At 45.0% G+C, this 72089-nt stretch overlaps 1 protein-coding gene across 1 annotated transcript; it reads right to left on the minus strand.

The window, feature by feature from the left end:
* Positions 1-29186: 29186 nt before the first annotated feature.
* Positions 29187-35907, minus strand: LOC123442034 (probable ubiquitin-like-specific protease 2B). Its single transcript, XM_045118156.1, has 8 exons — positions 35829-35907; positions 32713-32878; positions 32450-32620; positions 32229-32363; positions 31530-31611; positions 29456-29554; positions 29288-29358; positions 29187-29214 (listed from the first exon to the last, which is right to left on the minus strand). The coding sequence occupies exons 1-8, from the start codon at positions 35905-35907 to the stop codon at positions 29187-29189; spliced, it is 831 nt and encodes a 276-aa protein (XP_044974091.1).
* Positions 35908-72089: the final 36182 nt, after the last annotated feature.

Here is a 72089-nt window from a genome sequence, read left to right on the forward strand (position 1 = left end):
ATTACTTTTAAATCATTGACCATAGCAAGTACGTGATCACCGTCACGCATGGCGGGCTTCTTCCGGTGATCTGCCTCTCCTTTGAAATGCTTGCCTTTCTTTCGACATTGATGGTTGGTTGGAAGAAATCGACGATGGCCCAGGTACACATTCTTCCTGCATTTTTCCAGGTATATACTTTCGGTGTCAGCTAAATAGTGCGTGCATGTGTGGTATCCCTTGTTTGTCTGTCCTGAAAGGTTACTGAGAGCGGGCCAATCGTTGATGGTTACAAACAGCAACGCGTGCAGGTCAAATTCCTCCTGTATGTGCTCATCCCACACACGTACACCGTTTCCATTCCACAGCTGTAAAAGTTCTTCAACTAATGGCCTTAGGTACACATCAATGTCGTTGCCGGGTTGCTTAGGGCCTTGGATGAGAACTGGCATCATAATGAACTTCCGCTTCATGCACATCCAAGGAGGAAGGTTATACATACATAGAGTCACGGGCCAGGTGATGTGGTTGCTGCTCTGCTCCCCAAAAGGATTAATGCCATCCGCGTTTAAACCAAACCATACGTTCCTTGGGTCACGTGCAAACTCATCCCAGTACTCTCTCTCGATTTTTCTCCACTGCGACCCGTCAGCGGGTGCTCTCAACTTCCTGTCTTTCTTACGGTCCTCACTGTGCCATCGCATCAACTTGGCATGCTCTTTGTTTGTGAACATCCGTTTCAACCGTGGTATTATAGGAGCATACCATATCACTTTCGCAGGAACCCTCTTCTTGGGGGGCTCGTCGTCAACATCGCCAGGGTCATCTCGTCTGATCTTATACCGCAATGCACCGCATAGAGAGCATGCGTTCAAATCCTTGTACGCACCGCGGTAGAGGATGCAGTCATTAGGGCATGCATGTATCTTCTGCACCTCCAATCCTAGAGGGCATACGACCTTCTTTGCTGCGTACGTACTGTCGGGCAATTCGTTATCCTTTGGAAGCTTCTTCTTCAATATTTTCAGTATCTTCTCAAATCCTTTGTCAGGCACAGCATTCTCTGCCTTCCAGTGCAGCAATTCCAGTACGGTACCCAGCTTTGTGTTGCCATCTTCGCAATTGGGGTACAACCCTTTTTTGTGATCGTCTAACATGCGATCGAACTTGAGCTTCTCCTTTTCACTTTCGCATTGCGTCTTTGCATCGACAATGACCCGGCGGAGATCATCATCATCGGGCACATCGTATGGTTCCTCTTGATCTTCAGTAGCTTCCCTCGTTGCAGCATCATCGGGCACATCGTCTGGTTCCTCTTGATCTTCAGCAGCTCCCCCCGTTGCAGCATCACGGTATTCAGGGGGCACATAGTTGTGATCGTCCTCTTCTTCTTTGTCGTCTTCCATCATAACCCCTATTTCTCCGTGCCTCGTCCAAACATTATAGTGTGCCATGAAACCCTTGTAAAGCAGGTGGGTGTGAAGGATTTTCCGGTCAGAGTAAGACTTCGTATTCCCGCATTTATGGCATGGACAACACATAAAACCATTCTGCTTGTTTGCCTCAGCCACTTCGAGAAAATTATGCACGCCCTTAATGTAATCGGAGGTGTATCTGTCACCATACATCCATTGCTGGTTCATCAGCGTGCATTATATATAATTATGTGTGTCAAAAGTAAGAAAATCAGACAAGTATCTATCTAAAGTAAGAAAATCAGACAAGTCTCTATCTAAAGTAAGAAAATCAGAAAGAAGATAAGAACAAGAGGCTCACCACGGTGGTGCTGATGACCCACAAGTATAGGGGATCAATCGTAGTCCTTTCGATAAGTAAGAGTGTCGAACCCAACGAGGAGGAGAAGGCTCTGATAAACAGTTTTCAGCAAGGTAATAACTGCAAGCACTCAAAGTAGCGGTAACAAGTGATGGTGTAGTGAGGTGAAACGTAGCAAGCGAAAAGTAACAAGTAACAAGTAGTAGCAACGGTGCAGCAAGTGGCCCAATCCCTTTTGTAGCAAGGGACAAGCCTGAACAAAGTGTTATAAGAGGAAAAACACTCCCGAGGACACACGGGAATTTCTGTCATGCTAGTTTCATCATGTTCATATGATTCGCGTTCGTTACTTTGATAGTTTGATATGTGGGTGGACCGACGCTTGGGTACTGCCCTTAATTGGACAAGCATCCCACTTATGATTAACCCCTCTCGCAAGCATCCAAAACTATGAAAGAAGAATTAAGACAATGTCTAACCATAGCATTAAACTAGTGGATCCAAATCAGCCCCTTACGAAGCAAAGCCCCTCTAAAGTTTGAGGCAAATGAACGCATTTTTTTTCGTCGTCTCCAACGCATAGACTGGGGTTTAAGCTTCTGTCACTCCAGCAACCCATCATCTACTTACTACTCTCCAATGCCTTCCTCTAGGCCCAAATATGGTGAAGTGTTATGTAGTCTACGTTCACATAACACCACTAGAGGAAAAACAACATACATCATATCAAAATACCGAACGAATATCAAATTCACATGACTATTATTAGCATGACTTATCCCATGTCCTCATGAACAAAAGTAACTATTCACAAAGCATAATCATAATCATGATCAGAGGTGTAATGAATAGCATCAAGGATCTGAACATAAACTCTTCCACCAAGTAATCCAACTAGCATCAACTACAAAGAGTAATCAACACTACTAGCAACCTTACAAGTACCAATCGGAGTCGGAGACGGAGATTGGTTACAATAGATGAACTAGGGTTTGGAGAGGAGATGGTGCTGATGAAGATGTTGATGGAGAAGCCTCCCCTCCGACGAGAGGAGTGTTGGTGATGACGATGGCGACGATTTCCCCCTCCGGGAGGGAAGTTTTTCCGACAGGATCGTCCTGCCGGAGCTCTAGATTGGATCTGCTCAAGTTCCGCCTCGTGGCGGCGGAGAATACACGAAAAAGCTCCACCTTCATTTTTTTTCGGACGAAACCCTTTATATAGCAAAAGAAGGGGGCCAGTGGGCCACCAGGGTGCCCACAAGCCCTGTTGCCGCGACCAGGGGGGTAGGCCGCGGCAACCAGGCTTGTGGGCCCCTGGTTGCTCCCCTCTAACACTTCTTTCGCCCAGTATTTTTTTATAAAATCCAAAAAAATCCACGTTGATTTTCAGGGCATTTGGAGTTGCGCAGAATAGAGGACTCAGACTTGCTCCTTTTCCAGTCCACAATTCCAGCTGCCGGTATTCTCCCTCTTCAAATAAACCTTGCAAAATAAGAGAGAAAGGCATAACTAAGGTTCCACAAAGTATAATATCAGTCCATAAAGCGATAAATATCAACATGAAAGCATGATGCAAAATGGACGTATCAACTCCCCCAAGCTTAGACCTCGCTTGTCCTCAAGCGAAAACCAATGCCCAAAACATGTCCACATGTTTAGGGATGAAGGTGTCGATAAAACAAAATACGGACATGAGGGCATCATGATCACACATAGAACAACAATGCATCACAGAGATTCTTATGGGAAAGTAACAATTCTTCACAAAGCAAATTATGAAACAAAAACCTTACCGAGAAGTGACCAACAACCATCCAAAGTCATTGAAGCAATTGCAATTTAGCATATTATCAGAAAGAGTCAAATAAGAGCTTGTAAAGAAAATCCACATACTCAATCATCTCTTTTGTTTTCCACAATTGTTACAACTCACGTGTTACTCATGGTATCGAAGTTTCAGTTGGACACAGAGAAAGATAGGGGCTTATAGTTTTCCTCCCAACCATTTACCTCAAGGGTAAAGTCAACAATAATAAAGCATAAGTACTCAGCTCCAAGTTGATATATGAATATAGATCTTTCCCAAGCATATGACGTTCACCAAGAAAAAGGCTAAATAAGGAATTGGTGAAGATCACCATGACTCTTACAAGGGCAAAAAGTAAAGGTACAATATAGGCCCTTCGCAGAGGGAAGCAGAGGTTGTCATGCACTTTTGAGGTTTGGGTGCGTGTCCTCTTAGTGTGGAGGAATGTCACTTTATATTGCCTCCTATGATAAAGAACTTTATTATGCAGTCTTTCGCTTTTATGTCTTCCTCATCACAGGTTCGTACAAAGCTTATTTTCCACACACTAATAGATCATACATATTAGAGAGCAATTTTTATTGCTTGCACCGATGACAACTTACTTGAGGGATCTTATTCAATCCATAGGTAGGTATGGTGGACACTCATGGCAGAACTGGGTTGAAGGTTTATGGATGCACAAGTAGTATCTCTACTTGGTGCGGGAGTTTTGGCTAATATGAGGTGGAAGCAATCGTCACATGCTAAGGGATATCTAATCATATAAAATTGTTTGGAACCAAGCAAACACTATTCATTATGTTGTCTTCCTTGTCCAACATCTACTTCTAAGCATGTAATAGTTTGGTGAGTGCTCACAATTATAGAAAGTGTCTAAGATGATATATTTATATGTGAACCTATCTTTCCTTATTACTTCTTATTAATTGCAACAATGACTGAGGTCTATGTTGGTCTACTCTCAACAAGTTTAAATCATCATACTTGTTATATGTGGAGCTATCACTTTCCATAAGATCATCTCATGATCTTTCATGCTATCGTTCTTTTCATACTTTTGTTCACGGCACAAAGCAAAGCCCTTAACTAAGATACTCTTTATTATATAGCTCACAAGCTCGAATACATCGGGGGAGACACAAGGCAAAAAGACTCAAACTAAACACTAAAGACTTATTCCACTAAGAGAAGAAATAAAACTGAAAAGGAAAGAACTAAAACAAAGGTAAACGCAAAAGATATAAAGGTGATACGATACCAGGGCAACTCCCCCAAGCTTGGCAAAAGCCAAGGGGATTACCCATACCAATGCTTAGTTGTCTTCCTTTGGTGGTGATGGTGGTGGTGTTGTTGAAGTAGTCTAATTTCCACTTGAGCAAAAAGTTCTGCTCCCTCAGATCGTCATTTTCCTCCTCAAGCTTCAACACTCTATGACAAAGTTCCTTCTTACTCTCCTGCAAGAAACGAGAAGGGATAAACAAGGTCTTAGGCTTCTTCCTTTGGTCAGGAAGGCTTGATTCTTGAACTCCACATGAGTGCGTCCACGTTGGGGTAGAGGAGCCTCCTCTTCATCGGAACTCGTCTGTTCCTTCCCCTTGGGCTCATAGTCCTCTTCCTTCTTAGTGGTCCAGCCATAAGGTTCCAAGTCCCCATTAATCCTGGAGCTAACACGATCATCGACCACATAGATCTCTTCTTATGAATCTTGAGAAGACATCTTGACCTAAATCTGCGGCAGACAACAGGCTTGAAACGAAGACAAAGGAAAACTGCGCGATACGGAGATCAAAACCCTCGGGCGTATATAATGATTTTTTTTGGACCAGAAGGAGTGCTCCGCAAGAAAACGGAGTCTGGGAGGCACACGAGCTGCCCAGAAGCCCTGTTGCCGCGGCCAGGGGGGAGGCCGCGACAACCAAGCTTGTGGCCGCCTCGTGCGCTCTCAGGACTGCTTTTTATTTTTCTATTTTTCCATAAATTCCAAAATGGAGAAAATTTCCTATTGGAAAAGTTTCGGAGTCAAATTACTGACCGAAACAGATACCTCTCGGTTTTCAGGGTCTGGAACAGGCTGATAAACATCCCTTATGTACTCTTCTGGAGTTATGATATTGATGATATTGGTCTCAACATTTATGGGAGTACCAGAGATGTAATGCTTGATTCTTTGCCCATTTACCACCCTAGGAAAATTACCTTCCGTGTTATTGATTTTGATGGCACCGGAACGATATACTTCCTCAACAACGTAAGGACCTTCCCATTTAGAGAGAAGCTTGCCTGCGAAGAATCTTAAACGAGAATTGTATAGCAGGACATAATCACCTACATTGAACTCTCGTTTTTGTATTCTTTTGTCGTGCCATCTCTTAACCTTTGTCTTGAACAACTTGGCATTCTCATATGCCTGGGCCCTCCATTCATCTAATGAGCTGATATCAAACAACCGCTTCTCACCGGCAAGTTTGAAATCAAAGTTGAGCTCTTTGATTGCCCAAGAAGCTTTGTGTTCCAGCTCAAGAGGTAAATGACATGCCTTACCGTAAACCATTTTATACGGTGACATGCCCATGGGATTCTTATAAGCAGTCCTATAAGCCCATAGTGCATCGTCAAGTTTGCTAGACCAATTCTTTCGAGATCTATTGACGGTCTTTTGTAAGATCAATTCGATCTCCCTATTACTCAACTCCACTTGGCCACTAGACTGAGGATGATAAGGAGATGCAACTCTATGGTTGACGTCGTACTTAGCGAGCATCTTGCGGAAAACACCATGAATGAAGTGTGAACCGCCATCAGTCATCAGATATCTAGGGACTCCAAATCTTGGGAAAATGACTTCTTTAAGCATCTTAATAGAGGTGTGGTGATCAACATTTTTAGTGGGGATAGCCTCTACCCACTTAGTGACATAATCCACAACAACTAAGATGTCAGTGTACCCATTGGAACTCGGGAAGGGTCCCATATAATCAAAGTCCCAGACATCAAATGGTTCAATGACCAGTGAATAGTTCATAGGCATTTCCTGACGTTTGCTAATGTTCCCTATTCTTTGACATTCGCCACAAGACAAGACAAACTTACGGGCATCCTTGAAGAGAGTGGGCCAATAGAAACCTGATTGCAATACCTTATGAGCAGTTCTGTCTCCAGCATGGTGTCCTCCGTAGGCCTCGGAATGACACTTCTGCAGGATCTATCCCTGTTCATGTTCAGGCACACAACGTCTAATAACACCATCTACTCCTTCCTTATAAAGATGAGGATCATCCCAAAAGTAGTGTCTCAAATCAAAGAAGAATTTCTTCTTTTGCTGGTAGGTGAAACTAGGTGGTATGTATTTGGCTACGATATAGTTTGCGTAATCAGCATACCACGGTGCACTATGTGAAGTGCGGATGACATTCAATTGCTCATCAGGAAAGCTGTCATCAATAGGTCGTGGGTCATCAAGGACATTCTCTAGCCTAGACAAGTTATCTGCTACAGGGTTATCAGCACCCTTTCGGTCAACAATGTGCAAATCAAATTCCTGTAGGAGGAGAACCCATCTGATTAGCCTAGGCTTAGCGTCCTTCTTCTCCATGAGGTACTTAATAGCAGCATGATCAGAGTGAATAGTGACTTTGGGGTCAACTATATAAGATCTGAACTTTTCACATGCAAACACGACTGCTAAAAACTCCTTCTCTGTAGTGGCATAGTTTATTTGGGCACTGTCTAGAGTTTTACTAGCTTAGTGAATGACATTCAACTTCTTGTCAACTCTTTGTCCTAGAACAGCACCAACAGCATAATCACTGGCATCGCACATGATTTCAAAGGGCAAGTTCCAATCAGGTGGTTGAACAATAGGTGCAGTTATTAAGGCCTTCTTAAGTATTTCGAAAGCTTCCTCACAATCCTCATGAAAAACAAAAGGAACTTCCTTCTGCAAGAGGTTGGTAAGAGTCCTAGAAATCTTAGAGAAGTCTTTAATGAACCTCCTATAGAAACCAGCATGACCTAGGAAACTTCGTATACCTCTGATATCTGTGGGGCAAGGCATTTTCTCAATTGCATCAACCTTAGCCTTATCAACTTCAATGCCTCTCTCAGAGATTTTGTGTCCTAAGACGATGCCTTCATTAACCATGAAGTGGCACTTCTCCCAGTTCAATACGAGGTTGGTATCTTTGCATCTCTGTAAGACTCGATCAAGGTTGCTAAGGCAATCGTGAAAGGAAGAACCATAGACGGAGAAATCATCCATGAAAACCTCAACAATCTTTTCACAAAAGTCAGAGAATATAGCCATCATACATCTTTGAAAGGTGGCAGGTGCATTGCACAAGCCAAAAGGCATGCGTCTATAAGCGAAGGTACCGAAGGGGCATGTGAAGGTGGTTTTCTCTTGATCAGATTGTGCAACAGGTATTTGCGAGAAACCTGAATAACCGTCTAGAAAGCAGAAGTGTGTGTGTTTAGATAGCCTTTCTAGCATCTGGTCGATAAACGGCAAAGGATAATGGTCCTTCCTGGTTGCCTTGTTCAGTTTCCGGAAGTCTATCACCATCCTATAACCAGTAATAATCCTCTACGGGATTAGTTCATCCTTATCATTAGGGATGACGGTGATACCTCCCTTCTTAGGTACGCAATGTACTGGACGTACCCAATCACTATGAGCAACAGGATAAATGATTCCTGCTTCCAGAAGCTTCAATATTTCTTTTCTCACGACCTCTTTCATCCTCGGATTTAGTCTCCATTGATGATCATCAACTGGCTTAGAATCAGGATTGGTTTTAATCTTGTGCTGACATAGAGTGGGGCTAATACCCTTAAGATCATCAAGAGTATATCCAATAGCAGCACGGTGCTTCCTCAAAGTTTTTAATAACTTCTTCTCTTCGTGACTCGAGAGGTGAGCACTAATAATAATAGGATATATCTCCTTCTCATCAAGATAGGCATACTTAAGAGTATCTCGTAACTGTTTTAGCTCGAACACAGGATCAGCCTTTGGTGGGGGAGGATCCCCAAGCAATTCAACAGGCAGATTATTCTTGAGAATAGGATATTGTTCTAAGACAATTTTATCTATCTCATCTCTTTCCTCCATATGCATATCATTTTCATGCTCAAGCAGATATTGCTCTAAAGGATCCGTAGGAGGTACGGCAATAGAGGCAAGAGCAATGATTTCATCCCTACCAGACGACTCTTTTTCATGGGGTTGTCTTCCAAACTTGGAGAAGTTAAATTCATGAGACACACCCTCGAAACTAACAGCGACAGTCTGTTTAATGCAATCAATGTGAGCATTGACAGTGTTGAGAAAGGGTCTACCAAATATGATGGGACAAAAGCTATCTTGTGCAGTACCAAGGACGAAGAAATCAGTAGGATACTTCATCTTACCACACAGGATTTCTACGTCTCTCACAATTCCCAGAGGGCAGATAGTTTCTCTATTAGCTAGCGTAATAGTGACATCAATGGGTGCAATCTCATCTTTGATTTCATCATATAGGGAACGGGGTATTGCATACACTAGCACCCATATCACATAAACCATGATAACAGTGATCTCCTATCTTGACAGAAACAACGGGCAGGCCAACTACAGGTCTGTGTTTGTCTTTCGCGTGAGCTTTAGCTATTCTAGCGGAGTCCTCACAGAATTTGATAACATGCTCGTCTATGTCTTCGGCTAAGAGATCTTTGATAATAGCAACACTAGGTTCAACTCTAATTTCCTCAGGGGGTGCAAGTGGTCTAATGTAACCCCTACGTATCACAGTTGGAGCTTTAGAATAATCCTTTTTCCTAGCAGGGTAAGGTGGTTTCTTAGCGTAGGCACGAGGAACAATAGGATCACTAAAGGCAATGACTTTTTCCTCAACTAGATTGGGTTTAACTATGTTGATTTCTATAGGAGGATGATACTTAAACACTTCTCTTTTGGAAGATCAACATGAGCAGCAAAAGATTCACATAGAGAAGCTACTATCTCAGAGTCAAGTCCATACTTAGCGCTAAAATCTCTAGAAGTTTTTGTTTCAACAAAAGATTTAACGCAATCAAACTGGAAATTCATACCGGACTCCTTACCTTCTTCCAGCTCCCAATCTTCAGAGTTACGTTTGATTCTTTCCAATAAATTCCACTTGTGATCAATATCCTTCTTCATAAAGAATCAGTACAATAAGTGTCAAGCATGGTACGATCTTCATGGGAAAGCCGAGCATAAAAGTTTTGAGTGATAATTTCTCTCGAGAGCTCATGATTGGGGCATGAATATAGCATTGATTTAAGCCTCCCCCAAGCTTGAGCTATGCTTTCCCTGTCACGAGGCCAAAAGTTATAAATATAATTACGATCACGATGTACTAAATGCATAGGATAAAACTTTTGATGAAATTCCAATTTCAACCGATTGTAGTCCCATGATCCAGTATCATCACATAGCCTATACCATGTCAACGCCTTATCCTTCAAAGATAAAGGAAAGACTTTCTTCTTTACCTCATCCTCGGGCAAACCTGCAAGCTTAAATAAACCACAAACTTCATCTACATAGATTAGATGCAAGTCTGGATGTGATGATCCATCTCTTGTAAAAGGATTAGCCAGCAGTTTCTCAAGCATACCCGAAGGAATTTCATAAAAGATATTTTCAGTAGGTACCTCAGGTTGAGACTCCTCGTGCTTCCGTTCGTGGTGAAGATACCCCGAACAAACTCCTCAAAGCAACAGTTTCCATGGTGACAAGTGAGAATAAAATTCAGCACAGTATATAAATGTTTCCTTACCAAATTCCACTTACCAAAGGCGCTTCCTCCCCCGACAACGGTGCCAGAAAAGAGTATTGATGACCCACAAGTATAGGGGATCAATCGTAGTCCTTTCGATAAGTAAGAGTGTCGAACCCAACGAGGAGGAGAAGGCTCTGATAAACGGTTTTCAGCAAGGTAATAACTGCAAGCACTCAAAGTAGCGGTAACAAGTGATGGTGTAGTGAGGTGAAACGTAGCAAGCGAAAAGTAACAAGTAACAAGTAGTAGCAACGATGCAGCAAGTGGCCCAATCCCTTTTGTAGCAAGGGACAAGCCTGAACAAAGTCTTATAAGAGGAAAAATGCTCACGAGGACACACGGGAATTTCTGTCATGCTAGTTTCATCATGTTCATATGATCCGCGTTCGTTACTTTGATAGTTTGATATGTGGGTGGACCGGCGCTTGGGTACTGCCCTTACTTGGAAAAGCATCCCACTTATGATTAAACCCTCTCGCAAGCATCCGCAACTACGAAAGAAGAATTAAGACAACGTCTAACCATATCATTAAACTAGTGGATCCAAATCAGCCCCTTACGAAGCAACACATAGACTGGGGTTTAAGCTTCTGTCACTCCAGCAATCCATCATCTACTTACTACTCCCCAATGCCTTCCTCTAGGTCCAAATATGGTGAAGTGTTATGTAGTCGACGTTCACATAACACCACTAGAGGAAAAACAACATACGGCATATCAAAATACCGAACGAATATCAAATTCACATGACTATTATTAGCATGACTTATCCCATGTCCTCAGGAACAAAAGTAACTACTCACAAAGAATAATCATAATCATGATCAGAGGTGTAATGAATAGCATCAAGGATCTGAACATAAACTCTTCCACCAAGTAATCCAACTAGCATCAACTACAAAGAGTAATCAACACTACTAGCAACCTTACAAGTACCAATCGGAGTTGCGAGACGGAGATTGGTTACAAGAGATGAACTATGGTTTGGAGAGGAGATGGTGCTAATGAAGATGTTGATGGAGATGCCTCCCCTCCGACGAGAGGAGTGTTGGTGATGTCGATGGTGACGATTTCCCCCTCCGGGAGGGAAGTTTTTCCGGCAGGATCGTCCTGCCGGAGCTCTAGATTGGATCTGCTCAAGTTCCGCCTCGTGGCGGCGGAGAATCCACGAAAAAGCTCCACCTTCATTTTTTTCTGGACGAAACCCTTCATATAGCAAAAGAGGGGGGCCAGTGGGCCACCAGGGTGCCCACCAGCCCTGTTGCCGCGACCAGGGGGGTAGGCCGCGACAACCAGGCTTGTGGGCCCCTGGTTGCTCCCCTCTGACACTTCTTTCGCCCAGTATTTTTTATAAAATCCAAAAAAAATCCACGTTGATTTTCAGGGCATTTGGAGTTGCGCAGAATAAAGGACTCAGACTTGCTCCTTTTCCATCCAGAATTCCATTAGCCGGTATTCTCCCTCTTCAAATAAACCTTGCAAAATAAGAGAGAAAAGGCATAAGTAAGGTTCCACAAAGTATAATATCAGTCCACAAAGCGATAAATATCAACATGAAAGCATGATGCAAAATGGACGTATCAGGTGCCGGCGACGAGATCGGCGCGGGCGATCAACGGCGGTTAAAACGAGGATGGGGCGTGACGGACCGCTAAATCTAGACAAATCTCGGGAAAAATGGAGCTCCGAGGTCGAGCTTCGAGAGGAGAAAGCTTAACTAGTGTGGCTCCGGCATTTCATCGAACACCTCATGTGCATAGGAGGTGAGCTAGAGCACCCAAATGCCCTCCCCTCGCCGGCCAGAAAAAGCAGAGTGCTCTACCGCGGCGATGGGTATATATAGGCAAATTATTTGTCCCGGTTCGTGGCATAAACCGGGACTAAATCCCCCCTTCTATACCGGTTCAAGGAACGAACCAATACCAATGGATGTGGGCCAGGAGCGCGGCCATTGGTCCCGGTTTGTGCCTAGAACCGGGACAAATGGGTCCAGACGAACCGGGACCAATGGCCACGAGGCCCCGGCCGGCCCCCTGGGCTCATGAACCAGGACTAATGCCCCCCATGGGTCCCGGTTCGTGAAGAACCGGGACTAATGAGCTGGCCAGGCCCGAACCAAAGCCCTGTTTTCTACTAGTGGGAGTATCGATCTTCTCAAACGCTTTCTGTTGTGCAGGATTAAGATCACCCTTAGGCTTGCCTTTTGTGGCATCATAGCAGTGCACGGTTTGAAACCATCCACCACCTCTTATATTGGACCCCCTTGAAGAATATATGAGCAAATTACTATGAGCTTTAATTCGAATAAATAGTAAATAAATCATGACAACAATAATAGAGATTAATCTAATCAGGCAAACTAGTATAATAGATGAATAGATCGAATCTAAGGTACAAACTATAAACATGAATTCTAGCACGATCTCAAACAGAGAAGACAAGATTGCATATGGTGCAGCGGGAGCGGAATCGCCGGTGTTGGTGTTGTCTCCCATGTCATTGATGAAGATGTTCCTGAGATTGGGAAAAAAGTCATCGTCCGGGAAGTAGTTGTGTATGAAATCATGAGAGGTGGGGTTCCGGAGGCCTGCTGCCCCTTCTTGCGATGCATGCGGGGAGGAGGGATATAGAAGACTTATGTGGTGGCGCAATGTTTTAGAATGGTGAGAAACAATATGTTGTGGCAGCAGCTAGGGTAGATGTCTGCCTATTTATATAGTGGAGATCGGATAGGTCATGGAGTAAACCCACGTTCAAGCCGGTAACAGCCCCATGATCCAAAAGAACCAAAAGCCAGCGGGTAATCTTTCCCAAGTAACAGCTTTGTCCTCGGTTTGGCTCATACAAGTACTAGAAGAGCTCACCTTATAAAATGGTGCGACTCCCTCCCAACTAGGGATATGGCACTAAATATTAATCCCACTCACACCACACACAACTATGCATGAATGGGCCATGAAAATTTTAGAATTATGTTGGGCTTTGGGCCAAAAGCCTAATAACAAATTCCAACACGTTTGCCATGATGTATGTATAGATGCCATAGAGTATATATAATTACATATTTTCCTAAAAGTAATTTTCCATGAGAATAATTATGTTTATTACAAAAACATTCTCCAAATTTAATGTGGAATTGACATGTCCAATATCTACCGCTTTGCGGGGAAATTTTAGAGCCATGGCAAATTTAAGAGCATACATTTTTTGCTGCTCACGTGGTAAATTTGGAGAGCCACAACAACCTTTTAGTTGCTCTCCATCATGAGAAGTTTTTGTGAGCTTTTTCATTTGGTCCATGGCAAATATAGGAAGAAGGAAAAAAAATCATTTTTAAAGCATGAAAATTAGTTTTTAACAAAGATACGCAAAATGACGTCTTAGATCAGGAAAACAAAAACCAGTACAAGGAATAGGCAATGGAACACATAAAGACCAATAGAGAATAAAATTACATTGAAAATCATATTAGTCTTCTTCTTTTTCGGGATTAAAATTGCACTGAACCAAAAGTAAATAAAAGAGACATCTACAAAAAGCCTTCACCCTCGCCATACATGGCTTTGAAAAATAGCCACTCGTCCCTTGAGATAAGAACTATATATCACTAAAGCAACATATCTGTTGGGGCATCACCCCACATAATAGAAGCCTGCGATCCACCGTCAATTCAAAGTGTTGGAGAAATAGGACTATGCCAGAACAAAACACGAAAGAAGATATCAAAGTCACCGCACCAGTAGCCAGCCAATAACTATCCTTGAAAGACACACCAATTTCCTAGATTTGGAGGGAACCAACAGATCCGCGGATGCAAACTTTCACGGGTCCTTCATCGGCACCAAATCAAATACCGTTAAGGTAGGAACAGGCCTTATTCCAACATGCCATCACGGTCTACCACCTCGTTGATGTCGCCGAAGAAACAAAAACATAAGGAAAAGAAAACGGGACGGACCAGTCCCCTTTCCTCTTGTCACGGCGAGGCTAACTGTAAAAGCACAATTGTAATTGTCGTAAAATGTAAAGCACAGATGTGCTTCAGCCTAAATCACAGGTGTGCTTCTCGATTGAAAAGTACAAACTATGCTTCCCAAAAGTGAACCATGAGTCAGTGCATTTTAAATGATGGTTTAGTACAATAAGGGAGCACAAATTTTGTCTGAAAAAATTTCACCAAACCTATCAATATGTAATCTAGTTTTGAAGATCTCGACGCAAAAAATGAAATGATAAAAACGCTTCATGATTTGAACGCATGGTTCAAGAGATAAATCATCTTAAATAATTAAATAGAAAAAAGCACAAATAAAGCCATCATTCTCTCCTATGCGTGGGAGAAATCTCATTAAAACTCTTTTTTTGTTTTAGAGAAGGATTAAAACTCTTTTTTCAAAGCTCATTAAAACTCTTCAGTTACGTACACAAGACCACGAGAAAAGATGAAAGTGCCCTTGCAAAAGATAGTTCTTAACTAGTGATTTGCATCCAAACTTCCCCCTCTCCATGACTAAAGAGAGGCTAAAACACTCCCGTGGCAGCGACGTCTAGGGTTTATCTACCATGACGGCGACGTCTAGGGTTCGTGTTGAATCCAGACGCAGGAGGTGTCCGTCTCCTACTCCATCTCGGGCGCTTGTGGAGAAGATTATATATACGCCAGGGCGGGGAGGCCCTTCATCGCGTTGTGAGTTGGTCCCGCGTAGACGATGGAGCCTGCCAGATCAAAGTCTTCGGCAAATAGCACGACCAGAGCTGGTGGTTCGGCGGGGGTAGACGATCTAATCGGGCAGCTGAATCTGCACGAACGGGAGGAGGATGATCTCAACTTCGATGACGAATTCCCGGACGAAGGGGAGGGAGTGGAGTTTATGGCGATTGCTAGGGTTCATACCGATAAACCCTTCTCAAGGGGAGCTTTCTACGAGAATATGAGGATGGCATGGAGCTTGGCCCAGGGGGTCACGTTCAATGCGTTGGGAGAAAATCTCTTCTCCATCATGGTGAGCTGCATGGGGGATTGGAAGAGGATAACTGAAGAAGGACCATGGCTCTTCCGAGATCACGCTATTCTAATGGAAAGCTACGATGGTTTTACTAAATTCGATGATGTAATCCTGGATCAACTGGAGGTCTGGATCCAGGTGTTGGATCTCCATCCCATGTACAGGAAAGACCCGGTTATCAGATCTCTGACAAAGAAAGTAGTCACGGTGGTGAAGGTCATGCTAAACCCTAGATGGGGGAACGACAGAATTGTGAGAGTCAGGGTTAAAATAGATGTGAATGAGCCACTGATGAGATTTGTATCTATCACCAAGAATCAAAAGAAAGTATACTACTCGATCCTCTATGAGAAGATTCCTGTCTTCTGCTATGTGTGTGGCCATATGGGACATACATATCTGGAACACGGTAATGGGAAGCATGATAAGGCGTCCATGGCTTGGGGGGATTGGATCCTTGCGCCCAGACCGGGATCACAAGGGCAATTCCCACGCCAAGGTGGAAAAGGGGCGTACCAGCCAAACCCTGAGGGAAGAACTCATCGAGACCCTTCTTCGGATGGCGATCTGAAGGATGATGCTAGTAGGCCTTTAAAAGCCAGCGGGGGGAGTATGGTGGAGGGCGACAAAACGCGCAAGAGACTCACATACGATGATACTGCGGTTTCTAGCAGGAATGTATTGGCTTTGGGTGTCTCAATGGCCGACGGCAGTGCTCTGCCGGAGTCCCGAGACCCTGATAGTAATGGAGAGGAAAAGGATGAAGAAGATGCATCATCACAAGATTCAAAAAGGTCTCGTACTGGTAGTAAAGCTACTATGGATGCTAGTCATTAGATATCGGCGAGCTCTGATAAAGAGCTCGACCGGATGAATGAAAATCCTATGTTGGAACTGTCGTGGGTTACGTAAACCAGCGGTAGTTTGAGCGCTCCTGGGAATCCAGGGGCGGGCAAAATCGGATGTGCTTTTTCTGTGTGAAGCACACCTGAACAAAGAGAAGGCACGAAAATTGATGAGAAGGCTTGGTTTTGATTCCATGGCGGTGTCTGAAAGCGACGATCGTAGTGGTGGACTGGTTTTGTTGTGGCATAGGAGCATCGGCGTAACCTCAACTGAAATACATCCCAACTTCATCGACATCAGAATCAGAGAACATGAGGTGGATGGATGGAGATTTACTGGGTTCTATGGCGAACCAAGTGGAGATAGGAAACACCTAACATGGGATTACATGAGGCAAGTACATGCGATGACAAACCTACCATGGCTACTGGCAGGTGATTTTAATGAAATTTTACATAGTTTTGAGAAAGAGGGGGGCGCCTTGAGATCGATCCGCTGTTTGCGTGGGTTTAGCGATGCGCTCACAGACTGTGGTCTTGATGACCTGGGTTACTCTGGAGATTGCTTCACCTGGTGGAGGGAGAACATTCGTGAGCGGCTTGATCGAGCTGTCGGGAACGCTAGCTGGGCGGACCTGTTTTCGGACTATGGGGTGTCTAACGAGGAGTTCGATAAATCCGATCATCGCCCTATACTTATCGATACAGAACACTCTTCGGGACTGTTCCAGGTGAGACCGACAGGTCCCCAAAAGTTTGAAGCCCGATGGTTAGCTGAGGAGAACATTGAATCTATCGTTCAAGCAGCGTGGGATAGAAGGAGAGGGGAAGGAAATGCTCCCCTTGCTACGCTCTTCGCCGATGTCCATGCCGATCTACATCAATGGGACAGGGAGGTTTTGTAAGGCCCGAGGAGGAGACTCCGGGGGCTGCAGCTGGAACTGAATGCAGTGCTTTCGGGACCCCTATCTGATGAAGCCACAGTTAAGCAGCATGAACTACATATACAGATCGAGAAACTCCTCGGGCAGGAGGAATTATACTGGATCCAGCGGGGTAGAGCGGACTGGTTTTCGAGAGGGGATCAAAACACGCAGTTCTTCCATCGTGCCGCGAACGGTAGAAAGAAGCGCAACCTGATCAAGAAGTTAAAAGGAGAAAATGGGGATTGGATAGAGGATCAACATGTCATCCAAAACCACGCTATGGAGTACTTCTCCTCCTTGTTTAAATCGAAGGCGCAGGAGATTGATGAAGTCTTAATCCAGAAGGTTACCCCACGTGTAACCCCGGAGATGAACGGCCACTTGAATAAACCCTATACTAGGGAGGAAGTGAAGAAGGCTCTCTACAACATTGGAGATTTAAAAGCCCCTGGACCGGATGGGCTGCATGCGGTTTTCTACAAACGGTTCTGGCACATTATTGGGGAGGACCTGGTGGATGAAGTCCTTCAAGCTATTTAGAACAAGACGATACCGATGGGTTGGAATAACACGAACATTGTTCTGATCCCCAAGATTGAGAACCCGGAGAGCATATCTCAATTTAGACCTATCAGCTTGTGCAATGTCCTGTATAAAATCATCTCGAAGGTTCTGGCTGCACGGCTGAAGGGCTTGCTGTCTGAGATCATATCCCCAAATCAAAGTGTCTTTGTCCCGGGCAGGCTGATCACCGATAACTTCCTGGTGGCCTTTGAATCCTATCGTGCTATTAAGAAGAAGGTGTCTGGGTATGGTAATTGTGCAGTCAAACTAGACATGCACAAAGCTTATGATCGTGTAGAGTGGCAGTTTTTAGCACGAATGATGATCAGGCTGGGCTTCTCTCAGGATTGGGTGGATCTTATCATGGAATGTGTTTCCTCGGTGCAATACCAGGTGCGTATCAATAATGAATTGTCAGACGTCTTTGTTCCAACGAGGGGTCTTCGGCAAGGAGATCCCTTGTCCCCCTATCTATTCATGCTGTGCGCTGAGGGTCTGTCAGCCCTGTTATCGTATGAGGAGCAGGCGGGTAATATAACAGGGGTGAGGGTGTGTCGGGCTGCGCCACCTGTGTCACATCTTCTATTCGCAGACGATTCCCTCATTTTTGATGAGAGCAGATCAGGCAAACACGACTTGCTTACGACAAGTTCTTCAGGATTACTGCGCAGCCTCGGGACAACTTGTGAGCGAGGCCAAGTCGGCGATCTTCTTCAGTCCGTGTACTCCAGCCCAGATCCGAGCAGAGGTTTGCACCACACTTAACATTATGGCCGAGGCTGTTTCAGACAAGTATCTTGGGCTCCCACCTATTGTGGGGGTGGATAGATCTGACTCCTTTCAACATCTGGTGGAAAGGGTTTTAAGCATAATTAGAGGCTGGAAATAGAAACTTCTATCGGTAGGAGGATGTGAGATTCTTCTCAAAGCTATGATCCAGGCTATTCCTTCTTATGCCATGTCCGTTTTCAAGCTACCGAAGGAAATCTGCAATCATATAACTTCTGCGATGTCTAAATACTGGTGGGGTGATGATGAACAGAAGAAGCATATGCATTGGTTCGCTTGGTGGAAGATGTGTGTGCCTAAGGAGCAAGGAGGGATGGGATTCCGTGATATACACTGTTTCAACTTGGCTCTGCTGGCAAAACAGTCATGGAGACTCTTGTGCGAACCTGACTCTCTCTGTGGCCGTGTGCTTCGAGCTAGGTATTACCCCGACGGTGATCTTCTGAAGTGTCAGTTGAAGAAGGGAAGTTCATACACTTGGCAGAGTATATGGCATGGTCTCCAAACTTTCAAAAAAGGTATCATATGGAGAGTAAGGGATGGATCATCAATTAACATTTGGAATGATCCTTGGATATCAAGCAGTCCGAACAAGCGTATCTTAACGCCTAGGAACAATATTGTTCTTACAAAAGTTTCGGAACTTATCGATGTGGATAGTAGATCATGGGATGAGGAGATGATACGACATGTTTTTTGGCTAGTGGACGCCGAACGCATTCTAACCATTCCATTGGCTATAGGGATGATGTCGGACTTTGTGTCCTGGTACCCGGACAAAGTGGCTCTTTCTCTGTAAGATCGGCTTATCATGAGGAGTGGGAATTCCAACATGGGCGAAAGTTGAGGAGGACGAATACACACCAAACCTCAGGTATTAACCCAGTATGGAAACTGAAAGTGTATGCTATGTCCCTAATCGACTTTTGGTGTTAATGACAACACATACATAGGAAACTAATCCTATTTGTTGAGTGTATCTAAGGATGGCAAGTACTTTAGTAGATTGAGAATTATGTGCCAAAGGTGGTCTGAGAAGATCGGGGTTTATATTTTAAGAAGACTCGGGATTGAGAAAAGATGATGTAGACTATCCTTTTGAGTTTACTATTATTGAGTATAGGGATCCCGCACTATTAAGAGGGGATCACAGGTTTTGCGATGAACTTGCTCATACCACATCTTCACTATCCTACCCAATACCACATATTCTCTACTCTGTTCCTATCTCAAAACAGGTCTATTGCCTCGGACTTCCGGCTCCCTACGGACGTCCGAGGGCCGGATGACTGGCAGGCTTCGGAAATCCGGAGCCCTCCACCAGAAGTATTTGAGTCATATAACTCGGAATTCCGGCTCCCTCCGGACATCCGAGGGCCGGACGTCCGACCTGCTTCGGAAATCCGGAGCCCTGCACCAGAAGAACATGAGCTCTATAACTCGGATTTCCGGCTCCTTCCGGACGTCCGAGGGCCGGACGTCCGTCCTCTTTCGGAAATCCGGAACCTCCCACCAGAAGAAGTTGAGTTGAATAACTTGGATTTCCGGCCTTCTCCGGACGTCCAGTCGCTGTTCAAATTCACAGTGTTTCCAGTCATAGCTACAGCCCTCGGACGAACGACCCCTGTCGGACGTCCGACCCCTTGCGGACGCCCGGACTTCCGAGAACTGCCGGACGTCCGGACCCTGTGTGACTTAAAGTGTCCCCAACGGCTGTTTTACACTCCCCACTATATATACCCCTCACCCACTTCGTGAGTGGGTGTTCAACACAGCTAGCATACATCCAAGAACACCTTTCTTCTCACTCACTCTTGTCTACACCAAATCTTAGATCCCAAGAGCATTTGTGAGTCCCTTTGAGTGTTGTTCCAATCAAAAGATAGATCGTCTCCCTCTCCTCCTTCCCACCAAAGTGATTTGTGATTTGAGCAAGTTTTGAGCAATCCCCGTGATCTTGTTACTCTTGGAGGTTGGAGACTCCTAGGCGGTAGGAGTCTTCGGAGAGGAATCAAACCATTGTGATTTCCCCCGGAAAGTTTGTGAAGGTTTGGAAGCCACCTCAAGGCTTACCACTAGTGGTTGAGAAACGCCTTCGTGGAGTTATCTCAAAGGGAGAATAGGGTGAGCCTTCGTGGCATTGGTGTGCCTTCGTGGTAACATCCGCCCCTCTAACGGTGACGTAGCTTCCCTCCAAGGAAGTGAACATCGGGATACATCCTTGTCTCTCTTGGAGTTTCGGTTATTCCCAAATTTGGCAAAGGAGGAAGACGAAGGTCCAGGTCTTCTGATGGCCGAAGTTTGTGATCTCGCTGAAACAGTGGTTGTGAAACCAAGCCGGAAGGTGCTACTTCATGAGAAGAATGTGACACCTAAGTTATCCGGGGATCACAACGTGTCATGGTATCTCGACACGGGTGCGAGTAACCACATGAGGGGATGCAAGGAGAAATTTCTCGAGCTGGAATATGATGTTGAAGGCTCGGTCAAGTTTGGTGATGGTTCAAATCTGGAGATTTGTGGGCAAGGATCTGTCCTCTTCGAGGGTCTCACAGGCGAACATCGCATACTCACCGGAGTGTACTACATCCCACGGCTTCGCAACAACATCATCTCTATCGGGAAGCTTGACGAGAATGGATGCAAGGTGGATATCAAAAACGGAGTGATGACGATCTTCGACAACCTCCGGAACGTGCTAACTCATGTTAGTCGCACACGGAACAGGCTCTATATCCTCAACCTTGATCAATCTCAACCGGAGTGTTGGCTCGCCAAGAGTGATGATGATTCATGGTTATGGCATGCTAGATTTGGACACGTTAACTTCTACGCCTTGAAGAAGATGTCAAAGATGGAGTATGTGACGGGATGCCAGTTATCGACCATGTTGATCGAGTATGTGACGAGTGCTTGGTTGGAAAACAGCACCGCAGGCCATTCCCTGCTCTGTCTACCTATCGTGCAAGTGATGCACTCGAGTTGCTCCATGGTGATCTATGTGGCCCTATCACCCCGGCAACTCACGCTGGAAAGAAGTATTTCTTCCTTGTGGTAGACGACTACTGGAGATATATGTGGGTCGTTCTCCTACGGTCTAAAGATGAGGCGTTTGAAGCATTCAAGAAGCTGAAGGCTGCAACAGAGATGGAACACAAGCTGAAGGTTCGCGCTCTACGGACAGATCGCGACGGAGAGTTTACGTCGAATGAGTTCAACGACTACTGCGAGAAGATTGGCATAAAGAGGTTCCTCACGGCACCTTACACGCCGCAGCAGAATGGGGTCGTTGAAAGGCGCAATCGAACCGTCGTTGACATGGCAAGGAGTTTACTCAAGAGCAAGAACCTGCCGGGGACTTTTTGGGGGAGAAGCTGTCTCGATGGCGGTCTATCTTCTCAACCGGGCTCCAACGAAGGCAGTGATCGGCAAGACTCCGTATGAAGCAATTTACGGACGTAAGCCGAATGTGTCTCATCTACGGACATTCGGGTGCGTGGCACATGTGAAGACGGCGGAGCCGCACCTCTCAAAGCTTGCCGATCGTAGCACCAAGATGGTGTTCATCGGATACGAGAGCAGTTCTGGCACCAAGGCATACCGTTTCTATGATCCACAAACCAAGCGTCTACGGATTTCACGCGACGCCGTGTTTGAAGAAAACCAAGCGTGGAATTGGAGCGCCGCAGCCGACGATGCTCCAAACAGTAACATATTTGAAGTTGAATTTCCAGCTGATGATGATGCAGGGGAGGATGTCCAGGTGGTTGGCAAGACGCCCAACCAAGGTGACCACAATGGTAGTGATCATCATGGTGCCGACACCGACGACGACGCACATAGGTCGCAAGGAGATAGCGACAACGCCGCGCACGACACATGCGGAGATCTCGATGACAACATCGACAACGAGGCACATAGTGACGACGACAATCAAGATGATGGTCACGGTCACGACGACTACGCCGATGACACGGATGTCGATGACACACCAAGGTCTCAGCCGTCTTCCTCAAGTGCATCAACATCTACACAATTTGTGTCACCTCCTTCGCAAGCCACAACGGATTCCTCAGGGACTCGTCGCTACAAGACCCTCAAGAAAGTCTACAAGTACACAAAGCCAGTTACGCTCGAATACTCCGGACTATGTCTTTTCGGAGTTGAGGAGCCGGCGAACTTCGTAGAGGCGAGCAAAAGTCCTAGCTGGACGCACGCCATGGATGAGGAGATGAAGGCAATTGAGAGCAATGGCACGTGGACTTTGGTAACCCGACCTCCAAACCAAAATACGATAGGTTTGAAGTGGGTTTACAAGTTAAAGAAGGACACGGAGGGTGCCATTGTGAAGTACAAGGCAAGACTCGTTGCAAAGGGCTACGTTCAACGTCAAGGAGTTGACTATGATGAGGTGTTTGCACCAGTTGCTCGAATCGAGACGGTGAGAGTGCTCCTAGCTTTGGCAGCACAAGAGGATTGGAAGGTTCATCATATGGATGTTAAATCCGCTTTTCTCAACGGCGATCTCACAGAAGAAGTGTACGTGGAACAACCCCTCGGCTACGAGAAGAAAGGCGAAGAAGGGAAAGTTTACAAGCTCAAGAAGGCACTTTACGGGTTGAAGCAAGCGCCAAGAGCTTGGAACTCAAAGTTAGACCGAAGTCTGGTCTCGCTCGGGTTCAAGAGATGTCCCGTCGAGCACGCAGTCTATACAAAGAACTCCAAAGGCTCAAACCTGCTAGTTGGAGTTTATGTCGACGATCTGATTATCACCGGAGATAGCGTACAAGAAATTGAACGTTTGAAGGCGCAAATGAAGAACAAGTTTAGCATGAGTGATCTGGGATTACTCAGCTATTACTTGGGCATCGAAGTGAAGCAAAGCTCCGGAGAGATTTCCCTATGTCAATCGGCTTATGCGGTCAAGTTATTGGAAAAGTGTGGCATGTCCGATTGCTACGAGACACAAGTTCCAATGGACCAACGTCACAAATTGAGCAAGCGTAGCTCAAATCCGCCGGTGGACACCACAATGTATCGAAGCGTTGTGGGCAGCCTAAGATATTTGGTGCATACCCGACCTGACTTGGCTTATTCAGTCGGGATCGTGAGTCGTTTCTGTTGGAATATGCCCTAGAGGCAATAATAAATATGGTTATTATTATAATTCCTGTATCAAGATAATCGTTTATTATTCATGCTATAATTGTATTGAATGAAGACTCATTTACATGTGTGGATACATAGACAAAACACCGTCCCTAGCAAGCCTCTAGTTGGCTAGCGAGTTGATCAAAGATAGTCAGTGTCTTCTGATTATGAACAAGGTGTTGTTGCTTGATAACTGGATCACATCATTAGGAGAATCACGTGATGGACTAGACCCAAACTAATAGACGTAGCATGTTGATCGTGTCATTTTGTTGCTACTGTTTTCTGCGTGTCAAGTATTTATTCCTATGACCACGAGATCATATAACTCACTGACACCGGAGGAATACTTTGTGTGTATCAAACGTCGCAACGTAACTGGATGACTATAAAGATGCTCTACAGGTATCTCCGAAGGTGTTAGTTGAGTTAGTATGGATCAAGATTGGGATTTGTCACTCCGTGTGACGGAGAGGTATCTCGGGGCCCACTCGGTAATACAACATCACACACAAGCCTTGCAAGCAATGTAACTTAGTGTAAGTTGCGGGATCTTGTATTACGGATCGAGTAAAGAGACTTGCCGGTAAACGAGATTGAAATAGGTATACGGATACTGACGATCGAATCTCGGGCAAGTAGCATACCGAAGGACAAAGGGAATGACATACGGGATTATATGAATCCTTGGCACTGAGGTTCAAACGATGAGATCTTCGTAGAATATGTAGGATCCAATATGGGCATCCAGGTCCCGCTATTGGATATTGACCGAGAAGTCTCTCGGGTCATGTCTACATAGTTCTCGAACCCGCTGGGTCTGCACACTTAAGGTTCGACGTTGTTTTATGCGTATTTGAGTTATATGGTTGGTTACCGAATGTTGTTCGGAGTCCCGGATGAGATCACGGACGTCACGAGGGTTTTCGGAATAGTCCGGAAACGAAGATTGATATATAGGATGACTTCATTTGATTACCGGAAGGTTTTTCGGAGTTACCGGGAATGTACCGGGAATGACGAATGGGTTCCGGGAGTTCACCGGGCGGGGGGGGGGGGGCAACCCACCCCGGGGAAGCCCATAGGCCATAAGGGTGGCGCACCAGCCCTTAGTGGGCTGGTGGGACAGCCCAAAAGGGACCTATGCGCCATAGAGATAAAAATCAAAGAGAAAAAAAAAGGGAGGTGGGAAGGAAGGGAAAGACTCCCACCCACCAAACCAAGTCCAACTCGGTTTGGGGGGGGGGGAGTCCTCCCCCCTTGGACTCGGCCGACCCCCTTGGGGCTCCTTGAGCCCCAAGGCAAGGTCCCCTCCCTCCCACCTATATATACGGAGGTTTTGGGGCTGATTTGGGACGACTTTTCCACGGCAGCCCGACCACATACCTCCACGGTTTTTCCTCTAGATCGCGTTTCTGCGGAGTTCGGGCGGAGCCCTGCTGAGACAAGGTCATCACCAACCTCCGGAGCGCCGTCACGGTGCCGGAGAACTCTTCTACCTCTCCGTCTCTCTTGCTGGATCAAGAAGGCCGAGATCATCGTCGAGCTGTACGTGTGCTGTACGCGGAGGTGCCGTCCGTTCGGTACTAGATCGTGGCACTGATCGCGGGATTGTTCGCGGGGCGGATCGAGGGACGTGAGGACGTTCCACTACATCAACCGCGTTCACTAACGCTTCTGCTGTACGATCTACAAGGGTACGTAGATCACTTATCCCCTCTCGTAGATGGACATCACCATGATAGGTCTTCGTGCGCATAGGAAATTTTTTGTTTCCCTTGCGACGTTCCCCAACTGTGGCATCATGAGCTAGGTTCATGCGTAGATGTCTTCTCGAGTAGAACACAAAAGTTTTTGTGGGCGGTGATGTGCGTTTTGCTGCCCTCCTTAGTCTTTTTTTGATTCCGCGGTATTGTTGGATTGAAGCGGCTTGGACCGACATTACTCGTACGCTTACGAGAGACTGGTTTCATCGCTACGAGTAACCCCGTTGCTCAAAGATGACTGGCAAGTGTCGGTTTCTCCAACTTTAGTTGAATCGGATTTGACCGAGGAGGTCCTTGGATGAGGTTAAATAGCAACTCATATATCTCCGTTGTGGTGTTTGCGTAAGTAAGATGCGATCCTACTAGATACGTGGTAACATCCGCCCCTCTAACGGTGACGTAGCTTCCCTCCAAGGAAGTGAACATCAAGATACATCCTTATCTCTCTTGGAGTTTCGGTTATTCCCAACCCTAACTCTCTACTTGTGTTAATCCTTATTACGTACTTGTATTTGATTATTGTTTACCGCTTGTCTTACTTCACTCTAAATAGCTTACTCCTTGTCATAGCAATTATCAGGCCTACACTCATATTCCGCACTTTTGCCTAAAATTGCTAAGTAATTATTAAAATTTGGAATTGTACCTATTCACCCCCCCTCTAGGTCCATCTCGATCCTTTTCAGAAACTCTTCGGAAGCTTCGGATCCCGTCGAAGGTAAAGATTCATGTCTGGAAGTCCTTGCTGGGTGCAATCCCCTGCTATGGTGTGCTCGCAAATCGCCACATCAAGACCAGCTCCCAGTGTCCCCTGTGCACAACAGATTGTGAAAGTATCAAACACCTCTTCTTCCAGTGCCCGCGGGTGGTGGAAATCTGGCGTATTCTCGGGCTGTCTAGCCTCATCCAAGAAGTTTGTACTTTGGAGAGGGACGGCAGTGCGGTCCTACAAGGCTTGCTGCTATCCAAGAGCTCCATCCGGTCGAATATCGCGGATGTTGGGAGGGGAGAAATCATCGCAACTGCTGTGTGGTACATATGGTGGGAGAGACGACAAGCCACAAATGGTGAGGAAGTCTATGAACCGCCCAGGTCTGCACATGCAATAACAGCACTAGCCAAGAACTTTTATAGGGCCAGGGGGAAGAAGCCGGGGGTCCTTCGCCACGGTTGGACACCACCAGGAGCTGGCCTATATAAGCTTAATGTCGATGCTTGCTTCAACATTGATTCTGGTACAGGGAGCTCAAGGGTTGTGATACGTGATGACAAGGGGACCTTCCTGGCGGCCTTGTGCAGTGACATTCCTTTTGCAGATGATGCGGGTTCGGCGGAAGCTAGGGGTCTGCGCGATGATCTTTTCTGGCTAATGAATTGGGCCTGCAAAAGCTTGTGGAGAAATCTGACTGTATGGAGGTTGCGGACACTATGCTAGAGGGAGGCAACTCGTTGGGACCGGCTGCTACAATCTATGAAGGATGTGCTTTTCTCGCTATTAACTTTAGCTTTATCCATTTCCAGTTTTGCCCTAGGGAGGCCAATATGGCGGCAGACATTCTTGCTAGGTATGCGGAACCAGGACCGGGCCGATAAAATTCGAGGCCCTGTGCGAAACTAAAAGATAGGGCCCCATCACACTAAAAAAATTACTCACAAGCAATTATAATGTATATATACGTATCTTGTAAAAAATGACTAATTATAATGTATATGTATCTCGCAGAAAATGACTATTGGCTACCTGTTTTGAAGTCGTGAAGCACCTGAGGGATGGAAGCCATGAAGCACCCGTTGTCATGAAAGTCATGAGGCAGTCAATCCTCTCGTGAGGAACAACTGTTGATGTAAAACACTCTCGCTAGGAACTGTCACCGTGTGCCCGTGTCGTCCGTCGCCGATCGATCTAATGATCCTAAAGACTGTCGTCGATCGATGTGACGATCCCGTTTTCTATAGGTTGTAGCCAGAGGCGGAGTCAGGGTTTTGATATAAAGGGATGTGCCGGAAAACAACATTCATGGAAGAAATTTTTATATAAAATGAATAAATAGTTTTCATCTATAGAATGCGCAAACGGCAGGATGGATTAAACCAATGACTACCTAAACTTATGGTAAATTAGCGCATTCGTGAAACTTCTGTTTGTTTTTTTATATAAAAACTTTAACAACGTTGATTGAGGAAACAAAATGCATTATAGTAGAAATTAATTATTTCCGAACCAACAAACTGAAGGTCAAAAAGGATTGAATGGCTAACCCAAGAAATTAGAGGCTCTTCGCGTATGTCAATCGGATGGGGAATGAATTTGGAAAACTGAGATGGCGACGTGAGCGCGCAGCCGCACGCTGCCATCGAATTTCTCCAGCCCTGGATGTAGCGACGGGGAACCAAGTGCTTTTGCCTTTTCCGATTGATCCAAGTCCAGAGCCATGTTCAAAAAAGAAAAAGTCCAGAGCCCCGATGACCCCCTTTCTGATCGATCCGGCAGCAGCCTGGCTCGACGCCTCGACTCATGCGCACACCAGCTGCCCGGGAACATGCGAGGCCTAGCGAAAGGAAGACCATTTAAAAACAAAATACATACCAGGCCTATATAAAAATTCGGGGCCTCAAATTTTATGGGCCCTGTGCGGGCCGCACATCCTGCACAACTATAGGCCTGATCCTGTGCGGAACCCACTAAAACTATAAAGTGGGTTGATGAACCTATGTATTAGCAAACGATGTAACTCTTTTTACACATGAAATATAAAGGCCAAACAGGCCTTCCCGGTTCAAAAAAAAGTTCTTAACTAGTGATTTCGCTTTCCCTGGGAGCTCCATACTTAGTTGGCATTCACTAGTTATTAGAGTCCCTATAAAAACTTGGATGCGAAGGTAAACACAATTGCACCGAATACTGCCGTCCGAGGTATGAACTGAGCTTCAGCTTCCACTAGTTGTGTGACTATCGAGCGCGCATATGAGTGGGGCGGTAGCGTGTCCAATCTTGAGTAAATATCCCGCTGAGCTACAAAAGAGTGCGGAGGAATCGGAAGACATCGCAGCACGGAGGGAGGGTCTCAACTTAATCCTGCACATACCATGTATGATGCAGGCATCCAGCCCAGAAATGGATCGGTCCACCACCCTACTGAATGAATGCTAGAGACGGAACGCTATGGTCACTTTCCACTTCTTACCGAATTAAAAAGTGTTACCGGAACACATTATAGCATACTGCTAATTTCTGATTACAGAAACCAACTCGATGCATACGCATGAAAACAATAACAATGACATATATTATCCGTCCAAAAAGGAAATGGTGGTTATAATCGATCGCATGCCATTCAACAATTATAAGTTGGTAATGCAGAAGTGCAAACTAAATCCATCAAATGCAGTTATAATGGTATCTCAATTTTTTTGAACGAATGGAAACAATTGTAAATTCTGTATGATGAAATTAGGTGCTGACTGTCACCCAAGCTATCTTCGACTAGTAGCCAATTGTAATTTGTCTTGATTAATGTAATTGTATTACCAACATATTACTGAAAGTCTTCAAATTTCCTCAAAACTTGCCACCGGTGAAGATGAAACTCTGGTTTGTTGGTAGTTATGCCTGAGTAAGTAAGAGAGAAAAACTATCGATAGTTAACACTAGAGGAGGAAGCATAAGTGAAGATAGCATGATGTATGTTATCATTAGAACCAATCTGCCATTACCCCAATAACAAGTAGGTGGTACAGTTTAATCGGAGCAATCTTGCCATGTACTCTACTCTGCAGTTTTTGCATCCATTTTCCTGCAGAGAAATACAAGGGAAATAAGATCACAATTTAACAACCATTAAATAAGGACCATAGGGATAAGCATACTCTTTGTATGAACAAATATCCTCGCGTATGACCTCTAGACTCTTTAGTTCCTCTTGATCGAACAAGACATCCTTAGAACAAAGTCATCAATTCAAAAAACAAATTAGTAAAAACCTTTGGGAGGCACAAACAGGAATTTTGTTTGAAGTCTGAAGCGGGACGACATACCAGATGGCTCAAATCTTCTCTCAGTTTTTCATTTACGAGAAAACAGTGCACAAAGTAAAGAACATACATACCACAATCTTCCCCGCTTTGTTGTGGCACCTACAATTTTGTTGAAGTATCATAACGGAAATCCTAATAATTAAGAAGCAACAATGTAGAACATAATACTCCCTTTGTTTCCAAATATAAGTCTTTTTAAATATTTCACTAGGGACTACTCCCTCCGTTCCTAAATATAAATCTTTATAGATATTTCATTAGTGGACTACATACGGATGTATATAGACATACTTTAGAGTATAGATTCAATTATTTTGCTCTGTATGTAGACCCTTAGTGAAATCGCTTAAAAGACTTATATTTAGGAACGGAGGGAGTACATACTAAGGGACCCGCTCGGTCGTGCAGGGAACGAGGCGGGTTCCCTAGGGTTCCCCCTCCTCCCTCCCCCCCCCAGCCGCCGCCGCCGGCCTGCCCGCCCCCCTCCCCCTCCTCCCCTCCCACTCCGCTGCCCCAGGGGCCCCGGATCCGCGCCCCAGGGGCCCCGGATCCGCGCCTCCTCTCCCCTTCTCCCCTCCCGCGACCCGCGCCGCCCCCGCGGCGGTCGGGCCGCGCCCCCCACCCTCCTGCCCGCTCGCCTCTCCCTTCCCTCCCTCCTCCAGCCGTCGCCGGTGCGCCACGCCGGCCCTTGGTCGGGCGGCCCCGGTGGCGGCGGGACTCCGGCCTTTCCCCTCCTGGCTCGGGTGGCGCGGGGCAACCCGGGGCATGGTGGTGCGTCTCGGCGGCAGCGGCCCGGCGCGGCGGCGGGGCTCCCCCTGGTGCGGCGTGGATGGTATCGGTGGCGTGGTGCTGCCGTTGGTGGCTGGGTAGCGGTGGCAGCGATCCGGACCTTCAGGTCCAGATCTGGACCCCCCGGGCCCGATCTGGGTCTGGTCGGGCCTGCCTCGTCGCCTCTGGTTAGTTTGGGGCGCGGCTCGTGACGGGGATGACAGCGTTGACATCGCATCGCTGCAGCATGATGATGGGAGCTTCACGAGCTTGTCCATGCCCGGCTGAGCTTTTGGGATGCATGAGGGTAGTGGCGGTGGCGGCCTACATGCAGCAGCACGGCAGCGGGGACTTTATGAGCCCCGGGACTTGGCCGGCGCTCGGCCGAGCCTTCTTGGCCTGGTGTGTCCTGGCTGCTGTGTCCGGTCGGCACCCGCCGATGGCGGTGGAGGACGCCCTCCGGGTGGCTGCGCTGCTGCTGCCCTTCGGTTCCAATGGCTCGGTGTGCTCTCGTTGTCGTGTCCGGACGGCGACTGTCTTGGACGGTGGAGGTAGTCCCCTCGTGTGTGGTTGTCCCCCTGTCAGATCGTGTCTTCGGGTGGTTCGCCTCAGACTGACCGGCCTTGCTACGTTGACCATGGTGAGACGACGATGATGATTGCAAGACCGAGGTGACGTTCGTTGGTGGATGGCATGCTTAGTGGTGCGTCTCTGATTGTCTAGGGGGTGGTGGCTTGGGGGTCGGGAGAAATCCTTGTCTTTTGACACCGACACGGTGACGCTTGAGAGTGTCACCCTTCCTTCCTGAAGGGTGTCGGGTGTGCCTCCTCCCCACGCCTCGGAGCGTACTGGGGGAAACCCTAGGACCTGTCCGGGCAGCAGTGTCGTCGTCGTCATTATCCTTCGTGAAGGTGCTGCTTGGTACGCGATGGATCAAGATGCTTGGATCGTGGTGGGAATATTCCGGAGGAGACGCAGCGGTTGCGGGTCATTATTGCTTTCGTTAAGCCATCGGTGTTGGCATTATTTTCTCTTTCTTTTCTTTTTTCACCGTTGATGTGCTGTTTTGGTCCAGCAGTGGTTTCATGTTGTATCATGTGGTTGCTATATATATATAGCGGGGCGAAAGCCTATTTCGAGGACTACATACTAAGCAAAATTAATGAATTTACACTCTAAAATATGTTTACATACATCCATTCCGTTAGTGGAACCTCTAAAAGACTTATATTTAACGGGAGGAGTAACAAATATATTTTTTCCAAAGGATGAAAATAGTCCGACTATCAAAAGTTAAACACTATACCTTAGGAAACTCAAGTTTGACTTCATTTATGAACTGCTCTAACTCTTCCCGCTCTTTGATTTTTAAAATATCAACAATGAATCTGATATATATATATACGCCAGCAATAAAGGGTTAACAAATATAGGACATCCAGAATAAGGGCGACAATGTGTTATAGACAATGCAAATATATATGTACTCCCTCCATCCATATATATAGGGCCTAATGCATTTTTCGAGATTGCCTTTGACTATTGATAAGATTAATTCTATATGAAATGTATAATGTGAAAATTATATCATTGAAAGGTTTTTTGACGTATGAATTTGAAAATATGCTTTGTGTAACTTGCATGTCATATATTGTTGCTGTTACATATGATCAAAATTAGCCTTGAAAAATGCATTAGGCCCTATATATATGGATAGAGGGAGTACATAAAAACAACTATGTGAACGTAAACTAAGGCCTATCGGGGGCGCTTTTGATGTCCACTCCATGCAATCTCCAACTAAATTGCACAATATTTTTTGAAATACTAAACACCTTGTTGGGCTACCAATATATATATATTTAAACATATCTCGTTTTAGTATCTTGAGTTGCCTACATGCAAAACCGTGCTACAACATAATATGTACACATGCTATCATATAGAGCATCATATTTGTAATTATTTTGAGGACTTAGTGAGGGAGAACATAAAGTGATCAAACCTGTTGATGATTGGTTGTAACCTCCCCGGTTCTGCCCCTTTAAGTGAATCCAGTAGCAGCATGCGAGGCCCCTTCTTAGTACCCAAGTACTTTGTCTTGCCAAAATTGCACAACACAAGAAGGCTCCAGTGTCCCCTATATATATACATTCAACGAAGTGAATATTTGGTATCATGCTGATCAAATAACTGATTCCGCAGGATAATAACGTGAGTACATACCAAAGAATAATAGGTACAAATACATATCGTCTTGTGAATATCTTCTTAGCTTTTATCCATTTAAGGATTCTTGATTTATTATCCCACTTGGTGTACATAGTAAACCACAACGAATTAAGGTACGCATATTCTTTCTTCTTTTCCTGAATACCCATGCATGACCAAACATCCCTACATAGAGAGTTGTAGCAGTACATTATAAGATTAACATTCCAATCAAAATAAAATGAAAACTAAGAACGTAAGACAAACACAGAACATACTCCATGCACAATTCAAAAGTATCAGTGTCTAGCTTCTCTTTCTTTGTTTTATCCCTCCTGTTAATGTGGGTTGACCTTTTTTTTAGAGGGGGTTGCTCTTGAAAGGAGGGTAATTCATTTTGCAAGCTCCGTCGTGTCTTAGCTTCACGGCCTTTGTTTTGGCACTCTACACATGGAAAAATAGAAATGACTTGGAGATAACACTCATGCATGTGCGCGCACGCACAGGCTTGCACACTCACACCATGTTAGACCACGTGAACAAAAATAAACACTCTTGTGTAATTATCTTGTACTATGCAGTAAAATCGTCTTGAAAAGCCAGATATAGGGGCGAACGTAAGACTAAAGTAAGATACAACATGTAACAGTTGCACAATTAACAACAAGTCATAAAGTCATCATGTTTACAATATGTATATGGGAAAGTATATCAAGAATTGTAAATCAAGCACTTACAAAATAAAAGTAAAAATCTGTTAAAAGAAAATGGTACGTACAACCCTGGTTCATGACAAGCGAACTAAGTTATTACTGTTTACAATGAAAAAATAAAGTGCATATCATATGAATAATGTGCTGTTATGTCATGCACCATATATAAATAAAAATATATTTTAGCAATGCTAAGAGCATCTCCAACAGGCGTCCAAAAAATACTCCGCGCGCTAAAAGATTCGTTTTTTTGGGCGCCTGATAGCTCCAACAGAGGCCGTAAAATTGTGCGCGCGTTAATTTTTTTGGGAACGTGCTGAAAAACGCTATCCCGCGCACTATATTTGGTGCACCGGCTTGCGCGCGCAGCAAACTCTGGGCTGTTGCAGGTGGGGTCGCTGGATTGGGCTGGGTTAGGCGCCGCACTAGCGCGCGTTTGTTGAAGATGCTCCGGTCCCCCGTTGTAAAAGTGCTACAGTGTCGCGATAAAAAAATATTGGGCACAAATTTTTTACGCTGCCGTTGAAGATGCTCTAAGCAACTTGACTAATGAATCAAGAGGAAGTGATTTGTTTCCTAGATGACAGAATAATTTCCCTTGTGCAAGAAATGCCTGTGTATGATTGGTAAACAACTTAGAATATGTGATTCTCCTGTGCACTAGGAAACATATCCAGTGAAACGATACAAAAGCTACAAAATAATATCCCATAATATGTTCGGGCAAACTTCTAGATTGTGCTAAAGACATATGCATGCAGCTATATTAAACTAATAGTGTGTTGTAATTGACATGAATAATTAGGCCACTGAAATTAGATAAGAGATAATGATTTCCAAAGATTAGTAACCCTCCAACTTTATGATATATATGTTGGGACAAATCCACCGACAACGAACATCGAGAAGCCCTCCGACGACGAACACCGTAAGGAGGTAGAAGGCGATGAACAAAACACACTTTCAATGACGAACGCCCCGGCCGACGAACGACTTGTATGTTGACCTCTATTCATCTCAACTTTTTCGAACACACATACATGAGGGTACACACACGCAGCATAACCTCGAAAAAACTCTCACGTCGACCGGGTGCATACCACGGTTCCCACGAAGATTATGGGCCTGTTTGGTTCTCAGGCAAGCGCTCGCTTAGCCTGGCCCAGCAAGAAAAAAAGCTTCGTAACCAGCGGTTCCCAGCTTTTTTCGTGTTTGAGCGAGCGAGCCGATTTGGCTCGCCTCGGTCGGCAAGGCTAGCTTTGCCTAACGATGCAATCAGGCGAGAGAACCAAACAGACCCTATATCTTTCTTAGGCCTCTCTCACTTTGCTCGGCACATATAGTCACCATGGCGCGGCAACAAACCAACACACACGGTAACACACCGGCTCCAGAACAAACAGTACACATAAGAGGTATTTATACCCGGAGAACACACGCACGCATTAACGAGACAAACTAGCTAGCCACAACGCACGACCACCACGCACGGCCACTGCCACATGACCAAGCCGCTAAGCAACTAACCTCTCCTTAATTCGCTCCAACGTCCAAGGACCAGGCCTATCATTCAGTCGACAACCGATCCATGCATGCTACTTCTCTTCAGCCACAACCATACGCAGCCACGAGCTCACCTGATGATGGAGGCTTGGCCATCACACGGACATTACCAACAGTTATACCTGCTCGCGGCTTATTCCGAACATGATAAACTAGACCAAAAATAGTTTAGCTTGGAACTACCAAACAACCACTAAATACAAGTGACGAGTGATTCGGTAGTCATACTACTTCGCATACATAAAATCATAATTATCGAATCTTGTAAAGCTACCGAAACAGAAGGACAATATTATGAACAGTGATTATATGCTATAAACGGTTGATTGATCACATCACCGATTAGTGCCTGAATACTAGCTAAGCAGCCTTACCATAGCCCTAACCCCTAGATGTGGTGCTGCTAGTAGTACTTGGCAGGTTTATGTATACAAGATACATACTTCCATAGGTGAAAAATTATTAAACAACAACGTGGTGGCTCTATGCCCTAGATGGTTAATCTATGCAAGCACCAGATATCACCATGAAACCGAGTCTTGAACATCTAATCACCATTATTCTTAGATATGAAAGACTAATCTGAACTGAATAAATTATACCACTGAAGTAGCTCATTGGATCTACTAACCTTTCAATAATCTTATGCATATGCAGCTCTATAATTTTAATCTTGATTCTGGGCGAGATATTAATCGATGTTTTTAATATATCTGACCAGACCCTCTAAATATCCATGTCGTATACAAGACATCCTTCAAATTAATACCATAAATTCTAACTTCTAAGGGGCTCATGATCCTAGGAATTCCTGTCCGTTTCCAAGAAGCAATAGCGTAGTCCAAACAGGGAGCATGCAGTCGTTGGAAATAACCAATAGAACCCGCCCAGAAGTATAATTTGAGGAGCTATTCCGAATCTTCTCCGTTTGCAAGAAATTAAACAAGGAGCAAACAACAACCTAACCTAATCTAATCCGAACAGAAGACGGGACTCTCAGAGTCAGAGACCAACAGAGAAGATCACGGGGGACGCCCAAGGCCCAACTCCACCGTGATGAGCAGATCAAGCTGATGGAAAGGGAAAAGGACCAGGTTGGTCGTCGATCGCGCGCTCACCTTGGTTGCTGCTGTCGTCGCCGTCAAGGTCGATGACGACGATCTCCTGGTTGCGGGCCTTGCGGCTGTGGCGGGTCATGGCGGCTCCCAGGGGATCTGGAATGGAGAACTCTATTTCTAGGGTTTGAACGATTTGGTTCCTAGCTGTACAAATAGGCGCTGGCGAGTTCAGATTTGGAAAGTGGTAGTGGCATGGGGGACGCGTCTTCTATCTGGCCTTTGCTTCTCTGGGTTGCCTTCTTGTTCCTCTCCATTTCTGGAGCCAAGATGAAAACGAGCTCCGGGAAAGCGCCCGCCTGTTCGTTCTTTTGAAACTCAAAAATCAGATGGACGACTAGAGTTGGTACGGGTAGCAAAGGTCTAATTTTTATTGTAAAAAAAGTGTCTCATTTCTCTCAGGGTCTTTTTGTGCGGATTTATCTCATTATTCCTGTTTTTTTCGAGAGCATCTCCAACAGCCGCGCTATCCGCGGCACGCTAAAAAACAGTTTGCAGCGTGTCATTTGTCTGTTTTGACGCGGTGGCCAACGCTGGTTCCAGCAGACACGCTAAAATGCAGCGTCCGCACGTAGCTCCAGCAGGCACGTTAAAATACAGCGTCCGCACGTAGCTCCAGTAGGCGCGCTAAAATGCAGCGCGCACGAGCAGCCAACGCTTGCCATATGTTGCATTTTTGACACATTTTGAACACAAAATAAATTTCAAACATCAAAACAAAGACATGGCATAATTTAAATCATACAAACAAGTTTATGATGACATAAAAAGTTCATGCCCACAAGATCATGCAACCAAGTTCATGCCCACATAAAAAGTTCACACCAACGAATGGCCCATCAAGAATAAAACCTCGCTCTTGTCTTCACAATACTACTAACAATGATTTTATTAGTACTCCTATACCACCCGTCACTAGTACGGATGTTTTTGCTATTATGCTCCATTATTGTATCTTGTCATGAAAGAGCAACTTTTGGAAAGTCCTATGAGGATCCCGCTTCACATCTCAATACCTTTGTTGAACTTTGTGATATGCAAAAGAAAAGGGACATGGATAATGATATTGTGAAATTAAAATTGTTTCCTTTTTTACTAAGGGAGAAAGCTAAAGCTTGGTTTTCATCTTTACCACGTAACATTATTGGAACTTGGGATAAGTGTAAAGATGCCTTTATTGCCAAGTATTTTCCTCCTGCTACGATCATCTCGCTTAGAAATCAAATATGAATTTTAAACAACAATATCATGAACATGTTGCACAAGCTTGGGAGAGGATTAAATTTATGATAACAAATTGCCCAAGGCATGGTTTAAACTTGTGGATGATTATCCAAAATTTCCATGTTGGCCTAAACTTTGTGTCCAGAAATCTTCTAGATACTGCTGCAGGTGGTACCTTCATGGAGATGACCTTAGGAGAGGCCACCAAACTTCTACACAACATCATGGCCAACTATTCTCAATGGCATAGCGAGAGAGCTCCAACCGGTAAGAAGGTAAATTCTGTTGAGGAAATCTCTACTTTGAGCAGAAAAGTGGATGTTCTTTCTAGTGATATGCTAATAAAAATACTCATGTTGATCCTAGTGATATGTCATTGTCTACCTTGATTGAACAAAATAATGATGCTATTGATGTGAACTTTGTCTCAAGAAATAATTTCAACAACGCTTATAGGGGTAATTTCAAGGGTCTTGTACATTTGTGTCCCTAACTCAAACCCACTACTCATATTTGCCCCTAATCTTGAAGCATGCTCAAATTTTCCCCTTCGTCATTAGGTGACCTTATAGAAATGCCCTTCTGTGCCGTTTCCGTTAGGTCAAAGTACTTTGACCGTTTTCCTCGTGTTTGTTGGACATTTTGCCCATTTATGCACATGCCACTTGCACGTGGGACCTACCCAGGAAAAGAAAAAAAACTTTCTCTCCCTCATCCCCTCTCTCACTTACACATGGACCCCACCAATATTACAAAAAGAACTCTCTCCCTCTTTCATAACCCCTCTCTATCTTTCCCTAACATGTGGGCCACTAGACCCACTGCCAGAGTGAACGCCTGTCCACACATCGTCACAACGAGGCTTGGCGGCTCGGCCAGCGGTCGTCGCCGATGAGGGGCAGTGCGCATGCGTGTGAGGGCCATGATGGCAGGGTCGGGTGGTCCGATGAAGGGGATGGATCCGCCGCTCGCAGCAATCGTCTGGGCAATCGTCTGAGAGCGCCTCAGAGCTTCCGACGACGACGTCGTTGTTAGCCACCACGGTCGGAGTCCAAATCCAGCCGAACGAGAATGTCCATGAGATTCTTAGGGTGCCTATCCTTCAACCTGTCTAGTGAATGAGGACTTGGGCCGCCGTAGACGATGCCTGAGATGGCGAACTCCGCCATGGTCGTCGCTCTTCCATCCTAAATCCGGCCGCCCTGAGCCATTCTTGACCTACTTGACCTCCGTAGCGTCATTGTGGAAAGCTCACGCCCCTACTTCCATCTTCCACTGCCCGATTTTGTGCCCCGAGCCCCCTGCCCGAAGCCGACAGCCATGACTGATCTCGGCTGGTTGTCCATGTGTGCCGCTGGCGAGCGCCCATCTACACTAAGCTGTGTCAAGTGAGCTTGCGCCTCGCACAGATCACATGGCTCGCCCCCTCCTCCCGCGGTCAACCCCTCCCCTACGGCGAGCAGCCAGCGAGCGTAGCCTCTGATGGTCGGGAACGTGTGGACCGGGTGTTGAGTCATGGCCCACATGGGAGGGAGAGAGAGGCATTATGAGAGAGTGAGAGAGTTTTTTTATTTTGTAATGTTTGTGGGGTCCACCTGTAAGTGGCTGGCCCATGGGAGAGTTGAGCTGACCTAGTTTTTATTTTATTTTATTTTTCAAGTGGGTCCCATACGTAAGTGTCACATGGAGTGAGGGGCAAAATGTCCAACAAACGTGAGGAAAACGGTCAAAGCCCTTTGGCCTAACGGAAACGGCACGGTAGGGCATTTCTATAAGGTCACCTAACGGCAGAGGGGCAAATTTGAGCATGCTTCAAAATTAGGGGCAAATCTGAGTAGTGGGTTTGAGTTAGGGACACAAATGTAAAAGACCCTAATTTCAATGCTAGGCCATATCCTGGCAATAATCCTCATGGTTATGGAAATTCTTATGTAAATTCTTGTACAAATTTTAATACCCTCTCATCTTGAGAACACAATTGAGGAATTCATTAATTCTCAAAAAGTTTTCAATACTATGGTAGAAGAAAAATTGCATGTTGTTGATACTTTGGTTAAAAACATGGATATGATTGCTCTTGATGTAAAAACTCTTTACAAAGTGTTGCCTCCTAAGCATGATTTTAATGAGACTATTAAATATATCCAAGTGTCTATTAATGAAACTAAGGAGAGGACCGCTAAGTTGAAAGCTAAGTGGGAATTCCTAGAAAAGCTCTTCCTTCCGGTTTTTATCGAAAACATGATGAAGATCTTAAAACGATTGGTGCTTCTTCTATTGAATCTTTGTTTACTTCTCTAAATATTAATGATAAAGGGACTGGAGATGAGTCAACTCTAGTAAAGTAGAGTCATGTTTGCTTGGAGGGTGATGATCTTAATCCTAAAACTACAAAAGTGGGTTTGGAGAGGTCAAAACTTTAACTAGTGATATGCCCACTATTTTGGATTACAAGGACTTTAATTATGATAATTTATCTTTAGTAGAATGTATTTCCTTTCTGAAATCCATTATTATCTCATCCAATGCTTATGAACAAAACAAAGCTTTTACTCAACATATAGTGGAAGCTGTGGTCAAAGCTTATGATGAGAAACTTGAACTTGAATTTTATATTCCTAGAAAGTTGCATGATGAGTGGGAACCTGTTGGGGAACGTAGTAATTTCAAAAAAAATTCCTACGCCATACAAGGATCTATCTATGGAGAAACAAGCAACGAGCAAAGGGGTAGAGCATCTTCATACCTTTGAAGATCGCTAAGCAGAAGCGTTGCTAGAACGCGGTTGTTGGAGTCGTACTCGCAGCGATTCAGATCGAGGTGGATTCCGATCTATACGCCGAACAACGCCGCCTCCACGTTCAACACACATGCAACTCGGTGACGACTCCAACGCCTTTATCTAGCAAGGAGGGAGAAGAGGTTGAGGCAGAGCTCCGGAAGCACGACGGCGTGGTGACGGTGGAGCTACGTGGCACTCCGACAGGGCTTCACCAAGCACTACGGAGGACGATGAGGAGGAGGAGTAGGGCTGCGCCGTGGAGTGCTACCTCTTGAGCTTGCGTTGGTTTTTTCCTTGAAGAGGAAAGGGTGATGCAGCACAGTAGCAATAAGTATTCCCCTCAGTTTGAGAACCAAGGTATCAATCCAGTAGGAGTATCAAGATGAGGCACCAATATACCTGCGCAAAAACAAACAAACTTGCACCCAACGCTATAAAGGGGTTGTCAATCCCTTCACGATTATTTGCAAGGTGAGATCTGAAAGGTGAAAAGTGCAACAAAGTAATTTTGTGGATCTGAAAATATGAGGTGAAGTAGACCCGGGGGGCCATAGTGTTCACTAGAGGCTTCTCTCGTGATAGCAAGTATTACGGTGGGTGAACGAATTACTATCAAGCAATTGATAGAATCGCGCAAAGTCATGATGATATCTAAGGCAATGGTCATACATATAGGCATCACGTCCTAGACAAGTAGACCGATACTTTCTGCATCTACTACTATTACTCCACACATCGACCGCTATCCAGCATGCATCTAGTGTATTGAGTTCATAGCAAACAGAGTAACGCCTTAAGCAAGATGACATGATGTAGAGAGATAGATTCATGCAATAGATATAAACCCCATCCTTTTTACCGTTGATGGCAACAACACGATGCGTGCGTCGCTACCCCTTCTGTCACTAGGTGAGGACACCGCACGGTATGAACCCACAACTCGAAGAGAATTACAAGGATACGAAATCATGCATATAAGAGATCAGAGGAGACTCAAATAATAATCATAGAAAATATGATCATAAATCCACAATTCATCGGATCTCCACAAACACACCGCAAAAGAAGGTTACATCGGATAGATCTCCATGAAGATCATGGAGAACTTTGTATTGAAGATCCAAGAGAGAGAAGAAGCCATCTAGCTACTAGCTATGGACCCGAAGGTCTGTGGTGAACTACTCATGCATCATCGGAGAGGCAATGGTGTTGATGAAGAAGCCCTCCGTGTCCGAATCCCCCTCCGACAGGGCACCAGAACGGTCCGCGGATGGGATCTTGCGGAGACAGAATCTTGCGGTGGCGGAAAAGTATTTTCGTGGCTCCTTCTGGTGGTTCTGGATTTTTAGAGAAAAGCCTGGTAGGTGCGCCCCCAGGCCGTGGCTAGGGGGCTTGTGACCTCCCCCGGGGTCTTCTACCTTGGTTCTCAAGTTCCCTGCGTATCTTCTGTTATGGAAAAAATCATCCCGCATGTTTTATTCCGTTTGGACTCCGTTTAATATTCTTCTCTGGAAAAGGTCAAAAACACAGAAAAACAGAAACTGGCACTTGGCACTGAGTTAATAGGTTAGTCGCAAAAAAGATATAAAATAGCATATTCATGCATATAAAACATCCAAAGTTGACAAGATAATAGCATGAAACCATCAAAAATTATAGATACGTTGGAGACGTATCAAGCATCCCCAAGCTTCACTTCTGCTCGTCCTCGAGTAGGGAAGTGAAAAAGACCGAATTTTTGATGTGGAATGCTACCTAACATATTTGTCCTTTGTAACTTCTTTCTTGTGGCATGAATGTTCAGATCCGTAAGATTCAAAACAATAGTTTACTATTGACATGAAAACAATAATACTTCAAGCATACTAGCAAAGTGATCATGAACTTTTGAAATAACAAGGTCAAAGAAAGTTATCCCTACAAAATCATATAGTCTGGCTATGCTCCATCATCCCCACACAACAAATTTAAATCATGCACAACCCCGGTATTGGCAAAGTAATTGTTTTCGCACTCTTAAATTCTCAAACTTTTTCAACTCTCACGCAATACATGAGCGTGAGCCATGGATATAGCACTATAGGTGGAATAGAGTGTGGTGGAGGTTGTGAGGCAAAAAGGAGGAGTTGGTCACATTGACTCGGCATATCAACGGGCTATGGAGATGCCCATCAATAGATATCATTGTGAATGAATAGGGATTACCATGCAACGGATGCACTAGAGCTATAAGTGTGTGAAAGCTCAAAAGGAAAACTAGTGGGTGTGCACCCAACTTGCTTGCTCACGAAGACCTAGGGCTATTTTGAGTAAGCCCATCATTGGAATATGCAAGCCAAGTTATATAATGAAAATGCCCACTAGCATATGGAGGTGACAAAACGAGATACTCTCTATCATGAAGAACATGGTGCTATTTTGAAGAACAAGTGTGGAAAAAGATAGTAGCACTGTCCCTTCTCTCCTTTTCTCTCATTTTTTTTGTTTGGGCTCTTCGGCCTCTTTTTTCATTTTTTGGTGGGCATCTTTGGCCTCTTTTTTTTCCTCACATGGGACAATGCTCTAATAATGATGATCATCACACTTTTATTTACTTACAACTCAATACTTAGAACAATGATGACTCTATATGAAATGCCTCCGGCGGTGTACCAGGATGTGCAACGATCTATCTTAGCGTATGACGTTGAAACATCTTGCTAGCTATATTACGATCATGCAATGGCAATATGAAAGTGACGACACATGTCATCAGACGGAACGGTGGGAGTTGCATGGCAATATATCTCGGAATGGCTATGAAAATGCCATAATAGGTAGGTATGGTGGTTGTTTTGAAGAAGGTATGTGGTGGGTTTGTGCACCGGCGAAAGTTGCGCGGCACTAGAGAGGCTAGCAATGGTGGAAGGTGAAAGTGCATCTATACCATGGACTCACATTAGTCATGAAGAACTCATATACTTATTGCGAAAGTTTTATTAGTAATTGAAACAAAGTGCTAAACACATACTCCTAGGGGAAGGGTTGGTAGGTGTTTAACCATCGCGCGATCCCGACCGCCACACAAAGGATGACAATCAATAAATCAATTATGCTCCGACTTCCTAACATAGCGGTTCACCATACGTGCATGCTACGAGAATCACTAACTTCAACACAAGTATTTCTAGATTCACAACACCCAACTTACATAACTCTAATATTACCATATCCATATCTCAAAACTAATTGAGAGGAATCAAACTTCTCTTTACTAATCAATGCACTTGAATATGGAAGTTTTTATTATATCCTCTTTGGATGCCTATCATCTTTAGGACTACTTTCATAGCACACGCCAATTACCAAGTTACTTAGAGAAATCACTCTAAAAAAGATATAAGTGAAGATCGAGAGTTCTTATTTCTTCAAAATATGACACCGTCATTCTCTAATAAGATCTAAGTGAAGCACTATAGCAAAGTTATCTAGCTCAAAAGATATAAGTGAAGCACATGCGAGCTAAATTGCCTAACTCAAAAGATATAAGTGAAACTCAATGAGTATTCTAGAAAATTCACGATGAGTGCATGTCCCTCTCAATAAGGTGTGCAGAAAGGATGATTGTGACAAAACAAAAATAAAAGACTCCTATAATACACGACACTCCAAGCAAAACACATATCATGTGGTGAATAAAAATATAGCTCCAAGTAACGTTACCGATGGATTGAAGACGAAAGAGGGGATGCCTTCCCGGGGCATCCCCAAGCTTAGGCTTTTTGGTGTCCTTGAATTTGGCTTGGGATGCCTTGGGCATCCCCGAGCTTAATCTATTTCCACTCTTTATCCCATTGTCCATGAGAACATCACCCAAAACTTGAAAACTTCACAACACAAAACTTAAACAGAAACTCGTGATATCATTAGCATAAGAAAACAAACCACCAACTCTTTAGATACTGTAGTAAACTTGATTTCTATTTAGATTTATGTTATATTACTGTATTGTCACTTTCCGTGGCTAGTACCCCCCGATACTATCCATAGTTTCATCAAAATAAGCAATCAACACAACAAAAACAGAATCTGTCAAAAACAGACCAGTCTGTAGGAATCTGTATACTTCGTATACCTTTGGTATCCCAAAAATTCTGAACAATTATGAAAATTAGGGAAATTTGCATATCAACCAACAGCAAAAAGAATCAACTCAAAAACTCTTTCTGGATAGGAATTAAAAATAATTTCGTGAGCGCAAAGTTTCTGTCTTTTTCAGCATGATGAAACAACTATCACCAAAACTAATCATAAAGGTTCTACTTGGCACAAACACTAAAATAAACATAAAAAACACATTCGTAACAGAATTATGATGGTGTGGACACAACTAAACAAAAATAAAAAAGAAAAGATAAATTCATTGGGTTGCCTCCCAACAAGCGCTATTGTTTAACGCCCTTAGCTAGGCATAAGGCGATACAATCAAGTATCGTCATTTTGGTGCTCAAACCATAAGTAGGGTGAAGACTCAACATTTTAAGATCTTCATCTCTCTTACTAGATGGTTCACCACTGTTTTTAGGATCAAAAACAAACTTGGTGGCCTTATTATGGGCAAAATTTGGAGTGTTCTGAACAGCGGCCAAAGCGGAACCCAAGTTGGTTATAACATCCTCTAGTTTTCCAATTCTAGCAGAATCATGACCTAGTTTTTCGTTAACTGTGGGTTCCTTCTCCTTTAAATTTTTCAAAGTCATTCCCACCTTGGATTCATACTGAGTGATTTGATTGTGGATCTTTTTATCCAAATTTTCAATGAGTTCTATCGTAGCAACTTTGTTTTCAATAATATCCAGCCTACGCATCACATGTTCCAAAGTTAAAGTAGTTCCATTAACCATGAGTGGGGGTGAGCCAACCAAATTTATTAAAGCACTGTAAGAATCAACGGTATGGCTACCCAAAAAAATTCCGCCTACGATGGTGTCAAGAACATACCTATTCCAAGGGGAAATACCCACATAAAAGTTGCGAAGTAGAACGGTAGTAGATTGCTCACGAGTAGATCTATTCTGAGCATTGCAAATTCTATACCAAGCATCCTTTAAGTTTTCTCCCTCATTTTGTTTGAAATTAAGAACTTCGCTCACGGGAGTAAAGTTCAAAGCGATAGGACTAGCCATAAGGATAGGTAGACTATCCCACACAAGCAAACCGAAAGCAAGCGAAAGAAAAGGGCAAACGAAAAAGGCAAATATTTTTGAAATTTTTGTTTTTTCAGAAGTGGGGGGGGGGGGGGAACGAGAGGCTAAAGGCAAATAATGTAAATGCAAGAGATGAGTTTGCGATAGTTACTTGGATAAGCTTCACTCTGAATACTCCCCGGCAACGGCGCCACAAATTGGCACGTTGACGGGAGACTATTCTTGACTTGATCCTCCCCGACAACGGCGCGAGGAATTCTTCTTGCTACCTCTTGAGCTTGCTTTGGTTTTTCCCTTGAAGAGGAAAGGGTGATGCAGCACAGTAGCAATAAGTATTCCCCTCAGTTTGAGAACCAAGGTATCAATCCAGTAGGAGTATCAAGATGAGGCACCAATGTACTAGCGCAAAAACAAACAAACTTGCACCCAACGCTATAAAGGGGTTGTCAATCCCTTCACGATTATTTGCAAGGTGAGATCTGAAAGGTGAAAAGTGCAACAAAGTAATTTTGTGGATCTGAAAATATGAGGTGAAGTAGACCCGGGGGCCATAGTGTTCACTAGAGGCTTCTCTCATGATAGCAAGTATTACGGTGGGTGAACGAATTACTATCGAGCAATTGATAGAATCACGCAAAGTCAAGATGATATCTAAGGCAATGGTCATACATATAGGCATCACGTCCTAGACAAGTAGACCGATACTTTCTGCATCTACTACTATTACTCCACACATCGACCGCTATCCAGCATGCATCTAGTGTATTGAGTTCATAACAAACAGAGTAACGCCTTAAGCAAGATGACATGATGTAGAGACATAGATTCATGCAATAGATATAAACCCCATCCTTTTACCGTTGATGGCAACAACACGATGCGTGCCTCGCTACCCCTTCTGTCACTAGGTGAGGACACCGCACAATATGAACCCTCAACTCGAAGAGAATTACAAGGATACGAAATCATGCATATAAGAGATCAGAGGAGACTCAAATAATAATCATAGATAATATGATCATAAATCCACAATTCATCGGATCTCCACAAACACACCGCAAAAGAAGGTTACATCGGATAGATCTCCATGAAGATCATGGAGAACTTTGTATTGAAGATCCAAGAGAGAGAAGAAGCCATCTATCTACTAGCTATGGACCCGAAGGTCTGTGGTGAACTACTCATGCATCATCGGAGAGGCAATGGTGTTGATGAAGAAGCCCTCCGTGTCCGAATCCCCCTCCGACAGGGCACCAGAACGGTCCCCAGATGGGATCTTGCGGAGACAGAAGCTTGCGGCGGCGGAAAAGTATTTTCGTGGCTCCTTCTGGTGGTTCTGGATTTTTAGAGAATTTATAGGCGAAAGAAGTAGGGCAAAGGAACCACGTGGGGCCCACAAGCCTGCTAGGTGCGCCCCCAGGCCGTGGCTAGGGGGCTTGTGACCTCCCCCGGGGTCTTCTACCTTGGTTCTCCAGTTCCCCGCGTATATTCTGTTATGGAAAAAATCACCCCGCATGTTTTATTCCGTTTGGACTCCGTTTAATATTCTTCTCTGGAAAAGGTCAAAAACACGGAAAAACAGAAATTGGCACTTGGCACTGAGTTAATAGGTTAGTCCCCAAAAAGATATAAAATAGCATATTCATGCATATAAAACATCCAAAGTTGACAAGATAATAGCATGGAACCATCAAAAATTATAGATACGTTGGAGACATATCAAGCATCCCCAAGCTTAACTTCTGCTCGTCCTCGAGTAGGGAAGTGAAAAAGACCGAATTTTTGATGTGGAATGCTACCTAACATATTTGTCCTTTGTAACTTCTTTCTTGTGGCATGAATGTTCAGATCCGTAAGATTCAAAACAATAGTTTTCTATTGACATGAAAACAATAATACTTCAAGCATACTAGCAAAGTGATCATGAACTTTTGAAATAACAAGGTGAAAAAAGTTATCGCTACAAAATCATATAGTCTGGCTATGCTCCATCATCCCCACACAACGAATTTAAATCATGCACAACCCCGGTATTGGCCAAGTAATTGTTTTCGCACTCTTACTTTCTCAAACTTTTTCAACTCTCACGCAATACATGAGCGTGAGCCATGGATATAGCACTATAGGTGGAATAGAGTGTGGTGGAGGTTGTGAGGCAAAAAGGAGGAGTTGGTCACATTGACTCGGCATATCAACGAGCTATGGAGATGCCCATCAATAGATATCATTGTGAACGAATAGGGATTACCATGCAATGGATGCACTAGAGCTATAAGTGTGTGAAAGCTCAAAAGGAAAACTAGTGGGTGTGCACCCAACTTGCTTGCTCACGAAGACCTAGGGCTATTTTGAGGAAGCCCATCATTGGAATATGCAAGCCAAGTTATATAATGAAAATTCCCACTAGCATATGAGAGTTTGTGCACCGGCGAAATTTGCGCGGCACTAGAGAGGCTAGCAATGGTGGAAGGTAAAAGTGCATCTATACCATGGACTCACATTAGTCATGAAGAACTCATATACTTATTGCGAAAGTTCTATTAGTAATTGAAACAAAATGCTAAACGCATACTCCTAGGGGAAGGGTTGGTAGGTGTTTAACCATCGCGCGATCCCGACTGCCACACAAAGTATGACAATCAATAAATCAATTATGCTCCGACTTCCTAACATAGCGGTTCACCATACGTGCATGCTACGAGAATCACTAACTTCAACACAAGTATTTCTAGATTCACAACACCCAACTTACATAACTCTAATATTACCATATCCATATCTCAAAACTAATTGAGAGGAATCAAACTTCTCTTTACTAATCAATGCACTTGAATAAGGAAGTTTTTATTATATCCTCTTTGGATGCCTATCATCTTTAGGACTACTTTCATAGCACACGCCAATTACCAAGTTACTTAGAGAGATCACTCTAAAAAAGATATAAGTGAAGATCGAGAGTTCTTATTTCTTCCAAATATGACACCGTCGTGCTCTAAAAAGATCTAGGTGAAGCACTATAGCAAAGTTATCTAGCTCATAAGATATAAGTGAAGCACATGCGAGCTAAATTGCCTAACTCAAAAGATATAAGTGAAGCTCAATGGGTATTCTAGCAAATTCACGATGAGTGCATGTCCCTCTCAATAAGGTGTGCAGAAAGGATGATTGTGACAAAACAAAAAGAAAAGACTCCTATAATACACGGCACTCCAAGCAAAACACATATCATGTGGTGAATAAAAATATAGCTCCAAGTAACGTTACCGATGGATCGAAGACGAAAGAGGGGATGCCTTCCCGGGGCATCCCCAAGCTTAGGCTTTTTGATGTCCTTGAATTTGGCTTGGGATGCCTTGGGCATCCCCAAGCTTAAGCTCTTTCCACTCTTTATCCCATTGTCCATGAGAACATCACCCAAAACTTGAAAACTTCACAACACAAAACTTAAACAGAAACTCGTGATATCATTAGCATAAGAAAACAAACCACCAACTCTTTAGATACTGTAGTAAACTTGATTTCTATTTATATTGATGTTATATTACTGTATTGTCACTTTTCCATGGCTAGTACCCCCCGATACTATCCATAGTTTCATCAAAATAAGCAATCAACACAACAAAAACAGAATCTGTCAAAAACAGACCAGTCTGTAGGAATCTGTATACTTCGTATACCTCTGGTATCCCAAAAATTCTGAACAATTATGAAAATTAGGGAAATTTGCATATCAACCAACAGCAAAAATAATCAACTCAAAATCTCTTTCTGGATAGGAATTAAAAATAATTTCGTGAGCGCAAAGTTTCTGTCTTTTTCAGCATGATGAAACAATTATCACCAAAACTAATCATAAAGGTTCTACTTGGCACAAACACTAAAATAAACATAAAAACCACATTCGTAACAGAATTATGATGGTGTGGACACAACTAAACAGAAAGCAAGAAAGAAAAGATAAATTCATTGGGTTGCCTCCCAACAAGAGCTATTGTTTAACGCCCTTAGCTAGGCATAAGGCGATAGAATCAAGTATCATCATTTTGGTGCTCAAACCATAAGTAGGGTGAAGACTCAACATTTTAAGATCTTCATCTCTCTTAGTAGATGGTTCACCACTGTTTTTAGGAGCAAAAACAAACTTGGTGGCCTTATTATGGGCAAAATTTGGAGTGTTCTGAACAGCGGCCAAAGCGGAACCCAAGTTGGTTATAACATCCTCTAGTTTGCCAATTCTAGTAGAATCATGACCTAATTTTTCGTTAACTGTGGGTTCCTTCTCCTTTAAATTTTTCAAAGTCATTCCCACCTTGGATTCATACTGAGTGATTTGATTGTGGATCTTTTTATCCAAATTTTCAATGAGTTCTATCGTAGCAACTTTATTTTCAATAATATCCAGCCTACGCATCACATGTTCCAAAGTTAAAGTAGTTCCATTCACTACAGGAATCACCTTCTTTGCCGTCTGCCATCACAGACGGCAAAGACAATATCCCTGACGGCAAAGACAATACCATAGACGGCAAAGATTGTCACGGCCGGCAATATTTCCGCGTCAGCCTACGACGGCATAGGACCTTCTTTGTCGTCTGCCCGTGCAAGGCGGACGACAAAGCTCTTTGCCGTCAGCTTTCCTCAGGAGCTGTCGGTGAAGCTCTTAAGACGGCAGCCCACACGCGTTGCCTCCGTTAGGGGTTAACGGAGCCTTTGCCGTCTGCCTCCCCGTCAATCTTTGTCGTCTGCCTCCCCGTCCATCTTTGTCGTCTGCCTTCTCCTCCCCTCCCTTCCCCCTCCATCTTTGCCGTCTGCCTCCACGTCCATCTTTGCCGCCTGCCGGGTCCTCCCCTCCCCCCTCTCTCCACTCTTTGCCGTCTACCTCCTCCTCTGTTCCCTCTTCTTTGCCGTCTGCCCCCTGGAGGCTGACGACAAAGAGACTATATGGCCAGCTGCTACTGCCCAGGTTGCACAGCTGGGCGCCACGTGGCACCTTTGCCGTCGGTCAGCTGACGGCAAAGGCCTTTGCCGTCAGCTGGTAGACAGCAAAGAGCCTATATTATCACATTTTTGTTTATTTTTTCTATTTCACAGCATATATACATATAATTCATAGCACATATATGATAAATAGGTCACAACACATATATGATATACATATAAAGCTCATCAATGCCATTTGTTCATCAACGTACATCCCATATATCAAAAGAACCAACACATACAAAGTTTATCCATATATACATACATATAGTTGCACATATATTGTTCATCCATATATACATATACATATAGTTCCACATTGTTCATCAACTCAAATAAAAACGGAAACTAAAGCACTCCAACGCCAGCTTCGATGCATGTAGTACATCCAATCTGCAAAATGGGAATAAGAAAGTCAGAAGAAGAAGAACAACAACATATATATGACAAATAAGCTAAATTGAAGAAGAAAGAGAAGAAGCAAGAAGAGAACAAGGAGAAGAAAAACAAGAAGGAGGAGGAGGAGGAGGGGAAGGGGAAGGAGAAGGAGAAGGAGGAGGAGAATAAGAAAAAAGAAGAGAAGAAGAAGGAGAAGGAGGAGAAGAAGGAGAGAAGAAGAAGGACAAGAAGGAGGGCTCCTTCTCCTTCTTCTCCTCCTTCTCCTTCTTCTTCTCTTCTTCTCCTCCTCCTTCTTCTTCTTCTCCTTCTCTTCTTCTTCTCTTCTTCTTCTTCTTCTTCTTCTTCTTCCTTCTCCTTCTTTTTGAGCTAAATGGGCTAATTATGTCATTTTAGAGGAAAACAAGCTAAGTATATAATATTCATGAGCTAACCAAGGTTCTTATGCCATTCTGAGCTTATTATGGTATTTTGGAGCTAAATGGGCTAATTATGTCATTGTTGGGTTAATTAAAGCAAGGATAATATGAAAGAGGAGAAGAAAGAGGAGGAGGAGGAGAAGAAGAAGAAATCAAGAAGAAGGAGGAGGAGGAGGAGGAGGAGAAGGACTAGAAGGTCCTCCTCCTCGTCCTCCTTCTCCTTCTTCTCTTCTTTTTCTTATCTTCTTCTTCTTCTATCTTTTCATTTTGCCTATTTCTTCTCCTCTTCTCCTCTTGTTGGAGCTAAATTACCTAATTATGTCTTTTTTGAGCTAAATGTTCCAATTATGTCATTTTAGAGGAAAACAAGCTAAGTATATAATATTCATGAGCTAACCAAGGTTCTTGTGCCATTTTGAGTTTATTATGGTATTTTGGAGCTAAATGGGCTAATTATGTCATTGTTGGGTTAATTAAAGCAAGTATAATATGAAAGATGAGAAGAAAGAGGAGGAGGAGGAGAAGAAGAAGAAATCAAGAAGAAGGAGGAGGAGGAGGAGAAGGATAGAAGGTCCTTGGCCTTCTCCTCGTCCTCGTCCTCCTTCTCCTTCTTCTCTTCTTCTTCTTCTTCTTCTTCTTTCTTTTCATTTTGCCTATTTCTTCTCCTCTTCTCCTCTTGTTGGAGCTAAATTACCTAATTATGTCTTTTTTGAGCTAAATGGGCTAATTATCCCATTTTAGAGGAAAACAAACTAAGTATATAATATTAATGAGCTAACCAAGGTTCTTATGCCATTTTGAGCTTATCATGGTATTTTGGAGCTAAATGGACTAATTATGTCATTGTTGGGGAAATTAAAGAAAGGATAATATGAAAGAGGAGAATAAAGAGGAGGAGGAGGAGAAGAAGAAGAAATCAAGGAGGAGAAGGAGGAGAAGGAGGAGGAGGAGAAGGACTAGAAGGTCCTTGGCTTCTCCTCCTCCTCCTCCTCCTTGTCCTTCTTCTCTTCTTCTTCTTCTTCTTTCTTTTCATTTTTCCTATTTCTTTTCCTCTTGTTGGAGCTAAATTACCTAATTATGTCTTCTTGGAGCTAAATGGGCTAATTATCTCATTTTAGAGGAAAACAAGCTAAGTTTGGAGGAGAAACTTACCGTTGTGGTCATCAAGGAGGAGAAACACCACGGTTGCTCGCGCCGGCTTCGTTTGGAGACGGTTGCCCTGGAGAAGGGTCGTGCGATGCCGCTCGGGAGTTATTCTGCAGAAAAGATATTTTGCAATGTCTCAGTTAGCATGATGACACTCAATTATTAATACTAGTTTATAATGAAACTCACCGTGCCAATCAAAGAGAAGACGGGCATCGGCGGAGGGACTTGACCGCTCTTCTCGCACAGACCCTGAAGAGTGGGTCGTATTAGTTAGTATTGAAACAGACATTACACACATGATTTGGCTAATGTGAAAAAAACATACCACAAAAAGCTCGTACAAGGCCCGTTGACCCGCCTCATTCCGGGCCCTCTCCTCCTCAAGCAATCGTGTCGTGGTCTGGTCCCTCTCATCAAGAGCAGCCTGAAGAGCAGCCTGGCTTGCCAATCTCTCTTTCTCAAGAGCAGCCTGGTTTGCCGCTCTCTCTTTCTGAAGAGCAGCCTGAAAAACCATTCCTCGTTACCACAGTAATGATCTATGGTGACACACATAATGAAATGGATGAAAGTGTTCTTAGTTCGTACAACTAACCTCGATGGCAAGTTCGACTCGCCGTGGACGAGGCGTTATCTCAGGACATCTGCTCGACTGGCGCGCCTTGATCTCCGGAAGAGTGAGTGGACAACGTATTATCCCATCTCCAATGGCTATCAAGCCATGGGGCCTCCCGCCACCAGATATCATCACCAGCTCTGGATCCAAAGGTTCCTGGCTAGGGTTAAAGTCATCCCCTTTCGTAGCCTTCCCCGCGTCCCTGTATGCCACGAGCTTCTGGTGGGATGATATGTTGGTGAAGTTACTAGGATCATCCAAGTCAGACTCAGAGAATGCCTTCGCCTTCTTGTACAAGGCAGTATGGGCCATGCCATAAAGGTCGTACAAGTGTGGCATCTTAGTCTTATTGTGATGCGCCTAAAAGAGAGGAACAAAATATTAGCATCAAGAATGAATTGCATGAATCATGAAGCAAATCACATACCCAGTTTCGTCCAACCTGAAGTAAGTTGGCGCTGCCTTGATGGTGTGGCACACCAACCATTTGGCTACGCCGATCCTTCGCATTCTCGTGGACGGCTCGCCAGCTGCCTGTGCACCACTCATCAACCAACGCCTCCCAACAATCCATCTTATTCGCACACCATCTCGTGGGCACCTGTAAGTTATTAGAAAGAATTTTCAGCGCTACGCCTATGAATGAAATCAAGAAAACTACGTAGAAGGACTTAAGAATAGGTAATTACCTTCATGTATTGCTGCTTCTTCAGAAACTTTCCGCGGCAATCCTTCTTCTCCTTCTTAATACCACGCGTGGCGTAGTAATCTCGAATAGCCTCCGGCCGAGCCTCGTGGCGCAAGTTCTGTAGTAACCGCCTACACTCGACCTCGAGAACCCTGACCGCCTCCTCCTCATATCCATCCTCACACCTATAGAAGGTCTGCAATCAAACGTGAAAACACCGATTAGTACAATAATTAGGTATATTGTTAATTTTAGATTCTGTAAAAGGATAATTTACCCAAAGGCTCTTGATCACCATCTCGGCCCTCGTGTGGCACAAGACACCATCTATAATCTCCTCCGGCGGGGCCTGCGCAGCCTGGTAGTGCTCCCAGGTAAATCCTAGTGTAGGAACCTGACCCTCACCAGGCAACGTGACAAACCCCGGGAAATTTGTCCGGCAAAGCACACCAAGGACGGAGTTCGGCCTGCAGACTCCAAGAGGGTGTACCCATCCCCTGCAGTATGATAAGGTCAGCGCATTAGATATTTGAACAAACTTGAAGGCAAAAGCTAAAAAAAGGGTAAATGTACTTACCTATCTCCTTCAGGTTTAATCACCGGCCTCTGCTCGCGGGTAGCCGGAGCGACCGGGAGACGTGTACTACCACACTTGTACACGGTGGCCCCGTCCACCTGCACATCGCCCTCACTATCCGTAAGCTCATCCCCGCCCCCTGAGCCACCCGGACCCTCGGTCCAATCCAGCAACTCGGTACGATCCGGCCAAGGCTCCCATCCGGGCCTCTCCACGTCGGGTGAAGCCTCCTTCTCCTTCTTCTCTTCTTCTTCTTCTCTTCTTCTTCTTCTATCTTTTCATTTTGCCTATTTCTTCTCCTCTTCTCTTCTTGTTGGAGCTAAATTACCTAATTATGTCTTTTTTGAGCTAAATGTTCCAATTATGTCATTTTAGAGGAAAACAAGCTAAGTATATAATATTCATGAGCTAACCAAGGTTCTTGTGCCATTTTGAGTTTATTATGGTATTTTGGAGCTAAATGGGCTAATTATGTCATTGTTGGGTTAATTAAAGCAAGTATAATATGAAAGAGGAGAAGAAAGAGGAGGAGGAGGAGAAGAAGAAGAAGTCAAGAAGAAGGAGGAGGAGGAGAAGGAGGAGGAGGAGAAGGATAGAAGGTCCTTGGCCTTCTCCTCCTCCTCCTCCTCCTTCTCCTTCTTCTCTTCTTCTCTTCTTCTTCTTCTTCTTTCTTTTCATTTTGCCTATTTCTTCTCCTCTTCTCCTCTTGTTGGAGCTAAATTACCTAATTATGTCTTTTTTGAGCTAAATGGGCTAATTATCCCATTTTAGAGAAAAACAAGCTAAGTATATAATATTAATGAGCTAACCAAGGTTCTTATGCCATTTTGAGCTTATTATGGTATTTTGGAGCTAAATGGGCTAATTATGTCATTGTTGGGTTAATTAAAGCAAGGATAAAATGAAAGAGGAGAAGAAAGAGGAGGAGGAGGAGAAGAAGAAGAAATCAAGAAGAAGGAGGAGGAGGAGAAGGATAGAAGGTCCTTGGCCTTCTCCTCCTCCTCCTCCCCCTCCTCCTCCTCCTTCTCCTTCTTTTGTTCTTCTTCTTCTTCTTCTTCTTCTTCTTCTTCTTTCTTTTCATTTTTCCTATTTCTTCTCCTCTTCTCCTCTTGTTGGAGCTAAATTACCTAATTATGTCTTTTTGAGCTAAATGGGCTAATTATCCCATTTTAGAGGAAAACAAGCTAAGTATATAATATTAATGAGCTAACCAAGGTTCTTATGCCATTTTGAGCTTATTATGGTATTTTGGAGGTAAATGGGCTAATTATGTCATTGTTGGGTTAATTAAAGCAAGGATAATATGAAAGAGGAGAAGAATGGCCATTTTTTTAGCTAAATGGGCTAATTTTCTCATTGTTGGGGAAAATAAGGTAAGGAGAATAAGATAGAGGAGAAGAAAGAGGAGGAGGAGAAGAATAAGAAGAAATCAAGAAGAAGGAGAAGGAGGAGGATGAGAAGAAGGAGGAGAAGAAGGAGAAGGAGGAGAAGGTATTCTTCTTCTCTTCTTCTCTTCTTCATCTCTTCTTCTTTTCTTCTTCTTTTCTTCTTCTCCTTCTTATTTTTGTCTTCTCCTCCTCTTCTTCTGCTTCTTCTCCTCCTCCTCCTCCTCTTCTCCTCTTCTCCTCCTCCTCCTCTTCTTCTTCTTCCTATTCTTTCTATTAAGCTAACTAACTAACTAACCTAACTAACGAAGCTAACTAAACCTATCGCTAAACCTAGATAGCACTAAATAGCAAAAAAATAACAAAAACAGAATTTACCACTAAGTAACTAAAAAATAATCTAGCTACCACTAAATAACAAACCAAAATCTACCACTAAACTACCTACTAAATCTACTAATTAACTAAGTAAATCTAACAACTAACTAAACTACCACTAAAACTACTAATTCACTAACCTACCAACTAAACTATATATGCCACAACAACTACAATAACAACAACAACTACAATAACAAGAACAACTACTACAACAACAATAAAAAATCATGCCGGTAGTTATAATCTAATTCCAAAAAACTAAATACCAAAAAATAAAAAATCAAGGGGGCGGGGGTGGATGGGCTTACCGGCAGTGGGGCTGCGGGGGCGGCGCCGAGGCCTGCGGGGCAGTGGCTGGGCCGGCGGCGCCGGCGGTGGGGCTGCGGGGGCGGCACCAGGGGCGCCGGGGGTGGGGCAGCGGGGGCGCACCAGGGGCACCACGGGGCGCCGACGGTGGGGCTTCAGGGGCGGCACCAGGGGGCGCCGTGGGGGTTGTGGGGCTTCGGGGCGGCACCAGGGGCACCGGGGCGGCGCCGGGGGTGGCCGGGCGACAGTGGTGGCGGCGTTGGGCGTCGGGGGAGGAGAGAGAGAGGGAGGGGCCGTTTGAGAGAGAGAGGGCCGCGGTGGGGGCGCGACAGCCGTTACTAGATTCAAGACCTTTGCCGTCTGCTGGCACACGGCAAAGGGGTCTATACTCTTTATCGTCTGCCTCTGGCATCTTTGCCGTCAGCCAGCAGACGACAAAGAAGGGAGTAGTTTGACCTAAGGTTCCCCCGGCCAGATGAGCTTCTTTGCCGTCTGCTGGCCCCTTCTTTGCCGTCTGCGGCAGACGACAAAGAGTTGACTGCTGGCAAAGACCTTCTTTCCCATCAGCCAGTTCTTTGCCGTCAGTTTTGCTGAAGCTGATGGCAAAGAGTGTCTTTGCCGTCAGCTAGCAGACGACAAAGACTAGGCAGACGGCAAAATCTCTGATTCGAGTAGTGATTAACCATGAGTGGGGGTGAGCCAACCAAATTTATTAAAGCACTGTAAGAATCAACGGTATGGCTATCCAAAAAATTTCCGCCGACGATGGTGTCAAGAACATACCTATTCCAAGGGGAAATACCCACATAAAAGTTGTGAAGTAGAACGGTAGTAGATTGCTCACGAGTAGATCTATTCTGAGCATTGCAAATTCTATACCAAGCATCCTTTAAGTTTTCTCCCTCATTTTGTTTGAAATTAAGAACTTCGCTCTCGGGAGTAAAGTTCAAAGCGATAGCACTAGCCATAAGGATAGGTAGACTATCCCACACAAGCAAACCGAAAGCAAGCGAAAGAAAAGGGCGAACGAAAAAGGAAAATATTTTTGAAATTTTTGTTTTTTCAGAAGTGGGGGGGGGGGGGGGGGGGGGTAAACGAGAGGCAAAAGGCAAATAATGTAAATGCAAGAGATGAGTTTCCGATAGTTACTTGGATAAGCTTCACTCTGAATACTCCCCGGCAACGACGCCACAAATTGGCACGTTGACGGGAGACTATTCTTGACTTGATCCTCCCCGGCAATGACGCGAGGAATTCTTCTTGCTACCTCTTGAGCTTGCTTTGGTTTTTCCCTTGAAGAGGAAAGGGTGATGCAGCACAGTAGTAATAAGTATTTTCCTCAGTTTGAGAACCAAGGTATCAATCCAGTAGGAGTGTCAAGATGAGGCACCAATGTACCAGCGCAAAAACAAACAAACTTGCACCCAACGCAATAAAGGGGTTGTCAATCCCTTCACGATTATTTGCAAGGTGAGATCTGAAAGGTGAAAAGTGCAACAAAGTAATTTTGTGGATCTGAAAATATGAGGCGAAGTAGACCCGGGGGCCATAGTGTTCACTAGAGGCTTCTCTCATGATAGCAAGTATTACGGTGGGTGAACGAATTACTGTCGAGCAATTGATAGAATCGCGCAAAGTTATGATGATATCTAAGGCAATGATCATACATATAGGCATCACGTCCGAGACAAGGAAACCGACACTTTCTGCATCTACTACTATTACTCCACATATCAACCGCTATCCAGCATGCATCTAGTGTATTGAGTTCATAACAAACAGAGTAACGCCTTAAGCAAGATGACATGACGTAGAGGGATAGATTCATGCAATAGATATAAACCCCATCATTTTACCCTTGATGGCAATAACATGATGCGTGCCTCGCTACCCCTTCTGTCACTAGGTGAGGACACCGCACAGTATGAACCCAAAACCAAGCACTTCTCCCATTGCAAGAATTATAGATCATGTTGGCCAAACGAAACCCACAACTCGAAGAGAATTACAAGGATACGAAATCATGCATATAAGAGATCAGAGGAGATTCAAATAATAGTCATAGATAATCTGATCATAAATCCACAATTCATCGGATCTCGACAAACACACCGCAAAAGAAGGTTACATCGGATAGATCTCCATGAAGATCATGGAGAACTTTGTATTGAAGATCCAAGAGAGATAAGAAGCCATCTAGCTACTAGCTATGGACCCGAAGGTCTGTGGTGAACTACTCACGCATCATCGGAGAGGCAATGGTGTTGATGAAGAAGCCCTCCGTGTCCGAATCCCCCTCTGGCAGGGCACCAGAACGGTCCCCAGATGGGATCTTGCGGAGACAGAAGCTTGCGGCGGCAGAAAAGTATTTTCGTGGCTCTCTCTGGTGGTTCTGGATTTTTAGAGAATTTATAGGCGAAAGAAGTAGGGCAAAGGAGCCACTTGGGGCCCACAAGCCTGCTAGGCGCCCCCAGGCCGTGGCCAGGGGGCTTGTGACCTCCCCCAGGGTCTTCTGCCTTGGTTCTCAAGTTCCCTGCGTATCTTCCGTTATGGGAAAAAAATCATCCCGCGGGTTTTATTCCGTTTGGACTCCGTTTAATATTCTTCTCTGGAAAAGGACAAAAACACGGAAAAAACAGAAACTGGCACTTGGCACTGAGTTAAAAGGTTAGTCCCAAAAAAGATATAAAATAACATATTCATGCATATAAAACATCCAAATTTGACAAGATAATACCATGGAACCATTAAAAATTATAGATACGTTGGAGACGTATCATGGAGAGAGGCAATTGTGTCTCAAATCAGCCCCAAAACCCTCACTATATATAGGAGGAGAGGGAGGAGGGTGCCCACCCTTAGGGTTTCCCACCCTAAGGGTGCGGCAGCCCTAGATGGCTTTGGGGCCGCGGCCAAGGTGGTGGAGGCGCCCTAGGGTGGTCCTTGAGGGCCAAGGTGGCCTCCCCACGCCTAGGGTTTGCCCTCCTCCACCCCTTGCTGCACCTTCGGCCCTTAGTGGTGGTGCACCAGCCCAGCTAGGGCTGGTTCCCATCCACTCTTGGCCCATGTAGAAGTTTGGGGCTGGTGGCCCTTCCCGGTGGACCCTCGGAACCCTTTCGGTGGTCCCGGTACATTACTGGTGTCGCCCGAAACATTTCCGACGATCAAATCCTCACTTCCTATATACGAATCTTTACCTCCGGATCATTCTGAAACTCCTTGTGACATCCCGGGACTCCGAAAAACCTTCGGTAACCACGTAAACTATTCCCATATAACCCTAGCGTCATCGAACCTTAAGTGTGTAGACCTTACGGGTTCGGGAACCATGCAGACATAACCGAGACACCTCTCCGGTCAATAACCAACAGCGGTGTCTGGATATTGCTACGGCGACAGAAATCTTCTGTCGTCTCTTGAGCTTGCGTTGGTTTTTCCCTTGAAGAGGAAATGGCGATGCAGCACAGGAGCAGTAAGTATTTCCCTCAGTTTGAGAACCAAGGTATCAATCTAGTAGGAGAATCTCGTCAAGTCCAGAGTACCTGCACAAACAAAAAAGAGCTTGCACCCAACGCTATAAAGGGGTTGTCAATCCCTTCAAGATTGATTGCAAAGTGAGATCTGAAGGCGGAAAGTGCAACGAAGAAAAAGTGTAAGGCTGAAAATATGGTGTGAAGTAGACCCGGGGGCCATAGTGTTCACTAGAGGCTTCTCTCAAAATAGCAAATATTATGGTGGGTGAACAAATTACTGTCGAGAAATTAATAGAACCGCGAAAAGTCATGACGATAACTAAGGCAATGATCATACATATAGGCATCACGTCCGAGACAAGTAAACCGATACTTTCTGCATCTACTACTATTACTCCACACATTAACCGCTATCCAGCATGCATCTAGTTTATTGAGTTCATGACGAACAGAGTAACGCCTTAAGCAAGATGACATGATGTAGAGGGATAAACTCAAACCAATGATGAAAACCCCATCTTTTTACCCTTGATGGCAACAACACGATTCGTGCATTGATACGTCTCCATCGTATCTACTTTTCCAAACTCTTTTGCCCTTGTTTTGGACTCTAATTTGCGTGATTTGAATGGAACTAACCCAGACTGACGCTGTTTTCAGCAGAATTGCCATGGTGTTGTTTTTGTGCAGAAATGAAAGTTCTCGGAATGTCCTGAAAATTTACGGAGAATATTTTTGGAAAACATGAAAAATACCTGCAGAAAGATCCACCGGAGGGGACGGGCCAATGGGACACAAGCCCTGTAGCCGCGGCCTCCCCCCTGGCCGCGGCTACCAGGCTTGTGGGGCCCACGTGCCTCTGCCGCACCCAATTCCAGCACTATTTATTCCCTTTCATCCCAGAAAAAATCAAGAGAGAAGAGTTCATCGCGTTTCACGATCCAGAGGCGCCGCCACATCCCGTTCTTGCCCTGGAGGGCACATCTGGAGTCCGTTTTGGGCTCCGGATCAAGGCTCGCTGGGCGGTGATGAGTAGGATGAGATCTATCATGTAATCGAGTTAGTTTTGACGGGTATTATCCCTAGTATCCACTATGTTCTGAGATTGATGTTGCTACTACTTTGCCATGATTAATGCTTGTCACGAGGGCCCGAGTGCCATGAATTCAGATCTGAAATTATTATGTTGTCACCAATATATGTGTGTTTTAGATCCAATCTTGCAAGTTGTAGTTACCTACTATGTGTTATGATCCGGCAACCCCGGAGTGACAATAACCAGAACCACTCCCGGTGATGACCATAGTTTGAGGAGTTCATGTGTTCACCAAGTGCTAATGCGTTGGTCCGGTTCTTTATTAAAAGGAGAACCTTAATATCCCGTAGTATCCATTTGGACCCCGCTGCCACGGGACGGATGGACAATAGATGTCATGTATGTTCTTTTCCCTAAGCATGTATGACTACACACGAAATGCATGCCTACATCACATTGACGAACGGGAGCTAGCCACATATCTCTCCGTGTTGTAACTGTTGCATGATAAATGTCATCCGACAAATCACCGATCCATTGCCTACGAGTTTGTCCCACTGCTACTGTTGCTTGCTGTTGCTGCTACTATTACTTGCTGCTACTGTTACTTGCTTTGTCCTGCTGCTGCTGCCACTACTGTTGCTGCTACTGTTACTTGATGTTGCTGTTACTTGCTACTATTGCTACTTGCTACTGATGTCACTACTACTGTTCCTTGACACTGCTGTTACTCGTTACCCTGCTGCTACCTGCTACAATACTTTTCTGGCGCCATTGATACTTCAGTTAGGAATAATCTGCCATCATCAGATTCTTTCCTAGAACCGTTGCTATCATACTACCTTTGCTGCTTATATCCTGCTTGCAGATACTAATCTTTCAGGTATGCTTGAGCCGACAACTCAACTGCTAATACTGGAGAATATCCTTTCACTCCCATCGTGTCGAACCAACAAATTTGGGTTGAATACTCTACCCTCGAATACTACCGCAATCCCACACGATGGTGGGCCATTGCAAGACAATTGCTAATTATTGAGCAACTGGAAGCATCTCTTTTCTGGCGCCATTGCCGGGGAGGATAGCTATATTCTCTGAGTCACTTGGGATTTATATCTGCTGATCACTATGAAGAATTTGAAAGATCCAAGAACCAAAGTCTTGCCCTCAACTACGAGGGGAGGTAAGGAACTGCCAGTTCAGTTATGAGTAAGTTTGCGACACCACCTCATGCTAAATCTTGATATGTCGCTTGTGCTAGATGATGCTAGAGATGCTACTGCTATTGATGATGCTTATGATGCTACTATGCTTGATACTGCTTTGCCTGATACTGCTAGAGATGTTATGCGTGATACTCCTATCCATGATGCTATGCTTGATACTGCTTTGCCTGATGATGCTAGAGATGCTATTTTGCGTGATCATGCTATGCTTGATACAGCTTTGCCTGATATGCCACTAGGGGTACTCCTTGATGCTCATATTGCTAGAGCTACTGCCAATGCTCGTGATGCTTCTGAAACTGCCGATACTATTGAGATAGAACCTGCTTTTGCTCCTGCTAGATCTAGCTCTCCTAGATATGAATTGCCTGATATACCTGAGGGTTATGTTATGGAGGGAGAGATAGCTGAGGATTTTCTTGCATGTAAGGATGCCTATGACGCTAAGAAATTACTTCTCAAGTGGAAGGAAAAATCTCTGAAAGCTAGGATGAAATACGACCCAAAGTTTGCCACTTCACCTATCTTTATCACCGATGAGGATTATGAATTCTCTGTCGACCCTGAGATAATCTCTCTAGTCGAATCTGATCCTTTCCACGGTTATAAGTCTGAGACGGTCATAGACAATCTTACCAAACTACACGATATAGCCACCCTTTTCACTAGTGAGGAGAAGATCCACTACTACTATATCCTTAAGTTGTTTCCTTTCTCTCTAAAGGATGACGCTAAAGCTTGGTTCACTTCTTTGCTCGTGGATGTGTGAGTAGTCCCCAGGATATGGTCTATTACTTTTGTGAGAAATATTTCCCTGCCCATAAGAAGCAAGCTGCCCTGCAGGAAATATACAACTTTGCTCAACTCAAAGAAGAGAGTCTCCCACAAGCTTGGGGGGAGGCTCATGCAGCTACAGAATGCTTTGCCTGATCACCCTCTTAAGAAGAACGAGATACTTGATATCTTCTATAACGGACTTACCGATGCTTCTAGAGACCACCTAGATAGTTGTGCCGGTTGTGTTTTTAGGGAACGAACTATAGAACAAGCTGAGATTCTACCGAATAACATCTTGATCAACGATAATGCTTGGACTACTCCCGAACCACCTCCTAAGCCAACTCCTAAGAAAAGAGGTATTCTATTCCTGAGTCCCGAAGATATGCAAGAAGCCAAGAAATCTATGCAAGAGAAAGGCATTAGATCTGAAGAAGTCAAAAATCTACCACCTATCGAAGAGATCCATGGTCTCGATAACCCTATACAAGTAGTAGAGGTGAATTCTCTGTGTAGATTCAATGAGAGTGGTATTCCTTTTGACAAACCTGCTAGCCTATGCTTTGATGAATTTGACAACTTTGTTGCCAAACAACCGAGTTTCGATGATTATGTTAGTAGACAATTGGAACAAAGTACTCGTATGCTTAGTCATTTAAGTGCTTGTGTAGACAGAAATGTCAATGATCTGAAGCTTCTGAGTTAACATGCCTCTATGATTACTACTCAGGTAGAACAAGTACTTAAAGCTCAGAATGACTTGCTCAATGAATTAAATGACAACTCTGTCAGAGTCATTACTAGAGGAGGAAAAATGACTCAGGAACCTTTGTATCCCGAAGGCTATCCTAAGAGAATTGATCAAGATTCTCAAGGAATTAATGCTGATACACCCAGTCATCCTAAGAAGAAGAAGAATGATGATAGAAACCTACATGTCAGTTCACCAAATACTGTTACACCTGAAGAACCAAATGATATTTCTGCGTCTGATGCAAAAACACAATCTGGTGATGAACATGAACCTGGTGACAATATGGACAGGGATGTTCATAATAATGCTCAACCTAGCAATGATAAGGATGTGGAGATTGAACCTACGGTTAATCCTGATAACCCACAACCTAAGAGATACGATAAGAATGACTTCACTGCTAGGAAGCATGGTAAAGAAAGGGAGCCATGGGTTCAGAGACCTATGCCCTTTCCTCCTAAGCCATCCAAGAAAAAGGATGATGAGGATTTTGAGCGCTTTATTGAAATGTTGAGACCCATCTTTCTGCAGATGCGGTTAAATGATATGCTCAAAATGTCTCCATATGCCAAGTACATGAAAGATATCGTGACCAATAAACGGAAGATACCAAATCTTGAGATCTCCACCATGCTCGCCAATTACACTTTCAAAGGTGGAACTCCTAAGAAACTTGGTGATCCCGGAGTGCCCACTATACCTTGCTCCATTAAAGGAAACTACGTAAGAAATGCCTTATGTGACCTTGGAGCCGGTGTTAGTGTTATGCCTCTCTCTCTTTATCATAGACTTGAACAGGATAAGTTGACACCCACTGAAATCTCTCTGCAAATGGCCGACAAATCAACTGCTTTCCCTGTCGGCATTTGCGAGGATGTGCCTGTTGTGGTTGCTAACGTTACTATCTTGACGGACTTTGTTATCCTGGATATTCCTGAGGATTATGCCATGGCGATCATTCTTGGAAGACCGTTCTTAAACACCGCAAGGGCTGTTATAGATTGCAGCAAAGGCAATGTCACCTTCCATGTCAACGGTAATGAGCATACAGTGCACTTTCCGAAGAAACGATATCAAGTACATTGCATCAATGCTATCGAAAAACTTCATCGATTCTTATTGGGAGCTTTGAATGCCCTATTCCTCGTGTTAAGATGAAGTATGATTTGCTTGTTGGGGAGATTCATGTCCCCATTGAGGTGACTTACTGGCTATTCGACAATTCTCTGTTTCCTTTTGTGATTTGAAAAAATTTTGTCATGAGGATTTGATCAACCCATTGACGGATTTCTTTCGATGATCATGAAATGGATGAATCAAAGAGTCACATACCTCTGTTTTAAGCTTTCACTTTCTGTTGCTTAGAAGGAAAATGATAGATTTAGTTTAGTTTTTCCTGTTTTCTATTTTAGCGAAAGGAGAAAAGTACCCCGAAAATAAAAGCTCTCCGATGGTCCTGAAAATCAAATATGTTTTTTTCTGGAATTTTTGAAAAATTCTGGGACTGAGAGCTGGCCTGGGGGCCACACCAGTGGGCCATAAGCCCTGTAGCCGCGGCCTCCCCCTGGCCGCGGCTACCAAGCTTGTGGGGCTCACAGGGACCCCCTCCACTCATTCCAGTTCCCATCCTCTTCTTCTACCTCCAGAAAAAATCGTTTTGCAGCTCAAACCCGTGTTCTTGCTCATTTGGCTGTGATTTTCGATCTCCTTTCTCAAAGCACCATTCTCCGAACCGTTTTGGGGAAATTACTCCTTGGTAAGTGACTCCTCCATTGGTCCAATTAGTTTCTACTCTAGTGCTTTATCCTTCGCGTATTCTTGCTACCTTGGTGACCCTGTTCTTGAGCTTGAAATGTTGATTTTAGCTGGTCCCAAGTAGTTTTAACGCGTGATACGGTCTCTAGGCACTAGTAGGAGTAGTTGCTACAAGGTGTTGTTGGTCTTTATTCACTTTTCTCTTGAACTTCAAAAATTTCAGCAAAAAGAAATTATGTTCAGGAGGAAGTTTCATGGTGGTTCCTCAAGTAAGAAGGGTCCCCGTCTTTCTATTCGGGAGCCCAATCCTTATCAACTAAGGGACGCACCGGTACAACCATGTGAATGGCCTTCCGATGAGTTCATGATCGAAGCAGGCTTCAAGGATGAGTTTGATACACTTGTCCGCAATGCCGGGTTAGAAGAATTCCTCTCAGATAAATGTGAACAGTATGATATGCTCACTGCCTCTTTCGTGCGTAGATTTAAATTTTCAGTTGGCCGTGACTCATCCATATTGTTTGATCTGTATGATAAATCTTACACCATGGATTTGGAGGATTTCAATAGGATTTGCAAGATACCCGATGGGGGTAGTCTTAATGATCCTGCTAAGTCTTCGGTTAGAGATTTTGTCTCTAGTATAACTGTTGGAGAAACTAGAGACATCACGCAAGCTACCATAGGAAGCATTCATTTCCCTGTCTTGCACTACTTTGCCCTCTTCATAGGTAGATGCATTAACGACAAGGTTGAACATTGTCACATATGTGCATCCGACCTTAGTATCCTTAAGAGCGCAGTAACAGGTGACAGGAGCTTCAACATGGGAGCTATAATAGCAAGGAGGCTGAATAATAATGCCATTAATGGGGATTTCTTTGGTGGGATTTATGCTACGCGCTTAGCAAATTTTCTTGGAGTACCCATCCGTTCAGGAGATCCCCCGCTCCGTACAGCCTACCTTGATCGTGTCGCTGTGAGACGTTATCAGTTTCTCAAGAGGGATGAGGAATCCCTCGTTTACCGGTTACTATTTAATAGGCAGCGTGCTTTTCATATTACGCTTCCTGCTCCTGCCTTCTTTGACTTTCAGGTTAAACGAAGATATTACTTAACCATTGGAGAAGCAGAGGAGTATGAGAGGGAGGCTAAGATTTCTCGTCTCCGCAAAGCAGCTATTCATGCAGTGGCTGCAGCGCTCCCGTACAATCCACATTATGATTTTGGGTATCACCCGGACCAACCTTGGGAGTAGACCAAGCTAGGCCAAAAGCCTAAGCTTGGGGGAGTACGTGTTTGCACGAACTTTACATTCATGCTTATGCTTTCACTTTGTTAGTTGGTGTTTACACTTCGCCACTGTATTATCCATGCTAGTTTATTTTTGTCTTCTTGTTTTCTTGTTTTGTGTCCTTTTGAGAAAATGCAAAAAGATTTTCCTTTCTTCTTTTGCATGTTGGGAGCTTTCCCGTGTAAATAGTTTTATTTTTCTTTGAGTCGAGGTAGAAGACCATGGTTACAATGTTTAGTGGCTCTCGCATGCATAGTTGTTCATTTGTTAAAGAGCCATATTACTTTGTCTTCTCCTTTGTGTTTGCCTACAGATTCAGCTTAGTCCAATGCACGAGCACTCTTATTATTGTTCACATCGTTCGATCGTGCAAGTGAAAGGCAATAATGATGATATATGATGAAGTGACTGAGACTGGAAAAGCTGGTATGAACTCTATCTATTTTGTTTTTGTAAATATGACTAGCTTGTCGTCCCAGATTTAGCTTTGTTGAGAGAGAACCATGTTTGCAATGACAACTTAGAGATCATAGTTTCTGATGCCATGCTTAATTAGCTAGGAGCTTATAATGGTTTGTCTTGAATGCCAACATAGATTTTGAGATGACTATGATGTAGTATGATAGGATGGTATTCTCCTTTGAATGATTCAAGTGGCTTGACTTGGTGCATGTTCATGCATGTAGTTGAAACAAAATCAACATAGCCTCTATGATGTTCGTGTTCATGGTGCTTTATATCCTGCTCATGCTTGCACTCATTGTTAGTCAAACTCATTGCATCTTGATGACCATTGTCGCTCTCTAGTTGGTCGCTTCCCAGTCTTTTGCTAGCCTTCACTTGTACTAAGCGGAATACTGCTTGTGCATTCACTTCCATAAACCCAAAAGTTTTTCCATGAGAGTCCACCATACCTACCTATTTGCGGTATCTACCTGCCGTTCCAAGTAAATTTGCATGTGCCATTCTCTAAACCTTCAAGAAATAATCTGTTTTGCATGCCCGAACCGCTCATGTGGTGACAGGGGCCTATTGGTATCTTCCATGTTAGGCGCGTCATCCTCGACATGTGTTTATTCATTGTCATTCACGAGAAAGGGGCCGGTAATTGGAATGCCCAGTTCCACGCTTAAATCGAAAACATAACTGTAAAACAAGACTCCCCCCGGATTGATGTTAGTATGGACGGTACCTGTTGGGGATATTGCCTGTTAAGTGACCCGCCACTTATGGGCCGGGTTACTAGTAAGGCGATTCATCCTTTAGGGCTAGTTGGGCCTCAGCCTGGGCGGTTCAAAGTCGCAGGATGGTTATGATTTAAGGAAGGTCTCTGGGTTTTGCAAGACGGCGACTTAGAGACCACGGTGGTCACGATTTGTAAAGAGGAAGGGACTCTTGTAAACCCTAAGGCTTCGACCTATATATAAAGGCGAGTCTGGAGGGGGAGAGGTAGGTTAGAAATCATCGAGTGCTAGATTTAGGCGAGTTACGCCTTTCTTGTAATCGAATCCATATCAATACACACCAAAGCAGGACGTAGGCTATTACCTCCTCAGAGGGGCCGAACCTGGGTAAATCGCCGTGTCTCTCCCACTTAACCCCTTTGAGTCGCCACCAAGGTGCGATGGCTCTAGTACTAAGTCCTTTCACGAGGACATCTGCCGTGACAAAACCACGACAGTTGGCGCCCATCGTGGGGCCTGCGCACGGTGGAGTTGAGTTCTCAAAGGGAGCCCTACCAGGGTCTGGGAGTTATGCGGCAGCGGTCATGACTTGGAGCCGACGCGGCATAGCCTACATCGACAACCGGTGATGGGGACCTGAAGCGAATTCTCTCGAATCAGGCTACAGGGTCCCCTTCGGCAAGATCAACGTCTTCATCGGCATGATCAGGTCATCTGTTCCTGAGCCGGACATCTCCTCCGACATCGTCGAGCCGGCCAGGTACGTTCATCCAGTCATAACCCGGAATCTGACCCACCCGGTCTTTGTGGGTTTCACGCAGGGGTCGGAGGAGCCAGAGCACGCGACGGCTCAGGAGGTTACCCCCATCAACTCTAATGACGAATCATCCATGGGCGATTCAGATTCCATCCAGTCCCTCCACGGAGACGGTCTCGGGGCCTTGTCATTGGCCATGGATCCGGAAATCCTCGATCGAACCCGCCGTCAGATCGCCATCTACATGGCCGGGGCGACTCAACCCGCACAGAATCCCGCCGGAGGCGATGGAACCGGCGGGACGTCCAGAAGTGCGTCAGCAGTCCTGGTGGATTTAGCGGCGGAAATCACAAGACTAATGTCAACCCCCCTCACGCCAGAGAACCAAGAAGAGATAAATGCGAAGTTAGCAAAACTGAGGGAGGCGGTGGCAAAGGCCCATCAGGATGCTGAGACGGAGTCCGCCAGGATGGAAACTCGACAAGCCCAGATTACGGCCGAAAGGATGCGGTTGAACACCGACAATTGGCGGCTTGAAAGACAGCAACGCGCATCCGACGCCGTCCATCAGCGGAGACACCAGGGACGCCTGCCCCATGATCTCAATCCAACTCGCCTGTTCGACACTCCCCAAACACCCGGGATGGGAGCCGCCCCAGCAGGAGGGCTGGGCCGCCCTCCTAACCCGCCGATTCAGCCGACTGAGGGTCAAATTCCTCGTTTCCGTACCCCTCGAGGCCACTTCTCTAACCCGGTGGATAACGTTCTTGCCGCAACTCACCATCTGGAGTCTCTCCCGATCCACAGCAACACCCCAGCTGAGATCGAAGCAAGGAACGCCATCGAGATGTTGAAAACGGCGGTGGTCCAAAACGCGCAGTTCTCACACAGCCCCGAGCGATTGCACTCCACCCCCCAGGCGAGCTATACCAGGGGTTGGCCGGAGGATCAGCCAGCCGTAAACAGTGCCCCGCGACACTTCCCGCAGGACAACCCGCCCGAGCGGGACCCGCCGGGCAGAGGTCCACCCAACATTCAAGAGGCTCAGACTCCTCCCGCGGGGACCGGAGGGCGAGTTGGGGTGCGCTGCTTGTCCCTGGCCCTTCGAAACGAAAGGATGCCCAAAGATTTCAAAGGACCAAGAAAGGTGCCTAATTACACACCAGATCTCGAACCAACATCTTGGATCGAGGGCTATGAGATCGCCATGGACATGCTTGACGTAAACGAGGCGGTTTGCGCCAGATATTTCACCATGATGCTCGAGGGATCGGCACGCACTTGGTTGAAAAACTTACCCCCCAATTCTATCCAGTCCTGGGCCGAGTTGAAGGAGCGTTTCATCAAAAACTTCTGGGGAACCTGTAAACGGCCGATGACAATCGTCGACTTGCAACACTGCGTGCAACGCCCGGATGATTCGGCACACCATTGGTCGCGGCGAGTCGCGGAAATTATCCATTCATCGGATGGCATCACGGCAGCGCAAGCTGTGCTTATCCTCGAGCACAACTGCCACTATGAACCGCTGGTCCAGAAACTGGGGCGACTCAAACGGAAAGTTCAGGATATGGGCGAGCTGATGGATACCCTCACTAGGTACGCCGAGGCCGATGATACCAAGGATCCCGGCGAGGATGGTAAGGGTAACTCGCCCAAGAAGGGCGATTCAACCAAAAACCACACCCGCCTCCAAGGCCGCAACCGTCACAACCAGGGGACCAACGGCAAGCGTAGGCCACATGAGGAGCCCTCGGATCTGGTTGCCAACACCAACGCCAATGACGGCAAAAAAAAGAATCGAGGCTTCAGTGGAAAAAGACCGTGTAACTACGAAGAGCTACTCAAAGGCCCTTGCCCGCACCACGCCACGGCCGACGGCCCGGCGGGCCACTCTTGGGAGAACTTCTTCGTGATGCGAGAATTTCGGGCCGAGGCAATCAAGAAGAGCCAAAGCGAAGATCCGAACCATCGCCAGGACCAACTCGCCGCGCCCAACCAAAGGCACAACCCCTTCGGCGGTTTTCCCGAACAAGAGGCATAGGGGGGCCCGCAGCCAGGCGGCGGCCAGTACCCGGTGCACCACCAACGGCGGTACAACCCGCCAGGAGTTTTCCAGCAGTCGCCCCCACAGGGGGCTCCGCAGGGCCAGGATGACCATGGGGCTTCCGCAACAATCCTAAACAGCTAAGTAATGGGCAATATCATGTTTTCAGCACTAATGCTTGCAGACGTGAGAAAAAGGTAAATCACCGGGCGTACAACGTAATTGAGCCGGCAGTTCCCAGATATCTCCACTGGTCCGAACAGACCATAACATGGAGCAGAGAGGATCACCCGCCGAGAATAGATAACCCGGGCGACCTGGCATTGGTCGTGGCTCCCCAAGTGGCGGGTTACACTCTATCGAAAGTACTAATGGATGGCGGCAGCAGCATTAATATCCTATACTTCGACACCTTCCGGAGGATGAATCTATTAGAGAAAGACTTGATGCCTTCAACCACGGTCTTCCACGGCATCGTCCCGGGCAAATCGGCTTATCCCATATGCCGGGTCAGGCTCTCAGTAGCGTTTGGAACTGCGCAGAATTACAGGTCGGAGTCTCTGGTCTTCGAGGTGGTCAAACTAAAAAGCCCGTACCATGCGCTATTCGGGCGACCGGCTTACGCTCGCTTCATGGCCCGCCCATGCTACGTCTACCTCAAGCTCAAAATGCCTGGTCCTAAAGGGCCCATCACGATTGACGGAGATAGAAGAATTGCAAAGGAGTGTGAGGAAGGAGACGCGGCCTATGCGGAAGTCGCCTGCGCGGCGGAAGAGCTCAAAAACCACCGGGCCAATGTTGACCCGGCACACATGTCACCGCTCAAGAAGCCGACTACAGATTCCGAGTCGCCCCTCAAGTTCAAACCAACGGATGACACGAAGACAGTCGACTTCGTCCCTGGCGATTCATCCAAGCAGTTTACCATTGGAACGGGTCTGGACCCCAAATAGGAAAGCGCGCTCATCGAATTCATCCGTGAGAATCGGGACATCTTCGCATGGAAGCCCTCTGACATGCCGGGTGTACCGAGAGAATTAGCTGAGCACCATCTTAATATTGACCCAAAATGCAAACCTGTCCAACAATACCTTCGCAGGTTTAACGAGGAGCGACGGAAGGCGATTGGAGAGGAAGTCGCCCGTCTTTTAGCCGCCGGGTTCATCGTGGAAGTCTTTCACCCCAAATGGCTAGCTAACCCGGTGTTAGTACTCAAGAAGAATGGCACGTTCCGTATGTGTATTGACTATACGGACCTCAACAGAGCTTGTCCCAAGGATCCTTTCGCTCTTCCCCGCATCGACCAAATCATTGACTCGGTGGCGGGATGCGAACGATTGTGCTTTTTGGACGCTTATTCAGGTTATCATCAGATCAAAATGGCTGTGGAAGATCAGGAGAAGACTGCCTTCATAACCCCCTTCGGGGCCTTTTGCTATGTGTCCATGCCGTTCGGGCTCAAGAGCGCAGGGGCGACTTACCAACGCTGCATCCAGAATTGTCTTCATAGCCAAATTGGTCGCAACGTCCATGCCTATGTTGACGACATTGTGATCAAGACCCGCCGGGAGGAGATGCTTCTGGAAGACCTTAAGGAAACCTTTGATAATTTACGGGTATATCAGATGAAGCTAAATCCTACCAAGTGCGTTTTCGGCGTACCTGCGGGAAAACTACTGGGTTTCTTGGTATCGGAGCGCGGCATCGAGGCTAACCCGGACAAAATTGAAGCGGTTACTTCCCTCGGCAAGCCGACGAATGTTAACCAAGTTCAGCGATTGGCGGGTCGTATTGCGGCTCTCAGTCGTTTTGTGAGCCGCCTCGGAGAAAAGGCGATTCCTATTTATCAATTGTTGAGAAAGCCCGACCGATTCG

This window comes from Hordeum vulgare, chromosome 3H (assembly GCF_904849725.1).
Source record: "Hordeum vulgare subsp. vulgare chromosome 3H, MorexV3_pseudomolecules_assembly, whole genome shotgun sequence".
Lineage (NCBI taxonomy): Eukaryota > Viridiplantae > Streptophyta > Magnoliopsida > Poales > Poaceae > Hordeum > Hordeum vulgare.

Excerpts from the sequence above, each read along its gene's own strand:
- LOC123442034 (XM_045118156.1), bottom strand. The coding sequence starts at position 35,907 with ATGACCCGCCACAGCCGCAAGGCCCGCAACCAGGAGATCGTCGTCATC. Across the intron at positions 32,364-32,449 it reads TTTGTACCTATTATTCTTTG|GGGACACTGGAGCCTTCTTG; the intron begins GTATGTACTCAC and ends GTATATATATAG. Across the intron at positions 29,215-29,287 it reads GATATTTGTTCATACAAAGA|GAAAATGGATGCAAAAACTG; the intron begins GTATGCTTATCC and ends ATTTCTCTGCAG.